The sequence below is a fragment of the Cheilinus undulatus genome, linkage group 16, assembly GCF_018320785.1.
Source record: "Cheilinus undulatus linkage group 16, ASM1832078v1, whole genome shotgun sequence".
Taxonomy (NCBI): Eukaryota; Metazoa; Chordata; class Actinopteri; order Labriformes; family Labridae; genus Cheilinus; species Cheilinus undulatus.
In genome coordinates this window covers 3,359,659-3,419,311 of record NC_054880.1, presented here as the reverse complement: position 1 = coordinate 3,419,311, position 59,653 = coordinate 3,359,659, and the positions used below count along the sequence as shown (strand labels likewise).

The 59,653-nt window shown below is 39.8% G+C and overlaps 2 protein-coding genes across 3 annotated transcripts; both read right to left on the bottom strand.

The window, feature by feature from the left end:
• Positions 1-6,010: 6,010 nt before the first annotated feature.
• vps45 (vacuolar protein sorting 45 homolog) lies at positions 6,011-27,899 on the bottom strand. 2 transcript variants are annotated; one of them, XM_041809930.1, is made up of 15 exons: positions 27,647-27,899; positions 27,177-27,311; positions 27,024-27,084; positions 25,770-25,849; positions 25,366-25,434; positions 25,030-25,167; positions 24,804-24,914; positions 24,126-24,260; positions 23,935-24,048; positions 23,635-23,802; positions 23,208-23,366; positions 21,638-21,745; positions 21,176-21,297; positions 19,288-19,419; positions 6,011-6,092 (listed from the first exon to the last, which is right to left on the bottom strand). In XM_041809930.1, exons 1-15 carry the CDS (start codon positions 27,737-27,739, stop codon positions 6,011-6,013), a joined length of 1,707 nt encoding a protein of 568 aa, XP_041665864.1. In that variant the 5' UTR covers positions 27,740-27,899. The 2 variants fall into 2 exon arrangements, with proteins under 2 accessions (XP_041665864.1, XP_041665863.1); XM_041809929.1 differs by lacking the exon at positions 6,011-6,092 and adding an exon at positions 18,931-19,206.
• On the bottom strand, positions 10,218-17,867 carry LOC121524508 (saxitoxin and tetrodotoxin-binding protein 1-like). Its single transcript, XM_041809931.1, has 6 exons — positions 16,859-17,867; positions 16,620-16,765; positions 16,456-16,541; positions 13,291-13,431; positions 13,025-13,144; positions 10,218-10,378 (listed from the first exon to the last, which is right to left on the bottom strand). The coding sequence occupies exons 1-6, from the start codon at positions 16,973-16,975 to the stop codon at positions 10,338-10,340; spliced, it is 651 nt and encodes a 216-aa protein (XP_041665865.1). The 5' UTR covers positions 16,976-17,867; the 3' UTR covers positions 10,218-10,337.
• Positions 27,900-59,653: the final 31,754 nt, after the last annotated feature.

Sequence of the window (59,653 nt, the reverse complement as noted above, 5' to 3'; positions counted from 1 at the left end):
TGAAGAAAAATAATAACTTTGGCCAAATTTGATGCCTCAATCTATAAAAATGTGACTATCAACTTAAATAACGATGATAAAAATGATGAATGTCCTCAAAACGGATATATAGTAGGATCTGAGGATTAAAGCTTTTATCTCCAAACTAACGTTTAATGTTTTTTTGGTTTTATGACCTCCTTCTATCTGTCCCTCTTTAGATGTTTTTACTGATGTCCGTTAGCTTTTCATAAAATGTTTTTACAAAATGTTTTTATAAAAATGTTGTACTGCACCCACAGATAGCATTTTAAAATGACCCCAGAATGCATCTTAACCTCACCAAGTGGTCATTTCCTTGTGTTGTTTCAGCATACGTTTTTCTGTGTCTGTTTCCTATTAGACACTCCATGTGCCTCTTTGGCAGTGTCTATTGGTCATAAACCAGATGATCACTTAACCAACCCATTGGTACTGATACCCCATTGGCTGATATACATATGTAGCTGTTTCTGATTGGTTAAAATTATGTAATTTAAAAACGTTTTGAATTTTTTCACATTTTTTTCTGTTTTCACAGTACCCTATTTAAATGTTGCTCACAATGTAGTTCTTGCTGACCCTGATAAACTACATGCCGAAACACAACGGTCTAATAAAGTTGTTCCTTTAACTACAAATGGGGGTGGAGGTGGGGCAAGATGGCGACCTGAGCCGACACGCTTTGCTCAGCTCTACTCTGCAAAGTCCCTAAATTCTAAATTTATGTAGTTCTTCCTGTCAAAAAGCTGTGTGTGCGAGTGCAACAAACTTAATAAGGTATTCTTCCTTAAAATGGCAAAGAATAAGTTGACCGTGATGGACAAAATGCTGCTTGAACACGATTATGCTAATGACAATGGCTCAAGCATGGAAACTGGCACTAGCTCCTCCAGCAACAAGAGGAGCCTTCAGACACCAACGAAAATCACGGAAGGAGAAAGCAAGACGACGACCATCTCTCTCCGGATCACCCTGTTGATGATGAGGTATCGAATGCTGCCATTTTAAAGGCTGTGGATAATCTAACGTCCATGGTTGAAGACCTTAATTCGCTGCTAAAAGAGAACACTGTTGCTATTGCTAATGTAGCAAAAAGCCCAGATTTCAACCTTCAAGAAACAAAAGATTGCAAAGAGAAAGTAAAAACTTTGGAAAAATATTGACCTAAAGAAGCGTGTGCTTGAAAGTGAGAGATACAAAAGGCGCTGGAATCTCTGCATCAACAGGCTGAAAGACAAGTAGGGAGAGAACGCCAGGGAGATGATTATCAAGCTCCTGTCAAAAATCACGTTACAGTGGTCTGAGAAAAGGGAGGGCGTCGTCGACTCTACTCATCACCTTGGGAAAAAAGTTGAGGAAAAATGGTCCAATCAACGTCCAATCAAATATTACCCCCAAGTTGTTTATGCGTTCAAAAGAGCGAGCCCTTAATACAGGAAGAGTAATTATAACATTTTTAGGGGACACTGCCTTTTTCACATTTGTCTAGTTAGAGACAAGAGACTAAAAAACCTTAAGCACAGTTAATACTGTTTATTTTATACTGTTTAAGTATCATTTGCCTATTTTTCTCTCTATTGTCATGTTTCCTTCAACAGTTTGAATACTAGAGGTCTACAAAACAAAGTTAAAAGAAAACCAGTCTTTTTATTCTGCAAGGGTCTAAAAGCACATGACACTTTTTTTTTTCTTTTTTTACAAGAAACTCATTCAAACAAAAATGATATTAAGTTTTGGTCCAGTCAATGGGGGATAAAGTAATATTTAGCCATGGGTGGTCACGAACGGGGGGTGTTGCTGCTCTGTTTAGCAGACGCCCAGGTAAAATTATTTCCCACAAAATACACACAAATGGTTACTGGATAGTAGGGGTGAAAAGGTACGTGTATTCGTACTGTACCGATTCGGTACGGTACTCTACTCAGTTCCCTCGGAATAATATTTGTTACATTTTTGACCAAAAGACTGTTTGAAAACTGAGAACAAAGTTCTTTAAATATCCTGTTCCACCAAGGACAAAAGAAATTCATTACAAAATAATGAAGAATATCTACCCTTCAGATGAATTCTTACGGTTAAGATTTGGCTTCGAAAGCAACGAATGTGTGTTTTGCAAGCGAGACATTGGGACAACAGAGCATCTCTATCTCATGCTCTCATACCCAGTTGCTCTGGAAACAAGTCACAGAATGGTTACATAGTAAAGTCAGTACAAGAATTCATTTAGATTATAATGCTATTTTTTTATTTTTTATTTTAAATAAGAAAATGGACATATTGTTTAACTCATTGAGTGCCATTGACGTATATGTCAAAGTGTTTTTTCGGCGGCTGGCACAAGGGGGTGCTCTCACGCTCCCTGTGAGTAATTTTGGGGCTTCTGGGATATGTAGTAGGAACACTAGAGTCGGAAGAGATGGTAGATCAAAGCCACAGAGATCAGAGGTGGAGACCCTGGGGTCAAAGAGCAGAGCAATCGTTACAGAGGTAATCTCAGCTAAAAGTTCTAAAAATAGACGCTGGAAGAAACTTTAAACTTTTGTCTGAGAAATCGCTTACTCACTGAAACCAACACTGAACTTAACAGCGAATCCAGGGATCAGTGCTTTCATTGATCTGCCTCGGCTGGCCAAGAGGCTAAAGAATGCCGGGAGGTCTCCCCCATGCATCAGAGAAATAAGGCAGCCTCTCGCCAGCTGGATGCATACAGCGACGACACTTCAGAGACGGACTTTTCCGATCCAGACTCTGAGGAATGGCTGCCGAGTGAGCGGAGCGGATCTTGTTCTACGTCCCAAAGCGATGGAGGTAAGTTAATGTTAGGAACCCACTGATTATTCAGCCAGATTTATCGCATTTTTATTTATTTTACAATAAAATAACATTTATACAATTTTCAATGTCTTTTATGTCATTGAAGGCAAAATTATAACATTCAAATCACTGTTTTGCTTGGCAGACTCTCTTTCACAAAAATGCATTTTTCTCAGTTTTCTAGAAAAAAGTGGTCTTTTTGGTGAAACTAGCCTCTGTTCAACTTCAGATAAATCAAGAACGAAACAAGGTGCAAACAATTTTTTTTTTCATTATGAAATAGAGAGTTTCTTCTTTCATTTGAGCTATTTGGTGTTTTTAGAGTCATAGTACCATGATCACTGTAGGCCCAGTTTTATATTATTATTGTGGCTTTTTAAAATCTTACAAAACTGCACTTTTGAATGGAGCTACAGAGGCATCTCTTTGGACAGAATAATCTCTTTGACTTGACCAGTGAACCTTTGTTAAATTTCTTTTTCTTTTCTTGTTATCTATTACTTGTTCAAACCCCAGAGGTAGCCTTTACACATGGTAAAACAGTTATTCGGGACGATAATTTGATTGAAATAATAACAATAATAACAATAATAGTAATAATAATGTAATACTAATACTACTACTACTAATAATAATAATGATAATAATATGAAGAAGAAGATTTAAAAAAGAGGGATGGCAGCTAAGCTGTATGATTCCAAATAAATATTTTATGCTCACAAGTTACAAACTGTAAAGGGTTTTCACAAACTGTTAGGAGAACATTCACTGTCTGGAAGATTCTGCATAAGCAACAGAGAAAAACTTTAATTGAAACAAAACCAACATTCAAATTCTAGGCCCTGTACATATACAGTGATTTCAACCTTTTATTGCCCAAGGCACACCCAAGATCAGGCCAAAATCTTTATAGTAATAAAATATTGGTATACAAGTTGCCAAAGTACACCTAAACTTGCTGCCACACCTTTTGAGAACCACATTATTGACCTAGAAAAAACACATTATTGACCTAGAAATAAGACATTATTGACCTATAAAGAAAGTCAAGGAGTTTTCAAATCAGGAATGCTGTCTGTCAAGTGGATAGGCAGGGTTCCAAGTAGAGCAGAACAAGGATAATACCATGTTGTGTCTGTCTTTCACATAGTTTAGATCTGTTAAAAACATTGTTATTAATTATTATTATTGATTATTGAAAGCAAATGAAGTACATCTACAGTTCTAAAATAGTTTTGGCACTGTGTAAAAAGTAAATAAAAACAAGAGGTGATTATTTACAAATTTCCTACAAATAATAATAATAATGATAAATAAATACATGAATAAATAAATAAATTTAAGAAATGAGTCTCTGGTGGACGGGACTAAGACCCAAGGAAAAGACTCATGCCAGAGACCAAAGCCATAAAGCAGTAGAAGTAAGACGCACCTTATGATCCTTCCACGCCAAACAAAAGGGCTCCACCACGCTGTGACCACCTCGGGAGACGAGCGGAAGGAAAGTGGGGCACCAGGTGTGGCACACCTGTATTAGTAACCGCGCAGGGTACCGCCCTGCCCTCAGAGTGCAGGCAGACCAGCACGTGCCATGCAGCAGCATGCTACTCATGCATGGTGGAAACATCTAGAGAATCAGCAAAAAACATGAAGCATAAAGTAGAGATTGTTGTTTCTAAGGGAGGCCAGATTTCTATCATCAGTGGAAGGCCTTGTGTGTTTGTTTTTGTGTAGCATATTGTGGTATCCTTTGCTGCGTAGCGGTTTTGATCAGGTAAACCTGGAAAGACAAACAGTCCACACAGACTTTGATACGTTTTCTGATAAATTCAGGTTGATTCAGGTTATTAAAGCTGCTACACAAGTCACCCTGAGCTTAGTGAAACAGGCCAGAACTCACTGAATGAGATACCCTATATGGACAAAAGTATTCGGCCAGATATTTGTGATCCTTAATGGGTCGCTATGAAGAGCTCAGTGACTTCAAGCATGATGCTGTGATGATTCCACCTTTGCAATAAGACGGTTTGTGAAATTTCATCCCTGCTGGGTATTCCACAGTCTCTGTTAGTGATATTATTAGAAAGTGGAAGTGTTTAGGAACAGCAACAACTCAGCCACTAAATGGAAATCCATGCAAAATCTTAGGCCCCGTACACACAGAGACGAAAATGATATATTGCCGTTTTGTTTTGAAAAAGTTTTCCATAAAGACGGGATTATTTCAGGAAATATCCATGTAAACACGTACGTGGTACATGGTGCTGTAATGCTGCCATGGAAATCCACCAAAGGACACAAAGAAGATCGCAGAAAACTGACACAAACTCTCTTCTAGTTGCCCTTCTGGTTGTTCTCTGCATTGGATTTAAGAACATACGGTGTGTATGTATCGCGGTGGTGGTAAAGGAGCATCAGATTTTGCTGTAAAAGCCATAACAAGCTCAGGAGCTTCTGCAGCATGAACACAACCCTGTAGTACGCCATTATTATTTTGGCCAGACCCACGCAGGCGCCTTAAGAGAGCTACGCTGTGTGACGTAATCATTTCAAGAAAGATGCGGTTGGCCGGAGACGGAGACGGAATAGTAGCTGTCTATCGATTTATGCACTCTAGGACTCATTTTCAAAAAGTATCATTTACAGTCACCAGAAACGTCGTTTCCATGTGGATGAAACGCAGATACAACAAAAAACCTCTGCGTAAACACATGAATTTGTTTCCGTGTGGATGGGGCCTCAGAGAGGGATCAACGTCTGCTGAGGCAAATGGTGCGTAAAAGTCGCCAGCGCTCTGCTGATTCCATAGCTGACCGGATGCCAGCTGGAAGCTTTGCAAGATGGATCCACCTGATGACAGACATGGAAAACGGACAATCCACTGGATTTTCAAGGTTCTTCATCAGTCATCATTTGCGTCAGACGGTCTCTGACCGACATGAAGTTTTATCTGGACGCTTTGTCTGGATGAAAGACAGCAGCAGTCATGTTTAGTTTAGCATTATAGTTTTAATTTAAAACAGACATGAAAGAAACACACAAATCAACAGTTTTAAAGATAAAGATTCAAAGATTTATGACAACTCTCCTTCAGACAAATGACAGCAGTGACTCAGGAATGTGGTCGGTCTACAGCAAGCTCTTCAGATTTATGTTTTTGTGTTCTTAGTGATGATCAGCGTCTGCCGCCCTGACGACCACTTCCTTGTGCTTTGTCGCTGCTTTGACCTGTCGCTGACATCACTTCCTCCAGGAAACTGAAAAAGAGAGAGATTTCAACCAGGTCAATACAGTAAATATATAATACAGTATTAGTTTACATCTGTGTTTCTGTGTCACCTCTTAGTGTTGTGGACGCTGCTTCCTCCCAGCACGATGCGGACTCCTGGTGTGCTGCGGTTCAGGTTGTAAACAGTTAGAGCTTCTTCATACGTGGCTCCACCAATCAGAAACACGATGATGTCCTGAGGCCTGTGGCACAGACACAAAGAAAAAACTCAAACCTTTGCAGTGGGGATGGAGATTGAAACCTGGTTCCATGAGGACCCGGTTCTGCATATTTTAAGACTCTAAAATCATAAGCATTTTAAGTCACTGATACCACCATCCAGTCTTGGGGGTTGTGTGACATAACCTTGTATTATCACACCACTGATGCAAAAACACACATCAGGTCTCACACGCTGGAATCTACCATAAATCTGAAAACAAAGACCAGTGGTCTGTTAGCTGCTGAGCCGTGTGTTACGACTATTTGAATCAGTCCAGCTTTGAATACTCTCAAATAGGACTCTTTTTTTAAATGCTGCAGCTTTTCTTGACTTTATGGTGGAGATCTTGATATGTGGTTCTGCTCAGTCAATCAAACCCTTTGCTCAGTCGAGGCTCGAGAGCAAACATGAAAATACACAGAGGAGAAGTGCAGACAAGGATAAACAAAGGCGATAGACAGTAGAGACAGTGGAGGCGGGCTGTTAAAACAAGTTAATTCTCATTCATTCTTTAGGTGATTTAAATTGGTATGCCTTGTATGTTTCAGTACTGTTAAGCATCACTTAGAGACAAAGCACACATCTCTAAGCAATTATCCTGACTCACATTTGCTCTGAGGACACAGAAAATAAAGGAACTGCCAAGAAGCATCCCCACAGCATGATGCTGCCACCACCATGCTTCACAGTGGGTATGGTGTTTTTGTGGTGATGTACAGTGTTTGGCATCTTGTCTGTTGGCCAAAAAGCTCCATTTTGGTCTCATCAGACCAAAGAACTTTTTTTCCACTTGACCATGGCGTCTCCCACCTCCTGCCTTTTAGGGAACTCTAGTCCAGATTGAATCTAAGTTTTCTTCAACAGTGGCTTCCTCTTTCCCATAAAGCTCTGACTGGTGAAGAACCTGGCCGACAGTTGTTGTCTGCAGAGTCTCTCCCATCTCAGCTGCTGAAGCTTGGAACTCCTTCAGAGCAGTCACAGGTGTCTTGGTGGCCTCTCTCTCTAGTCTCCTTCTTGCACACTTACTCAGTTTGTGAGGACAGTCTGATCTAGGCAGATTTACACATGTGCCACAGTCCTTCCATTTGTTCATGATGGATTTATTTATCATTCTGGTAAACAACAAAAAAAGGGGTGTAATACAAGTTTGATATTTGCCGTTTTCATTTTGGGGAGGTGCTTACTTGTGGACAGTTTGGAAAATTGTCTGGGACAAGCTTTGTCACTCCAGAATCTCCTGATCCTTTAGAGTGGGGCAAATAAGATCCAAAATGGGCCCAAAACTGTTTTTGTGACTAGTTAGTGAGTTACATATATCTTACTGAAATCTGGAGCCGATTTTACCAAACACCTCTGAGTTGTGGTACGTCTTATCCAGCTGTGCTAGAATGCTGGTATCTGCACAAATTTCTAATAGGCATTCAGTACCTGCACCGGATCAACAAGAAGCTGTCACCAACAGTTTAGAATGAATGTTGGAGAGAATTTACTCGCATTCATGTTCCTTTAGTTGCATCCGTGGCATGCTTTGCCTCAACTTGTCCTTCCATGTCAGGTCCAGGAAAGTGCACCGTGCCTAAGCGAGAAATAGTGCACTCACACTAGTCAAAGAACTGGACTTTAGGCTCAAACCAAGCAGCAACCTCCGGTCCTGAAAAATGAAGCCAATGCAGAAGTGCAAAAATTTGCAATACCTTAAATTTCTACTTAAGGCTGGCTGCAGGAAAACTGGAAGTCCCGTCTGGACACCAGTTAAACTGCTGGTTTTTACACTAGAAATAAACTGGTTTACAGCCTGGTTCAAAACACAAAACGTGTCTCATTAGCTAATGTCTCATTTGATTGACAGATAGCTCGACAGGCAGAGGCTACGTTTCTGTCAACCAGAATGCAAGCTAGCTAGCTGACAGGAAGTCAAGCTCAGTGGGTGGGCCGTTAGGTTGATCCAAAGTTCAGTTGAGACCGCGATTTCAATATAGAAGCAGCCATGGAGTGGCTTTAAAAGCAGATGCAGTCCATCTTCTGTAATGGAACAGCTGATGTCACACGGGCTTCATCCATTTCTTTTGACAGTCTGTGGCTTCACCACTCTTTCCATTACTGCCACTTCTTTTTGTCACTTTTGACCCTTTTTTGGAACTTTTATGCCACTTTATCCCATTTTTGCTACCATTTGCCTATTTTAGCCACCTTTTGCCCTTTTGACCCTTTTTATTCATCTAAGAACTTTTACACCAGCATTTACCACTTTTTTGCTGCTTTTCACCCAATTTTCAGAACATTTTTGTCACTTTTATCCAGTTTAAGCCATTTTCAGCCACTTTTGTGTCTTCTTTTGCCTTTATGTCCACTTTTGCATTTCATCCACCTGTATCAGCAGCTTTTGACCCATTCTGGCCCTTTTTGCGCAAATTTTGGCCCTTTTTGTCCACATATGCCTTCTTTCAATCATTTTGCCACTTTTTAGCTGCTTTTCACCTTTTTTTGGCCACATTGCCTAATCTGGATGTTTTTGCTGCTTTCTTCCCATACTTTGCCCCTTTTTGTCTGATTTGAACACTTTTAACCAGTGTCAGCTATTTTAACCAATTTTTGTGGCTTTCATGCTTTTTTAAAGCCACTTTTGACCCACATTTTTTGGCCCTTTTGTTGCCAATTTTTTCCCTTTTCGTCCCTTTTTTTGTGGCTTTTTACCTATTTGTGACACTTTTTCCTGTTTCGCCACATCGTCCAATTTTGTTGCTTTCTGCCACTCTTCACCCACTTTTTAATCCACTTTTGCATTTTTTTTCCCTCTTTTTTGGTGCAATTATGCCCAACAATTCCATGCTCTACCCATTTATGCCTTTTTGGCCCATTTTCCAAGTTTTTAGTTGCTTTTCATGAGTTTTTTTTTTGCCACGTTGCCCAATCTAGTTGGGTTGATTTTTTTTTTTTTGATGGATGGATGGATGGATGGATGATTGATGAATGGATGGATGGATGGATGGATGATTGATGAATGGATGGATGGATGGATGGATGGATGGATATTTGATGAATGAATGGATGAATGGTGGATGGATGGATGGTTTAATGGATGGATGGATGGATGGTTTGATGGATGGATGGATGGATGGATGGATGGATGGATGGATATTTGATGAATGAATGGATGAATGGTGGATGGATGGATGGTTTAATGGATGGATGGATGGATGGTTTGATGGATGGATGGATGGATGGTTTGATGGATGGATGGATGGATAGATGGATGGATGGATGGATGGATGATTGATGAATGGATGGATTGATGGATTGTAGATGGATGGATGGATGGATATTTGAATAATGAATGGATGAATGGTGGATGGATGGCTGGATGGATGGTTTGATGGATGGATGGATGGATGGATGGATGTATGGATGGATAGATGGATGGATGGATGGATGGCTGGATGATGGATGAAAAAAGGAAGACACATATTAATGTCTTTTGATAGTGGACATTTTTGTCCCAACTGGCCTTAAGGGGTTTTACAGTTGTACACAGCATAATAAAGACCCATTAAAACAAAGAAATAGGAATTTTAAAATGCACTGAGAAGAAACCTTCCTACTGAACATCATGCTGTATGCAGAAATAAATTATTATTTAAAAAACTGAAAAATGACTCATTTAGTTAAAAATGGCCATAATGACACCAGAATGTTAAATTGCATTACTGTATCCATCAGGATTCATTTTATTTAAAATGACAGGTAAATCTAATGTATGCAGAAGTTAATATTTACTTTATTAAAACCATCCAGATACATCATCATAAAGTAGGGGATTTCTGAGTGGTGAAATGGCATAACAGGAGTTTAAAAGTCATGGTATGTGGCAGAAGAACTGAGATTACACTGAGTAGTATTCATGTACTGTTTATTTCCACCAGTGACACCTTCATTGTAGATTTTTAAAGTACAGAGATGTGGAGGCTTTGTTTATGGATGGATGGAAACATGACTTAAACATCTCAGACAGTCTCAGCCCTCACTCTCCTCTTCCTTCTTCTTTTCACAGAAGTCTGCAGAGATAATGAAGAAGAGATGAAGATGATGATGAGGATGAGCAATCAGTCTATTCAGAGTGAAGTAACTAACTTCATTCACACCCCCAAAATGAAAAGTAAACTCTAGAAAGTGCAGAGTCATGGTCATGTCACTCTGGCTGCAGAAAAAAATGTCTGCACCCCGTTAAACTCCTGATGAGTGAATTTATTTTACAAAAGGCTACGTTCAAGACCTTCACCAGACATCTTGATTCTTCCTTCTGTAACATAAAGTCTTTCTTTGGAAGCTGAAAAGTTTTCTGACCTCTTTTCTCTGTTTCTGCTGTTTCTTGTTTGCATTTTACCTGGATGTGCTCTCACTAGTAATCTAGAGTTACTCTAACTTTCTGTAAAAGTGAGTCTTACAAATAGTGTTACCTAGTCTATTTTTATAAGCAACTTTAAGCCTGTTTTTCTGTGAATTTGCTCAAATATCCCAGGCCTCATTCCCCAATATCTCCAGAAGATTTTTCTTCAGTTTGTTCTAAAGACAAGAGAAACCGTCATCAAACTCATGACATGTTCTAAAACAGCTGAATTCCTCCTGAGTTCTTAAATCGATGAATGCCATGTCCTTGCTCGCTGGAAGCTTTTGCACATTTTTCCTAATTAGCATTCAGGCACTTTCCTTTTGTACCCATATAAGGACATGAAACTGCAGGGCTGTGTGCAAACACAGAAGGCATACAGGAGTGAGAAAAGAAGTAGCAAGGCGTCAGTAATGTTACAACAGTGGAAACAATTGAACACTGCTGCTTTAAATTCAACTGAACAAGGACGATTGAATAGTTTATCCAGCACTAGTGGATATTAAATACTGTAAATGCTTCAAATGCAAACCTATTCATTTTCATTTTGGAGTTAAGATCACATGTTACATGGCAAAATTAAAAGCTGACCATATTTAAGTCCCATATTTTGCAAATATCGAGATGCCTACAATTATGCTAATGATAAACCTTTTATTAAGCTAGCTGTTAGTAGAAACATGAACAACACTAAAACTGAGAGGGATCTGACTGCAGAACAAAGACCTGGAGACCGTCTCTGTCAGAACAGAGGTGCTGTAATTTCCAAGTACAACGCATAAAAAGTTGTAGAATATTTTTCTTAAATTCAAGTTATTTATAAACAAAGTGTGGCTTTGAAATGAAATAACCACGTTGCAAACATCACAGACTAAGAAACATTAAATAGAAAAAAAAAGAGAAAAAGGTCAGAGGGCTAATCTGGGATTATAGCAGGCTATGTACAGCATATATATTAGTTAAAGCTAATACTTCTAGACTAGCTACTTAATTAATGTTACTACTTAAACCAATGTAGCTTTGTTAGCTATAGCTAAAGCTAATATATCTACACTAGCAACATAAGTAATTTAACTACATAGGCCAATGTAGTTTTGTTAGCTTTAGCTAAAGCTAATATATTTAGACAAGAATCTTTATTAACATTACTACATGAGCCAATGTAGCTTTGTTAGCTTTAGCTAAAGCTAATATATTTAGACAAGCATCTTTATTAACATTACTACATGAGCCAATGTAGCTTTGTTAGCTTTAGCTAAAGCTAATATATTTAGACAAGCATCTTTATTAACATTACTACATGAGCCAATGTAGCTTTGTTAGCTTTAGCTAAAGCTAATATATTTAGACAAGCATCTTTATTAACATTACTACATGAGCCAATGTAGCTTTGTTAGCTTTAGCTAAAGTTACTATATCTAGACTAGCTACTTTATTAACATTACTAAATTAGCCAGTTTAGCTTTGAAAGCTTTAGCTAAATTTAATATATCTAGACTAGCTACCAAATTAAAATACTACACAAGCCAAACTAGCTAAGGTAGCTTTAGCAAATGTAGCTGAAGATAACATAGCTACTAACTTATGTAGTTAACATTAGCTTTGTAGCCTTGTTTGTATAGATATCATGTGCTTTGTGAGCTTAGCTTTAGCTCCATTATCTATGTAGCTAACACAACTAACAGAGCTAAATAAGCTTGGTTTACGACATTCAAATGTCATCAGTTTGAACCTTTTAGTTTCCCAACACTAACCCTAAGCCTTACACTAACCCTAGATGGAAATTTAACCTAAATTTATTTAAAAAGTTCAATAAATTTCTGTTATGACAGCAACAATGTCTCATATTAGCGGTCTGTGAGAGGGGGCGTCAGAGATACCGTCTGCAGTCAGACTGTCTATCTAAAAGTTGGTGTTACCAACCTGCAGGGTTACACTTCATCTTGGTGTTAGCTATTATAACACTTATATTCCTAATTTAACTTGGAGTTAGCATAGCTATAGCATGCTAGAAAGTTAGCTGTAAATAAAACTAGATGTCCCTTGCATCTGAGCTAACAGTGAAGCTTCCCTGAAAGACATGTTTTCTTTGCGCCTATAGGCACACCTACTGTAACTTTACAGTAAAAAGCCTCTTGGAGAACTTAGGTCTGCATCACCTATTCTTTCACTGAATTTTCACTTCAACAGGTTGATAGCAACCCTCTGTGTTAGCATGTGGCTGCACAACAGGCCTTTAACCTTTGGTGTTGTTTCTATTCTAAACAGGTAACTTGAAAAAACTGTGTGGTTTTTTCTTTGAAGAATGTCTGACCTGCTGTCCCATCATATTTGAAATTCTTGGTGACTATGAAGTTCAGACACTCTGCAGTCACTCTGTGCGAGCTCTGAGCTGCTCTGAGCTCCTCAGCATCCTGGTGTTTCCCCTCCTGCCCTGAAAGCAAGAACAGGATTTCACAATCAAGAGTGAGTCAGCTGTTTTTAAAACATATGTAGACTGCTGGACTCCTATCAGTTCTCTTATATTTATTTTTTTCAGCTGTCCAGCAGTGAAGTGTTGGATTTCTCTGATGGTCTTACTGTAGATGAGCAGCATCCTCCCTTGAATTCCATCAAAGACCATGTTGTAGATGATGGTCAGACAGTGAGGACAGGTCAGGTAGGTGTCTGTTTTTCCCTGGTCATCATATGGAGTCACGTGACCATCCAAGTCTTGGACTCCTGAAAATAACAAAGGGAGAAATAAAGATGGAGAACTGAACTTTGCACATTCTGGAACTTTCCTTGTCCCCCCTTGGTTTAACACATTTCATTCCCATAAGTGGAAGAACTGTTGTTTCTCTTCTGATAAAGCTCCCTGACATTAGCAACTGAGGAAAAGGGGAAAAGAGGTGACCAAGAGCCCAGTGGTCTCTCTGACTGAGCTCCAGAGATCCTGTGTGGAGATGGGACAAAGTTTCAGAAGGACAAACATCACTGCAGCCCTCTATTGATCTGGGAGAGGCAGAGGTGGCTAAACAGAAGCCTCTCCTCAATGCAAAAGACATGAAATCCCCCAGTGATGGTTGTCTGTCTGGAACTTTGTCCCATCTCCACACAGGATCTCTGGAGTCCAGTCAGAGAGACCACTGGGTTCTTGGTCACCTCTCTTACTAAGGCCCTTATCCCCCTGTATTTAGTTTGGATGAGCACCCAGTTCTTGACGAGTCCTGGTTGTGCCAAACTTCTTCCATTTGAGAATTATGGAGGCCACTGTGCTCTCGGTAACTTTCAGTGCAACTGAATTTTTGGAAATCCACAGAATATTTAAACATGGCTGTTGCCTAGGAAGTAAGGATTCCTTCAACCAATCAGCTGATAGAAGTGACTTAGAGTTCCCCAGATACGAAGCTTACGACTGCCCACCAAATGCAACCCATACCTTCTTTAAAGGTAACCTATAACTCCCCCAAAGTTACCAAGCACTCCTCCAAAATGTGACTCATACTTCTGTTAAAGGTGACCTATAGTTCCCCCAAATGCAGCCCATACCATTTTTTATATGTAACCTATAATTTCCCCAGAAGTTAGCCAACTACTACCTCCAAATGCAACCCATACTTTCTTTAAAGGTTCACCCATAATCCCCCTGAAATGTAACCCACAACTACCCCTAAATGCACCTGATACTTTCTCTGAAGCAAACCTGTAATTCCCCTCAAAGGTAACCAACAAATACTTCCAAATGAAACCCATACTTCTCTTAAATCGTACCCGCAACAACCCCCTTAATGTGACCCATACTTCCTTTAAAGGTTAACCCATACCTCCCTTAAACGTATCTAACAACTACCCCCAAAATAAAACCCATACTTCCTTTAAAGCTTACCCTATAATTCCCCTCAAATTTAACCCACAAATACCCCCAAATGCAACTGATACTTCTCTTCAAGTGTACCCACAACAACTTCCAAATACGACCCATACCTCTCTCAAAGCGTACCCACAACTACCCCCAGATGCGACCCATACTTCCTTTAAAGCGTACCCACAACAACCTCCAAATCCAACCCATACTTCTCTTAAAATGTACCCACAACTACCCCCAAATGCAAACCATACTTCCTTTGGAGGCAACCTATAATTGCCCCCAAAAGTAACCCACAGCTACTGTACCCTAAAGGCAACATTTACTTCCTTTGAGAGGAATTATGTGTTAACCTTTAAACCAGTGGTTTTGGAAGTGTGAGGTGGGCCTCCCCTGGGGGGCGCCACAGAGCTTCAGGGGAGGCCCACGGAACCATAAACCAGAAAAAAGGTGATTTGTTTTGCGAACCTCTGCTGTGCATAGAGCAAAATGGATAGACTTAAAGTTACCAAAAGGACTATGCTATAGAGCAGTGTTAACCAACCAAAGAGCCAAATTATTGAAAATAACTTTGCAAGAGCCACAATCTAAGAGGTGAAAAGAGGCAAAAACAGCTTGAAGTAGCCATAAAAATAGGTTAAAAGTGACAAAAATGGTCAAAAAGCAGCAAAAAATTGGTAAAAATGGGGAGAAAGAGTGGAACAATTTTCAGAAAGTAGCAAAAAATGGTGAGAAGTGACAAAAAATGATTAGAAAGTGACTTTAATGGGCAAAAAGCAGTCAAGAGTGGCAAAAATGGGCAAAAAAAAAAGAGGAAACACATTGTATGTAATGGCAAAGGGCAGTTTAAATGGACAAAAAGTGGCAAAAAATGTGAAAAAGGGCAAAAATGGCAAAAAGAAGAGGCAAAAATTGGGAAAAAAGGAAACAAGTGGTATTAAAGGTCACTTTAATGGACTAAACGTGGCAAAAAATGGTTAAAAAAGGCAAAAAATGGGATAAAAGTGGCAAAACTTGGGAAAAAGTGGCAAAAAGACATTGCAAAAATGAACAAAAACATTGGAAAAAAAAGGGATATTTAATGATGAAAAGTAGCTTAAATGGGCAAAAATGTGAAAAAGGGCAAAATGGGATAAAAGTGGAAAATATTGAGAAAAAGAGACAAAAAGAAGTTGTAAAATGGCCCAAAAAATATGAAAAAGGGATATTTAATGGCATTATAACTGAATAAGAGGGAATGGCAGATGTTTAAGGACATTTGCAAACCAAAATATCCAAAATATATTAATGTTGAAAATGTTTAAAGATTAGACATAAATGTTTGAAATGTTGTTGTTCCATTTTTTTTTTCAATTTGAATCATTTTTGTGGATGGGGGTCCACCAGATGAATCAGTTCTTCTTAGGGGAGGCTCACTCTACCACACCTTGAAAACTCCTGCTTTAAACACAACCAACCACTACCCCCAAATGCAACCCTTAACTTCCTTTGACAGTATCCATTAATTGCCCTCAAGTTTAACCCCTAACTCCTGGGGTTTTCTTGCCTCCTTCCTCCTTGCCGCTGTCATTATGCTGAATTTTGCCCTGCTGTGCCCATGGCATAAGGTCTTCAGAAATCATACATCAAAAATAAAGGTTCAGAGCTTGTAAAGCTCCTTAAGCTAAAGGTTTTAATGGATTGGTGGAGATCAATATACTAATACTATGACCTTTAATATACTTAAAATGTAGTCAGTGGGATCACAGTCAACTAATTTGGAAGCTGTGACTGTCTGAACTCCCACACTTAATGGTCAAAGATGAATCAAGGATTACCTCTAATTCCCCCTCAAAAGAAATGTACCAAATGTCATTAGGAGGTCTAATGATACCAAACCAGGACTGGATCTTACTCACCAGGGCCAAGCAGATGCAGGGTATGGTTGGATGTCTCAGGATCAGGAGCTGACATGTTGACATAGTAGGTCAGACACTTCCCATTCCTGGAAAACAAAATGTCTGGTCAGTGACCTGACACTAGTCTACACCTGTGTGAATCCAGACTGACTCAAGTTCCTTACACAATGTTTCTCTCGACGAACAGGAAGGTTTTGTTGTCACTGTTGAGGCTCATCTCCACCACAGAGCTGCTGGCATTGGACAGTAGAGCCACTCCGTATTCAAAATCTGAAAATGCTTCGACCAGGACCCAACGAGACTTTATGAGCTGCAGGAATAAATGATCAGTCCTAGTTAGCTTGGCACCAAGGGAAGAAAAATAATGAATGCACTATGAAACAGTGGCATAGTGGGGTCTTACCATACGCATGTCTTCTTCCGTGACCTTCTTCATCAGATTACATGCCTCGTGTCCAGGTGCTGCATTGGAGCTCAGTGCCAGCAGAGCCAGCAGAACCAGTCTGACAAAGACGTCCATCCTGAACCAACAGCCTTCCTTTCTAGACCTTGTTGAAGCTGGTGTGAGATCAGAGAGAGTGTTTGTCCTCTTATAAAAGCCTCTGGCTAAGCCAAAACCACAGTCAGTCCAAAGTTTCTATATGTTTTAAACAGAGCTGGCTGCTGTCCAGCCCATTAAACCCCTGAACCCTGAACCAGGTCACCCGAAGGTAGGATGATGGATATACGGCTGCTTCTAGAGCAAATAGTGGTATAGACGAGGAGATAGGTGTTTTCCATTCATCTTTTATGTAGAAATCCAGTTTCTACAGTTTCTACAGTTTCTACTCATATAGACGTGCACAAGAAGGACCCTCTGAACTTGCTCTGCTGGAGCGATGTCAGAAATAGGGGCTGCAACAATGTGGGCCCCATTGGCTGGGGGAGTTTTTTGTTCGAGGGGTATCCCAGCAGAATTCAGGAAAGTGAATCGGTACCTCCAATTACCAGATCAATTTCCAGTCTTGGTCCAACCAGCACTTACACAGATGACCCCAAAATGAGCTGCTGTAGCTTCAAAAACATATAACCATGAGCACTAGTGAAGATACAGTATTGTGCAGAACCTTTAGGTATGTTCGGGCCAGAAATGGAGGCTGGTGTATTACATTTGGTGAGTAAGCCCACCAGAAGAGACCATCGATGGGAGGAGGAGGATTGACACAACCCTAGTTGTGCTCTGGATGTCGCTGCATCCAGAGGAATGGGTAATATGTTGGAAAAAGTCCACACCTCTAGGAAGGAGTGAGAACTGGATGTGGCGAGTAAGCATGGCCCAGGCCCTAGTGTACCGTCCGTACAATGTCTGTGCATCTGCTCCTCATCCTTACCACTCATCACCAGTTATCACAAACGCTTGATGTCAGTTATTGCTGCCAAGGGTGGCACAACCAGTTATTCAGTTCAGGGGGCAATTACTTTTGACATGGGGTTGGAAAGGTTTGGATTTTTCCCCTTCTGATAAATAAAATCATCATTTAGACACTGCATTTTGTATTTACTTGGGTTGTCTTTGTGAGGTATTAAAATTGGTTTGATGATCCGAAAAATTCAAGTGTGATAAATATGCAAAAAAATCAGGAATCAGAAAGGGGCCAATACTTTTTCATGGCACTGTACACCAGATGTAGAGAATATTTCTATAAACACACTCATTTTAAATAATATGCATGGTGGAAACATCAAGAGAATATGCAAAAAACATGAAGCATAACGTAGAGATTGTTGTTTCTAGGGGAGGCCAGTGGAAGGCCTTGTGTGATTGTTTTTGTGTAGCATGTTGTGGTATCCTTTGCTGCGTAGGGGTTTTGATCAGATAAACCTGAAAAGACAAACAGTCCACACAGACTTTGACATGTTTTCTGATAAATTCAGGTTGATTCAGGTCATTAAAGCTGTTTTTACACAAGTCACCCTGAGCTTATAGAAACAGGCCAGAACTCACTAAATGAGATACCCTATATGGACAAAAGTATTTGGCCAGACATTTGTGATTCTGAATGGGTCACTCTGAAGAGCTCAGTGACTTCAAGCGTGGTGCTGTGATGATTCCACCTTTGCAATAAGACTGTTTGTGAAATCTCATCCCTGCTGGGTATTCCACAGTCTCTGTTAGTGGTATTAGAAAGTGGAAGTGTTTAGGAACAGCAACAACTCAGCCACTAAATGGAAATCCATGCAAAATCTCAGAGAGGGATCAACGTCTGCTGAGGCAAATGGTGCGTAAGAGTCGTCAGCGCTCTGCTGATTCCATAGCTGACCGGATGCCAGCTGGAAGCTTTGCAAGATGGATCCACCTGATGACAGACATGGAAACCGGACAATCCACTGGATTTGCAAAGTTCTTCATCAGTCGTCATTTGTGTCAGACTGTCTCTGACCGACACGAAGTTTTATCTGGACGCTTTGTCTGGATGAAAGACAGCAGCAGTCATGTTTAGTTTAGCATTATAGTTTTAATTTAAAACAGTCAGACATGAAAGAAACACACAAATCAACAGTTTTAAAGATAAAGATTTAAAGATTTATGACAACTCTCCTTCAGACAAACAAACGACAGCAGTGACTCAGGAATGTGGTCGGTCTACAGCAAACTCTTCAGATTTATGTTTTTGTGTTCTTAGTGATGATCAGTGTCTGCCGCCCTGACGACCACTTCCTTGTGCTTTGTCGCTGCTTTGACCTGTCGCTGACATCACTTCCTCCAGGAAACTGAAAAGAGAGAGATTTCATCCAGGTCAATAGAGTAGATATATAATCAAGTATTAGTTTACGTCTGTGTTTCTGTGTCACCTCTTAGTGTTGTGGACGCTGCTTCCTCCCAGCACGATGCGGACTCCTGGTGTGCTGCGGTTCAGGTTGTAAACAGTTAGAGCTTCTTCATACGTGGCTCCACCAATCAGAAACACGATGATGTCCTGAGGCCTGTGGCACAGACACAAAGAAAAACCTCGAACCTTTGAAGTGGGGAGGCAGTTCAAAACCTGGTTCCATAAGGACCTGGTTCTGCATATTTTGATACTCTAAAATCATAAGCATTTTAGGTCACTGATACCACCATCCAGTCTCGGGGGCTGTGTGACATAACCTTGTATTATCACACCACTGATGCAAAAACACACATCAGGTCTCACAAGCTGGAATCTACCATAAATCTGAAAACAAAGACCAGTGGTCTGTTAGCTGCTGAGCCGTGTGTTACGACTATTTGAATCAGTCCAGCTTTGAATACTCTCAAATGGGACTCTTTTTTTAAATGCTGCAGCTTTTCTTGACTTTATGGTGGAGATCTTGACATGTGGTTCTGCTCAGTCAATCAAACCCTTTGCTCAGTCGAGGCTCGAGAGCAAACATGGAAATACAGAGAAGTGCAGACAAGGACAAACAAAGGCGATAGACAGTAGAGACAGGGGAGGCGGGCTGTTAAAAAAAGTTCATTCTCACTCACTCACTCTTCAGGTGATTTAAACCGGTATGCTTCGTATGTTTCAGTACTGTCAAGCATCACTTAGAGACAAAGCACACATCCTTGAGCAATTATCCTGACTCTCATTTGCTCTGAGGACACAGAAAATAAAGGAACTGCCAAGAAGCATCCCCACAGCATGATGCTGCCACCACCGTGCTTCACAGTGGGGATGGTGTTTTTGTGGTGATGTACAGTGTTTGGCGTCTTGTCTGATGGCCATAAAGCTCCATTTTGGTCTCATCAGACCAAAGAACTCTTTTTCCACTTGACTATGGCGTCTCTCCCATGCCTTTTAGGGAACTCTAGTCCAGATTGAATCTACGTTTTCTTCAACAGTGGCTTCCTCTTTCCCATAAAGCTTTGTCTGGTGAAGAACCCAGCAAACAGTGATTGTGTTCGGAGTCTCTCCCATCTCAGCTGCTGAAGCTTGGAACTCCTTCAGGTGTCTTGGTGTCCTCCCTCACTATTCTTCTTCTTGCACACTCACTCAGATCAGACGGTCTGATCTAGACAGATTTACACAGGTGCCATAGTCCTTCCATTTCCTCATGATGGATTTAACTGACTCTAAGGAATGTTCAGTGTATTTTTTTTGGATCAATTCCCTGACTTATACGTTTCAAGACATTTTCTCTGAGTTGCTTTGAGTGTTCTTTTGTCTTTATGGAGCAATGGTAGCCAGGAATACAGATTAACCAGTGAATATTTATGAAGTCACATATTTTACATTACGTATTTTTATCTAATTGGCATTACGTTGCAGAAACCTGTTTTCACTTGGACATTTTGTTGTGATTTTTGTCAAAAAATTCAAGTTATCTATATTATATTGACCATGATTGGTTTATAAAACCATCAGACACCCAAGGGGGTAAATACTTTTTATAGACACTGTAACTGCCATTTCGTACAATATTTTATTTTAGGGTGTCATGACTGATTCCTGGTCTAAACTAACATATGAACAATTATACCTCTCAGAGAGAACTAGAAATAAAGGCCTGACTCTAAATAATAAGTATATATGAAGGCCTGCTACCTTCTGCAACTTTGTAAATAAAGTCCCAGCTCTTTATTTGAGGATTTACAGTGAGCTGCAAGTACATCAACATAGTGTCCTCATCTTCAAGCTGTGAATGGAGACTCAGACTGGTCAAGTGAACTGGGCTGGACTATGTAAGAACACATATCGTGTTTATGAGTGTGTGATACCTGTCTCTGAGGCTGCTGGCTCCTAGGTATGGGAACTGACTGTCCTTCAGACGACCTTTAATCAGCTGATCCAGAGTATCATGAAGGAGAGGCTGATGCTGCGTGTACACGTTCTCCACACCCTGAAAACGCAAACACATAAAGAGAGTCAATAAGGTGTAAAACTGTTTAATAAACTGATTTAAACTAGTGCTGTCACTTAGCATTACAGGTGGACTCAGTAATAGTGATAAAACACCATAAAATAATGCTCTTCTGACTAGCACTGAAACTTTTGACCAGTTACTGAAACAGCAACATTAATGTCAAATGGAATAGATTGCACTTGTTTGTAATTAATCTGCAGCCATTTTTTTCTGATAAACTGATTTACATTTTCAAAAGCACAAATTTAAACCCAAATCAAATAAATCTGAATGTAAATCTCAAAGTAAAGCTGCTGTAAAATGCAAACATACGTACAGAGAGACCTTTGAAGAACTGTTTGGTGATGGCGACAGCGTCTGTCGGCGTGATGAGGTCACTTCCTCTGACTCTTTTGCCCCCGTACTCCACCACTGACTTCACCATCTGAAAAAAAGAGAGGACACACATGCTGGAAGTTAGTTTAACACAGTGACTCCAGGAGTGGCTCCAAAACAAAGATCACTGTTTAAGATTGCTTATAAAGCATTGCAAATTTTTTAAGAGGCCTTTCAGATAAATGTAGAGCCAACAATGAGTGTACAGCAGACAGTACTACTAAAACAAAGACATGAAAAATGACGATTCTGAGGGAAATGACGATTCATCCTACCTGAGGGAAATCCATTATATGGACACTGGTACATGTTTATAATTTAGTGATTATGATGATTTGGGAGCCTGGGCTGAAAAAGTTTGGAACCCACTGGTCTGACACCTTCAGGTTGAGTTTATAAAAATGCATCAGCTCCACCTGCTGGCAGACTAGAGTCACTGCAAGGACTGATGATGAGTTGTCCTTCCGTAAGTTCAAACGCATTCTAGTAAACAACAAAAAAGGGGTGTAAAACTAGTTTGATATTTGCAATTTTCATCTTAGGGAGGCTCTAACTTGTGGAAAAATGTCTAGGACAAGCTTTGTCACTCCAAGATCCCCTGATCCTTTTGAGTGGTGCAAATAAGATCCAAAATAGGACCAAAAAGGTTCTTTAGACTAGTTGGTGAATTATATATGTCTCTGAGTTCTTGTACCTCTTGCACAGCTGTGCAGGAATTCTCGCATCTGCACAGATTTCTAATAGGCATTCAGTATTTGCACCAGATCAACGAGAAGCTGTCACCAACAGTTTAGAATGAATGTTGGAGGGAATTCACTCGCGCTCATGCCCCTTTATTTGCATCTGTGCCTTCTATGTTGGGGCTAGGGAAGTGTACTGTGCCTAAGCAAGGAGTAGCGCACTCACACTGATCAAAGAACTGGACTTTAGGCTAAAATGTGCCCAGGCATGGTACAGACAGCCCTTAGAGAGTTACTCAGTGCTGGAGAAAGTATAAGGTCACAAGTTGAAGTGTAAGTACTCTGTTAATGCTCTGATAATGTTTCATAGTTAAAAATTAAAAGTTTTAAGAGTAATTTTAATCAGACATTAAGGATAATGTTAAAGTAGAAACTTTTCTTTGGACCAAGAACAAGCTGGATGCTTATCGATACAGAGTACATATGTGAAAACTTGATAAATCTTTACAAAAGTTTGTTTTTATTTCGTCAGATGTCCCTCACCTCTCTGCAGAATTCCATCTGGCTGTTCTACTTTTTTCATCCTCATTTATGTCAACAGTCCAAATACCACCAAACCACAGAAAATTACTTTAATTTTGCTTAAGAGGCTAAGCTCATGCTCAAAAATGATATGGAGTCCAGAATCTGTAGTGTTTGATGAGTACAGTTATTGGTTTTTCCCTTTATTATAGTATTTTTAAGTTTTGAATGTATCTCTGTATAAATTTAATCTGATTAGATTAAAAAGTGTTTTGTCCAATCAGAGCAGAGTGTGTGGTGACATCATACCCTTTTGTGCCGTTCGGACACGCCCCTCCTGCTCAGCTCGTCCATCAGAGACGGGAGGATGCTGCTGCTGTGGCGCTCGTACCTCAGAGCGTAGAGCATGACGAGCCGGACGGTGTCCAGCTCTGCCACACGGGGGTTCTGTAGCAGCCGGCGCACGCTCTGAAACAAGAAACACATCACAGAGTAAGTGGATGATGATATGCTGGCATTAACTATGAGTTTATTGTAGTTTCATAGATCCAGTTCAGTTCTATCGTCAGTTATAAATACAGGCAATCATGAACTCTCTGTGGTTTGTTTTTGTTCAGTAAATAATTCTTGATAAATCACAGCTGACTCTCTTTCTTTTCTCCAGCAGGAGGCAGTGTGGAGCTTTGTGTGATATTTCTGCCTGCCTGCAGGGGGCAGTGTAGAGGGTATTTCTTACCTGCTGTGCGTTGGAGTGGTCGTTCTGACACGCCAGCTCCTGCTCCACCTCTGACACCTCCATCAGCTGGCGCTCCGACACCAAACGAGACAACTCGCCGACCACCGTCACGTGTTTGGAGACCGTGCCCGACATCTTCTTAAACTGAGGGTAGTTATCTACAAACGCCTTTGCACAGAGAGACGGGGGGGAAATAAGAGAAAAGGAAAAGAGACGGACAAAGAAATAAATAAAGAGGGAGAGAAAGGCAAACAGGCAACAGAAAGAAAAGGAGACTACACTCTCTCTTGTCTGTTTTACCTTCATGTCACTGATGGACTCTAGCTTCTGTTGTCCTTTTGGTCTTTTCTTCTGAAAATCCTCCATCAGGTTTTTAATGTTGGTGCCGATTTCTCCAAAGTTTAGGTACAGGTTCTAAGAAACACACAAATGTAATCAATTGTACACATAACTGAGTCGTGTCTCAGGTCTGTTTTCATTCTGAAACTCACGTTAGCGTAGAACTCGTCGTTCTCAGCAGACAGGACCACCTCCCTCAGGTCTTTGCTGATCCCTGGCACTCTGGAAAGGTCGATGCGGTTGTTGTTCAGACCGAGCAGCTCGTGAACCATCGCCTGGTACGTCCACTGGAGGACACAAAAACAAACAGGACACAGATGGAAATAAAGGTGAGTGCCAGTATTCAGATTCAGAAAACTGTATTGTCTGTTGGGACAGAAATTTTTTCCTTTGTAACTAAAATCATCATAACAACAGCAGGAATGACTTTCAGAAGTCCCCCACCCCCCGCTATAGTAAAGGAAATAAACCAGCAGGAACAATTCCCGCAGCTGACATGAATGGCGATGCTAAAGTCGGCTTGAAATCGCAAATGTATGCCCGGCATAAGAGAGAGCCTAAACACACAAGAAAAGCATTCTTCGTACAAAAGACCAAAAATTGAGGAGTTTTAAACAAGCTGTTCTAAAAATAAAGGTGAATGCTGTCATGTACAAAAGAAATCATTAAAAGTCATAAAAACTGACTGAACAGTTGCTCATAAACAGCTCAAATGTAAAAGAGATGATGAATCTGGGACATTAATAGAGAATGTATTTTATTATTTAAACTTGTGACTGTATGCCGTAAACCCTGATGATGTCATGCTGCTGAGTGCTGTGATTGGTCACCTGGTTGAGCAGAGGAGTAATGGCATCATCGCTGCGGTCAAGGATCAGCAGCAGAGGAGGAACCTCAGTCTTCCTGAAGTCAAACAGCTCATACTCCTTTGTGATGATTTGCTGGCAGAGAGAGAGAGAGAGAGAGAGAGAGAGAGAGAGACAGGTTAGCGTGTTAGTAGCGTGTTAGTAACGTGTTAATGATGCAGCTGCTGAGGTCATGTGCTGCTGTGGGAACCTTGACACTTTCTGCCAGACGTTTGGACATGTCAGAGGACAGCTGGTAGCGAATCATGGGGCATTTCTTTAGAGCGAGCAGGACGGACGTCAGACCCTGAGTGCAGCGAGACAACATGGAGGGCTCCCAGCTCCGCCCCTGATAAATGCACAAAGACATGCATGTTAATGCAGGAAATTTAGGATGACAAATGCTGCCATAGATGGAAGTTTCACCATTAAAACAATCTGACTGGATTAAAACTCAAAGTCTAAAAAAGATTAAGCATACATGAATAATGCTGTCGTGGAGAAACATTTGAGATGTTCTATGCATGTGTGTTAAAGTGTTTCTCACCCTGGCCACACCCTGCAGGTTGAGGGAAAACAGATGAGGATTCACAGCAATAAAGTCTCCATAAAACTCCTGCAGACACATGAATAAACACAGATCAGCACCATTCATGTAAACCTTTATAGCAAGTTTCTTCTCTGACTCAAAGAGAAGAAATAGAACTTCATTGATCCTGAGGGAAATTACTGAGTTATGTTTCTCTCACAAAGATGAGCAGCACATAAAGGCATTAAACAGAAAATACACACAAAAAATCTAAAATATATAAAGTGTGCTAATATTAAACGGATACGAGTTCAGTTTGAAGAAAATGTGCCTAAAAGGGATCAACAAGAACATAAACTTTATGGAAATGTATTAAATTTGTACCAAATGTTTGATTGAGAATAAAAGAAGCTCAAACTCACCTGGACTTCAGCCACCACTTCCTGTTCATCAGCCTCTGCCAGAGCTTTGATTTCACTCTTACTGATCACGTTACTGAAGTCTGAGATACAAACACACAGGGCAGTCAGGTGACCATTGAAATGACCTTTAAAATATTTCATATAAACAGCTTTATTAAAAACATCATGGTATAAATGTCTCAGTAGAAACGAAGCCTTACTTCCTGGGAGCAGAGCCTTGTACTCTGCATTGCATGTAATGTGTGTGTGTTGTTTTGTACTTCAGTGTATGTCTACGCTTTTAAACCTTTAATTATAACAGTAGAATATGAAGCCAAGATTAATCTCGAGGACACGCAGGAAAGGAGCAAGAGGCCAAAATTGAACCCTGAATTCTAACCTGCAGGTTAAAGATGCTAGAGAACTCAGCCTGATTGTCACTTCATGAAATGATTTTGTTTGTTTTTATCATCAAGTAATGAAGATACTCTTTGATTTCTGCTCCTTGAAACTTTACAGTCAAAGACAAAACTTCCTGCTGATTTTCAAACTAAATTTAGCTGATAGATGATCAATTCTCACACTTGACGTTACATGACTACACTAAAATGCATGGACAACTAAACAGACCTAAATGAATTGGCTTTTACACTAAATTATCTCCCTCTCTCACCAACTAAAAATGAGCGGTCAGGGTGGCAGGCTTTCGTTTATCTACAGAGACGACTTTAGCTCTTCCTCAGTCACATCTGGCTCTTTCTCATCCTCGATTATTTTAAGCACCATTCTGGGTTAGATGTGACCTAATTCGAGACTTATCAAAGCCAAATATTATCACCGATATTCTATATATTTTTATTTTTAACTACAACTATAATGCACACCAGACCAGATAGGTGATGTTGGTCATCCTCCTTGTCTGTTTTCCCAGCAGTCATATTTGATACCACAAGCTTCCATGAGATCTCGTGTGTGTTGAAACTCCACTGAGACGGTTTATCTTAGGGCATTTTCACACCTCTAGTTTGGCTGGTTTGGTATGAATCATGGACCAAATTGTCACATTGTTGCATTTGATGTACAGTTTGGTCCAAGGGGGGTATTTCCAGGTCGACCAAAACCTGTGATGTGTGAGGAAAATGCTGTCTGATTGGTCCGTATCTTGCAGTTTATGAAATCACCTAAACTGGCATACAACTTTGAAACTTCAACTTAATAAACAAAAATATTTCAGAGTTACAAATAAGAGTTCTGCAGAGAGTTATAGTTTCTTACAGATAAAGTAGACACTGTATTTTGGTCTTCTCAGCTCCTGGATCAAATGTTCCACGTTCTCCTGCACAAATCAAACAAACACACTCTGTTATCGTTCAATTTATTATGAAATAATGTTGTTATCTATCACACACAGACAGACAGCAGGTGTACCTTGGTGGGTCTGAGGAAGCAGATGGCCTTAAGGTGCTTCATGTTGTCTCTGTTCTGAGAGTCGATCCGCTCAAAGAGGTAGACCTCCTTCTGCAGGATCTCTGACTGGGTGTACACCACACTCACTATGCTGGTCTGGACACACATAAACACAAACATCTAGTTTTATCATCTTATCTTTATTACTTGGTCTGGGGTTGTCAGAATGTCACAGGTTGACACGGTTCTAGTAAAGCCTAAACAATACTGATACCTGTTTTGATGCACAGCAAATGAATCTGAATGAATTTAATCAACCAAATTGCAAACAAACGTCAGCACACAGGCAAAAATGCAGAAGCTGGCTAACAATGACTAAACGTTATAAATAACAAATAATAGAAGGCATATAGAAATAATTAGGAGTGCTAGCCAACAGTAATGGACAGCCAGTACAGACATTATAAACCTCCTAACTGTGGGTGTCTCACCGTCTCTTTATCCATGAGCAGCACCTTCATCCCCGGCCCGCTGCTCTCGATCATCTTGGAGATGTACTGCTTCACCGCGAGCGTCACATTCATGATGGCGACAGACAGAGGAAACAACAAAACAGCACAAACAAACCTAAATCAGCTGGACAGAGTCTGCTAATGTCGGCTACGAGATTCTCTGACTGCTTCTGATGTTTTAGGAAACAACATCAGCTGAGCTGCTGCGACAGCAACACTGCTGCAAGCTTCCTTCCGGATCTGCAACGTCATCACGTCGTACGCACAGCGCCTGCGCTAGTACTCTGAGTTGATGCTTCTTGCAATGAGATGAAAACATTGATATGAAATTCAGTTTATGCCATATGTATCATTTTAAACATGAATGGCCGCTGAAGGGGAAACGGTTTTGTCATGCACTGAATAAATGTTATTATTATCGAAGAATAAACATCAGTAAACAGCTTATCAATGCTGGTGCTGGTTAAGGTTGAGCCGATTTAAAATCAGATGTGCTGAAATTTAACAAAAAGAAGCTAAGCTAAAATTTTTTGAATTCAATCTCCGAATGGTTCCCCCTCAGAATTCTAACTTTAATCTATGGATTATGACATAAAAAGGGGTGCTTAAAATGTAATTTTTGCTGCTTATTCTGGTATTTTTCACCCTTCTCTATATGATAATGATCTGTCTGTTGAATGATATTTTGTCAGAATTCTGATTTTTTTCAGGATTTTAAAATATTTCAGAAAAAGATCAATCTCAGTTCTAAGAATAAAGATGGGATTCTGAATTGTAAGGCAAAATCAGAATAAAGAAGAGTTGTGTCTCAAAATATATAAAAAATCATTGGCCTTAATCCTCTTCGTTAATGAAGAATTCACCAATTATCATAACTAAATCTCTGGAGAAAAGACAAAAACAAGGATAATTATCACTGAAAAAAAGAAGAAGTGGTGTTAAAGTGTCAAGTAGCCTACCCATAATCTTTCAGTTCTTTAAGGAAAGAATGGCTTCATAATATGCCTTTAGAAAATCATAGAAATAAATGTATACAGGCAGGTCCCACCAAAGACTATATTTTATAACACACTGACCTCAGTACAAAAATAATATATGTCAGGCTTATTGATACACTGCTGATGGGGGTATGTTAGTAACAGTGTAGACAGTACAGAAAACAATTCATTAATTAAATGTATTTTGAATGTATTCACAAAACAAAACACTGTTTAGTCTATGTATGCATAACTTGCAACACTTGTAATACTTTATATTCAAAGACTAGGGGTGCAGTGCAGACATTTCTGATTGGTATGTTGTTTACATGCATACACCTGCATATTGGTTTTATCTTCTCCATCTCCCAGTAGAATTTATTAGTCTAATGTTTATTTGTATGGGGGCAAGTATGAAGCAAGTAAACTGTTGCCACACACTCTGTAGTTAGAGCCAATTTGCTATGCCCATCCTTAGCTGGACCTTTAAAAGACATAATATTCTTTCACAAATACACACTTAACAATCAAAACTTTAAAGATAAAACACAGAATACATTAAAGCGCTACAAGACTTTCCAAACGGCTTCAGTTTAGAATGATCCCAGTGTGGATCCAGTTTGAGATCTGCAGGCCAAGCAGTGCTCAAACTGGAAAGAGCTGCAAAGAATTGCTTCTAGAGTAGCTAAACATGTCATTGTTCTATTAATTTTCATTAACTAAAAAGTTAAACAACACAGTGTCAGCATAATAAGTCTTCAAATGTACATTATTGAAAGACCTTGTGTAAGACACATGTCCAGGATTAAACTTCATAGTGCAACAACAAAATAATACAATTATTTATAAAGCGCTTTTCAAGAACTCAAAAATGAGTAACAACACTCAAGTACAAAGGAAGATGCCAGCAAACTGTTTCTACACAGCCCAAACTGTTAACCTTCGACCTACATCTTACAAAGCAAACAATCATAGTTAAGTATTTTTGGGTAGCACCTGGTTTGTTTAATCATGGTCAAAGTGTTTTATGCCCACAAGTATATAGGATATGATGACAAGATTTTAATTTAACATATATCAATGCATGTTAAGCTTTTGTTTTAAAGATCTTGTATCCTTTAGTTTGTTTCTTAAGACCAAATTAGCTCTAAATAAATATTGGCAGCAATATTAATAATCTTATACTGCAGAAATAAAAGTTTAATTAGCTTGATATTTTTATTTTCTAAAATTAAACACATGAAATCCTAAGTACTTCACCAAAGCTGCCCTCTGTACAGCTTTGACCGTTTTTTATTCTTCAGTTAAAACTGTGAGATATGCTAACAGTGTTAGCTCTTGGTAAAAGCAGTTCTCGTGAGTTTGGTGGCTCCAAACACGAATGAAAAGAGTTTAATTTGTCCTCAACAAATGTTTCTGACTTTAACTGGCGCATTTAAGCCGTTTGATGGAAGTTAATACCGTGTGCACTTGCTCATATAGCATGTAGTAATAGTTGAGTTGCTGTTGGTTAGCTAGCTGTTGAGCTGCTAAAGAGGAAGATGGCACAAACACGACCGTTAGAGCCGTTAATTTCCATTAAACAGACATGTCCAACTGTTATAGCGTTGTGTTGCTTAGTATTATCTCTGCCCCGCTATTTGGCCAATAAAATTACAATCTGGAGGAAATTTGTGGGTTAGCTTTAGCACTAGCTATACAAACGAGTTCATGTTTAACTGAAAGCTACGACGGCAGCTAACCCCGATATGTAGGTTTTACTTGTAAATCCTGAAAATGTACTATCACTTATACTCTCATTAAAAAACTTAACATGAGTTAAAAACACACAAGACAACTGGGTTTGACTGGGGAGACGCTTTATTTTCTACATGGTAAAAACACATATATCCTGATACTTAATTCGTGTAACTATATATTGTCATAATCTTAGTATAATATGTGTACTTGTAAGGGAAATGCGGCAGTCAGCTTGTGTTAGCCGTTATCCAACTGCCCACAGCCCTCTTGACCAACTGAAAGTCAAACTGCTAGCATTTACTTCCCATCAAACACGTTTTTCGACGAGTTGCAAATTGTACGTCAACGCTGACGTTAATATTGCGAAAAAGACTCGTTAATTCACGGAGACAGACTGTGTCGAAGTGAATGAATAATGTGTTGAATGTTTTCTAATGTGAGCATGCTAATCACGGTTAGCATGCTGTGTAGGGTAAAGTGAAATATAACTGCAACATCGTTTTTGACGTTTGGAATTAGGTATTGCAGTAACATATGTGGACTTTAACTCTCGGGCACCCATCAAATAATGTTGGATGATTTTTCAATCTTAATAAAATTATTTTAAACGTTTTAGCAGTCACCCCCCAGCAGATATCTCTCCACTCCTCCCCCCTTCTCGGCACCTGGAGGAGGGGAAGTCGCGGAGGGACACAGTAGTTCCCTCCACAGAGCACAAAACACACATCGTGCACGGTGTAAACTGCTAACACAATATCTGTTGAGAAATCAGATTCTCAGCTTTTCCTCTGTAAACGACAAACGCTTAAAGTGGATTTTCTCAAGGAATACGTATTTACTTGGTAAGTAGAAGATCTGGATACGGTAAACAAATGCTTATTTCATCCTTTCACGTGATTATAATGAGAAGTTGGTGAAGTCACTTAGCAGCTGCTAGGCTAGCTAGCTGTTAGCATGTTAGCTCAGTGCTAATTTGTCTATGGAGGGGGGCTCCGGGGTGTGCTGGTGAGAGAAGCAGAGGGAGAGAACAGTTTCTGCATCAAAATACTAAACTTGTTGTTGGTTTAAACGCACGAAGATAACAATAGAAGTCATGAAGTAATGTGAAAGTGAGTAATGCTTTGCATCATGCTTGTTCTGTAGTTAAACAGCTTTGACTCGGTTCTTTTACTGAGTCAAATATTAGCTTATTAGCTTAGCATGCTAACTGAGAATGCAAATGCTCCAAAGCTATGTAACTTCTTTCATATTCCTTAATGTTAAAATACAGTAACAACTATCTAAATATAAGTTTTATCAACAATTACTGTTAGCTGATGTCTTTGTTTAATCATAGTTTTTAGAGGAAACACAGAAAAGAAGTTGCACAACAACCACAGGCAGAAAACACAGCTAACTTTGAGCTAGCAGTCTTTCTGATATCTGTCAGTGCTGTAGTATTTTAAAATTGGTGAAGCAATATCATTTAATGTTTCTGTGAACAGATAAACTGTTCATCATATATTTTTACTCAGTAATGTTTAATTTTTGATAAGATGTGATACCACTAGATAAAATATCTGCAATATAACAAAACTCAAATGCATTTTATACTTATCAGACAATTTAAAGACATTAGCAGTTGATGACAACTGGTAGTACTTGTGTTTTAAAAGAAATACAGACATTCAGATGAGGTTTATCATTTCTACCATAGAAATTAACTATGTAATTAATTCTCAATGTACATTTATTGTTGAAGGAAAATCAGATTTAAGACACAAGCTTGCAGAGGTAAGCATATCTACACAACTTACAGTTTTTATAGCTAAAATATCCTTTATCATAGATATTAGGTCCATTTTAACAGTATATGGATTGTGTTATGACTGGGTGGTATGAACCAAGAATCATATCTGATTCATAAAATCATATAAAAATAGACAACTGGTATTTGAAAGAAAAAAATCAGAAATTACTCCTTTAATATATTAGAGAAAATAATATTTCCCACATAGACTCAACATTTCAAATCCATTATTCTGTGGTCTGTAAGCATATTACTCTAAGCTGATTTTTCTGTGAAACTTTTTAGAGAACATCTGTTCTGATATCTGTTTCCTTTTGCAATCACCTGATGAAATTGATAGAAACTTGGTTTTAGACTAAACTTGGAGGATAAAAATAATACTGACTCACCCTAAATCTTGTTTGAAAAACACCCCTTTGACATATCATAGAAACTCAATATGTAACCCAGTCCTAGTGTTTCTTACAGTGTAAGTTAAGGAGAAGCCGTACCTATTGGCTGTAAACTGGACTGCCCAGCATGTTCTGATAAAATTTTAAATCACAACTACTGGCTGCAGAAAAAAGATCACATGTATCTGATTTGTTCTTTGTGTTAATGCTGTCACAGAAAATTATCTTAAACTGGCGAGAAAATTGGATCAGCTTTCTTAGATAGCTAACAGAGACAGATATCATGGTCAAAAATCTTTATAGTTGTCTAAAAGGGAATTACTGGTGATAGTTTGAATGTGATCAAGAAAGTAATTAGTGAAAACAAAGATAGCACTAGCTGAGAGTGCTTTGATAATAGGATAAGATTACAGTTAATCAGCTTGAATGCTGCCAAGTTTGTTTTTTCAATTAGAAAACTGTTCTGAAGAAATTTCTTGTGAATCCTTGACTTAAGTTGTACAATTTTCCACATAATTTTCTGAATTAGTTTTAAACTCAACCAAAGAACTTTGTTAACAATTAAAATTTACCAAAGAAATGATTAAAGGTATTACAATCTGTTTTACTTAGGTTAATTCAAATTTTTACACAACATTGTAAAGGTTTCAAGAAAACCTTAAGAAGTCGAAAACATAATGGCCCTTCATAGAAATGTCAAAATATGTATAAAAATGTATCAATTAACAATGGGGACAACCTCAATAGCAGTTATTTTCTTTTGTTGATTAAAGAATTGAATCAATAAATTAACCTTTTTATATAAAATGTCAATAGTTAATAAACTGGAGAATAAAATAAACAAGTTATTTAAGAATTTATAAAAGACACACCTATTGAGAGAATAGGGATGCACAATATTGAAATTTTGTAGATAAATGATATTCAGATGTTTAAAAATAAATCATATCCGATAGCTATATCAGTACTGATATACACACATAGTTCAGACCTAAAATTCTCGTCTGAAAACACACGTTAAAGTTTAGGGAATGAGCATGAAAAAAGAAAAGGACTTCAGGTGATGTTGGTCTGATGGTCCAGCATCAAACTCCACAGCTGTGTTCATATGAGGCTGATATTTAAAGCCAGAGTATCATTTGTTAACCCTCTGGTATCCCTAAAAATTGTTGCCTTGTTTTCCTCCTGGTGTGTATAAATGCACAGGGAGGTTATTACTGGAAATAAAAAAAGATATATTTATTTCTAACTGTTTTATTTTGTCCTTGTTTCGTCAATTTGTGCCATTAACAAAAATACCAGATACTCAATAATTGTCATATGTTTTAACTCTTTAAATGCCATGTTTGTTGTGTAGGCTAAACAAGTTTTTTGATGAAAAAACACACAAATTGATTTTTTTCAAGGTACTACACTGTAAGTGAATAACATATTTGTGGATGATTGGAGCCTGGCATATGTAATGATTAGTAGCAACATTGATTAAAATGCATTATTAGTTTTTTTTGTGAGGTCAATTATTCTAAAATACTCACGTTTTTCACCCTTCTGTGCATAAATGCGCACCTTTAAATCATGCTATGAAATATACATTTCAATATTGTTTTACTGTTATTGAATTATATTTTTCTCATTTAAGGTCATCCCTAATCATAAATGTCAAATACTCATTCGTTTAGATTTTTTAACCCTTTAAATGCTATGTTTTATTAATGATGTGACTGCATTTTTAGTTCCAAATACACAAAAAATATTTTTGCAAGTTACTACATGAAAATTAGCTTATTTTCTGATTATTACAGCCTGGCATATGTCATTGATCTGCACATAAACAAAGCCTCAGAGAGTTAGTGAGAAGTGGATCAGTGTGCAGTATAACACTGCAATCTGGTGGAAAAAAACATGCATTTCCTTCCCTCGGCCATATATGGTAATAGTGACACCACTGGGTAAAAAAATGGTCCAGGTACAAATGTAAAGCCCCAACTCTCAAATGTAGCCCAGAACCAGAAAATGCATGATTCATGCCTTAATGGTGTATGGATTAAAAAAAGTGGTGTGAATGGGTTTCAATGGGGACTTTTTGTACACCAGGGATATCAACGCTATAAAGGAGGTTTACTTGATTTTGAAAATTGTGCAAAAATGAACAAAAAATACATGATAATATTAATTGTAAAAGAGGGCAGAGCTATTTCAAAGAATAACAGAGTGTGCATTTTGGGCTCAAGGGGTACCAGAGGGTTAATATCTGCAGATATTTTCTATCTGCCAATACTGACAATTAACCATTGAAGCTCTCATCCACCCATACTGAAATCATTCAGATATTATTGTGCATCCCTAAAAATACTTAGAAGTATGAAATAGATCTTCTTTCTAATTAATGATCACTGCAGCACTAAAAGCAAAAAAAAAAAAATCTTCTAATTATTATAAATAAGGTGTTGTCTCAGATCTGCAATAACATGTACTGTATTAAAGTGAAATTTTTAATATATGAGCCTTTTGTGTCGCTGTGCAGGTGAGGAGGTGATGGAGGCGGTGCAGCATTCCACAGGAGAGGGAGGAGGTGCTGACCTGCTGATGGAGTGCGTTGATGAAGAGATGGAAGTTTTCCCTCAGTCAGCAGAGAAAGAAGACAAAGAGAAGAAGGAGGGAGGAAATAATGCAGGTAAAAAACAAATTACCTTTGTTTATCGTGTTTCTTACTTTTGCATCCAACATTTGATACCAATAAATATACAATACAACGGAAAACTGAGCAGTGTATCCTGCCTCTCTGTAGCCTCTGTCAATTCCATGAAAGATGTCTTGGCTATCCCCATCCCAGTTCAACCAGACAGCAGCAGCCCTCACAAACACAGCAGCTCACAGAAAAACACACTTAACAGCACAGTGAAAGTAAGAGAAAAGGGGTTCATTTTCAACATACATCTGTCATTGAAGCTTTAAATCAACCTGTTCTGTCTTTAATGTGTTTGGTGTTTGTGTGGTTTCAGTCTTCAGACACTCCCCTTGGATTAAAAGTGAATGGCCGGCTTGTCTCACTGCCTGAAGGTCAGTTTGTCACTAATTTCAGTATGACTGTTTAGGATCATAATATAAAACGTAAATGTAAACGTGATATTAAAGTTTAGAGGGCAGAACATGGTCAGATAACAGAAGAATGGGTGTTCAGATTCAAAAAAGGAAAGACTTTGAATCCAAATTTAAGGATGGTTTCTGTTTGTCCTGTAGATGGTGTGGCAGAGTTGAAGCTTTTCTCTCATCCTGGAGGTTCGCGCAGTGGCTTCACCACAGTCAAGATCACTCCAAGAGTCCCCAAACTGTCAGATATACAAACAAGCACTGCCAGCCCCATCACAGCTCCTCCTCCTCCTCCTGCTGTAGCTGGGTCTGGCCCCACCCCCATCATCACAGGTAACTCTCTCACCTGTTACCTGTCTGTCAGTGTAGAAGTTCTGATTGTGTCCTGTCCTCACTCTCTCTTTCTCTCCTCCTCTCTCTCTCTAAAGGTGTGGTTTCTGGTGAAGCTGCTCAGAGGGTTCTCAGTGACCACAGTGCCAACTTCAAATCTGGATCCCCTCTGATGCAGAAGACCCCACCTGCTGTCTCTGCCCCCACCCCTACATCCCTGCAGACCACACCTTCATCCTCGGTGTCGCCTATGACGTCTGACAGGCCTGCAGAGAAGAAAGGTGTGTGTTTGATTCCTCTTGTTTCAATAATCAAGTTTTGAAAATTGTGTCTAACCCAGGAAGTGTTTAAAGTTTGCGAACAGTGGGGCCAGCTCAATAAATATTGGTTTAGGCAACTGACTGTTTGGTTTGGAGAATGGTAAATAAAGGTTAAGCAATTGTGAACAATTGTAAAGTGAAATGAGACATGAAGGAGCAGTGGTGGACTTACTTTACATCACTGTGCAGCGAGACACTGATGGGGCTTAACCAACATGTGCTGAAAGAGTCAGTAAAGTATATGATTTATCAGATTTTAAAAATTAATGCGCTTATTATGGACCTCAACCATGATTAATGCATTAACTCTGATAGCCCTACTGTTCAGTGAATACTTCTTGGCTTATGGAGTGCACTTCCTTTTTTTGTGTTTATTTGTGTTTTCTTATTGACAGAGAAGGGTTTTATATTACCTATAAAAGTTTCAGTTTGTCTGTACCTGTCAACTTTTGTTTTCTGTTTTGATCGGCAGTAGATTTACAAATGTTGCATTAAATAAATCTGTGAGAGTTTTAACAAGGTTTGAATAATTCGTGGTTTTGTGTCCATGTTTGTTTAGGTGAGCTGGGACTCGTCTTTCCTCCGGGCTGTCAGGTCTGCAGGGCTGAATACAAATTTATTACACAGCTCCGAGGATTCATATGTGTAAGTAATGTCGCTCAGATTGTGACATCACACACCCTGCCCTGCCTTCCTCTCTAACATTGCTCTCCTCTTCCTCAGATGTGCAGCCATGAAATCGCTCTCAGCCTGACAATCCTGGATAAGAAGAGGAAGCGGAGGAGTCACCGTAGGAGGAGCAGGGACAGACACAGAATCTCTAAATCCCCCAGAGACCCTCAAACTTTCAGAGCCCCAGGAGCCTCAGCTGTGAGTTTAACCTCAGATAAATAATGAAGGAGTTTATGTGTGTGGTCACAGAACTCTGACATCTTTGTGTCTCCTCCAGTGTAAAGTCTCTCCACCCTCGAAGATCCACAGACTCTCTGATGACATCACCAGTCCTGCCCCCCTCTCATCCACCAGCAGCCCTAACAAGCAGGGTGATCCACAGGACCCCTCACAGGGTAAACTGGTGATACTGGTGGAAGACTTCTATTATGGTTCTGCCCATGGACGAGCCAGCAGGAACAACGTGACGGATAGTGTAAACTACGTACCTTTCAGCTGCCCCCTCTGTCAGTGCAAGCTGAGCAACAATATCGAGTGAGACTCACACACCCTCATATAAAACTACCATCACTGTTTTAGGATAGAGGGGAGTAAACAGCTCTGAGACAAAGCTCTGCAGAAATTCATTCATGTTGATCGTTAGAGAAGTAGATCTTGAGGTAAAAAGTTATAAAGGTCATGATTTCTCATAAATAATTTTTGGTTTTTGGAAGTTACATTTGATCATGACATTTTATTTACTTTTGCATAATTAAATGCATCATAATAAAACCATTGGTTAGCTTGCTAAGTTAGCTAAGGAACTTTTATTCTGCTGATTTTAAAGCAGATTTTGCCACTAAATTAATATTTTTTAATGAATGGGACTTGTCTCCAAGTTTGTAAGTAATTTTAATGCTCTTTTTGAGCAGATGAAGAGCAGCAAAAGCCAATCAGTGCACACTAATCCTATTTTCAAGAGTTTTTTTCTTACGAGCTGATGGTTGAAGGCTCTACATTTTGGTTGACCTTGCTCATATATAACTACTCAGTTGAAGTTAAAAGAGGCAAAGAGGAAAGAAGGCTGGCAGAGCTAGCTGCTAACGTTAGCCACGCTCTACAGTGTATATCAGGCTCACATCATACCACTTGACTCAGTGACCCTGGGATGAGTATTTTCTCCTCTTTTGACCAGTCAGTTAATGGCAGTTTAATTGGGTGTTAAGCTGAATAGGGAAATAGACGCCAGGGAACATCCTTGCTTGTTTGTCTGTGTCTATGCCCTGAACTCTGGCCGACAGTGACAAAGCAAAGGAGAGAGACAGGAATGCCTCCTCCTCCCTAAAAGTGGCCCTTAATGTACCCGGGGGCATTTTTCCCCCATTCACCTCTGTAAATGAACGTATGTGCATCCTGCCTGGGCCTTATTACCATGATATTAAAGCAAAGTTATCACTAAGAGTTTTAATAATTAAACTATGAATGCTATGATAACTGAGGAAATGTTAACACAGTTACCATCAAAACCACTTTACAACGTTTACATATGTTTACAACATCATATACTGGATCAGACCATACGCTATTGAAAATTTCTATTCTGTAAGCGGCTGCTTCACTGCTCAGAATGTGTTGGAAGACACTACCAATAGAAAACTCACCAAACATTAAAATATGACACTTAATAACCAAAGATAACATTTTGCAAGTTTGTTCCTAGAAAATTAAATACAAACGTTTTTTTTTGTTCCAGGTTTATGAGGCACATGAAACTACACATAGAGGCGTTTCAACAGGACAGACGGAGACACTCCCAGTCCTCGTGTCCTCACTGTTTCCGTCACTTCATGTCTCCGTTCAGACTGCAGTGCCACCTTGAGACTGTGCACAGGGAGGACAAGACTATAGGTCTGTCTCATATAAGCTCACAACCTTCAGAATGCTTAAATGAAAAATTCAAAAAGATTCAGAAATAAATCGTTTTCTTCTGCTTTGTTTGGTACATGTGATGATGCAGTAAATGTTTGAATTGTTTTTTTCCAGCCAAGTGTAAGATCTGTGAACTGGCGTTTAGCGGTGAGGCGGCGTTCTTGTGGCACATGAAGACAACGCACAAACCAGGAGAGATGCCATACACTTGCCAGGTGTGACCGCACACAGGAACATCTTCTCCTCCTCTGTGCTGTTAGTGTGTATCTGAACATTAATGAGCATATGTGTTTGTCCTGCAGGTGTGTGGCTTCAGGTCGTCCTTCTACTCTGACCTCTGGTCTCACTTTGAGCTTGCTCACATAAACACAAAACACCTGCTGTGTCCGTTCTGTCTGAGAGTGATGAACAGCTCGGCCTTCTACCAGCAACACATCAGCAGACACCAGGTACACACCTTCTCAAATTCACTGCCAACATTTGTCTTGGAAATATGTTTGTAAATTTAGACAGTGTGCTGGAGTTTATTTGAAATCGTTGGTTATTAGAATTAAGGAAATTAAACAGTTTACACTGTTATCAAAACAGATATAGATGTCATATCAGACTTTTTTTTCTGGTAGTGTTTCAACCCTATTTTTTATTAAGCCCCGCAATCCAATGTTTTTACCTTCTATTAGGGTTGTTTGCTTATATTCATATAGGAGTTAGAACTCAAAGCAAACATTGATTATGCCTGGGCTGCTCTGTATGTGTAGAGAGCAAACTCCGATCACACCATGATGCAGCAGGATAAAGATCTCAATGTCTAACTGTGAGAAAAACAAGTTTTAATCTGGAAAATAAAATCGTTTTCACACGTGTTTGTTATTCTGTGTGTCCAGAAGAAGCATGTGTTTGGCTGTAGTAAGTGCCGTCTCCACTTCCTGTACTTGAAAGAGGGCGTTCAACACAAACAGCTCCACCACAGAACTCATGTCAAACCTGCTCAGCTGACTGGACTCAAACCTGGAACCAAGGTACATCCCAAGGCTGAAACAGGCCAAATTTATCAGTAAATCTTGCAGATATAATGAAAGGACATCTGAAAAATCTCTTTCCTGTCTGTGTTTGTGTTTATGTGCACAGGTGACCGTGAGGACGTACTCTGTGATTGAACGATCGGACACAGAAGCTTCAAGCAAGGTCAGCCCAGAAGAACCGCTCAAACTAAATTTTGATATCAGCTCAACGCTGCTGTGTTGTTTTTGTAGTACTGACTTGTAGTGTTGCATGGTATACTGAAATGTAAGTACTTTTTATCCAAAGCCGTTGTGTCCTAGAATTCACTGAGGTTTGTTGCAGTTGTAGGTAAAATTTGGCACTGGTGCAAGTGACAGATACTGTTGTGTTTCCAGGGCAGGAGAATTTACTAAAATAATATCTGGATAGAAGCAGAATAAGCAAAGTTAGCACAGTGTCAATTGGGAAGTAGACAGCTCCAGTCAACCATTCAGGTTCACATAGCATGAGCCTAAATCACAAGCATGCCCAACACCAGCATATCATCTACCTTAAGAATACCTCTGCTTCCTGCACAAGTGAACTGATTGGGCTGTCCATCTTCACTTTCCTACCTCTGAATCTACTTACTGACGGAGCCAACGCTGATGACCAATCAATGAAGTTATCTAACCTGTGTACTACCAGAATAATCGCTGCTAAATTTAATTAATTAATAAACCTAAAGTTAGTGTATCAGAAGTACTTCAGTAACAGAAAGCAGATAGCAAGCATGTTTACGAAAAGAAAAAAACAAGGAATTTCCCAGTCATTATTGATACTCTAGCACTTCTTTTATTGTTCACTGGGTAGAGAAACAGCTGTTGATATTTTTTCTTTTTATTAGTGTGGTATATTTAAGTTAAAATTCTGATGTCATGACAATCATAATATACAGTAAATAAATCTGACAAAACATTTCACATCCTCTTTGCGGTTTCTCTTATGTTTTCCTCTTCATCTTCCCTCTCAGGTGGTGGATGCTGACCTGCCCCGGTCCAGACAGGAAGTTGGTAAAAGGAAAATGGTGGAGAGTCTGGGAGGACTGCTGTTCACACAGAGCCAAGAAAGGTGTTCTATCTGCAGGTCAAATTTATTCAGAGAAAGATTTGGCTTGATTTATATCAAAACATGTTTCATCTGAATCTCTTTCTCTCTCAGCGAGTCAGAAGATGTGTCCCATCCCGCCCCTCGCTGCGTGGAGTGTCTGTCTCCCGTCGAGAATTTCAAGACTCACTTCCCGTCTTTGGTTTGCTGCTCGCTCTGCAGCTTCATCACCTGCTGCTGCACGTCATACGCAAACCACATGATCAAGTAATTGTCAATTTCACATTTATATGTTAAGAGATGGTTTTATATTTTACATTAACATATGTTTTAGGTATTTGGATGTAAAATTAAGTCAACTTTATAACATTCGTCCACACTATTGGACATTAAATCTCTGGTGGTGCCGCCTCTTATGCAAACATGCATAACTGCGGCTCTCTTACTGTGGTGTACCCTGGTATCCCTTCATGCTGTCCATCAACTTCAGTCTCTTGCCTTCAGCCATTGTATCAAACAGTACAGAGACTGAAGGCTGGAGTTTAAACTAGTGTGTTAAAGCTGTATTCAAACCTGGTATTCAAATGCCCAAAATGGAAGTGAATCCCTGCTAATGCATTGTATAAACATGATCTTAGTTTTTAGTGACTTGCTGTTTGAAACACAGGTTTAATACACTAACTTGGCGGTTTTTCACTGTTTCACAAGTGTCAGTCACAACCATGTTTAGTTCAGGAAATTCCTTCAATCTGAGCTCTGACCGCTAAACAAACTGTTTATTTTCAGTAACCATGCAGCCAACAGGAACGCCCCTCAGTACACCAGCATCTTCCAGAAACAGCCCAGGTAAACAACACTGATCAAACCTGAGGCAAACACTGTGATTTTATATATTTTATGTTTTCTATCTCTTACAAACAATGAAAATATAATGGTTTTAGCGATTGTTTTGTTGACATTTTAAATTTCATTAATTTAGACCACCTGATATACCTTACTGAGGTCTGTTTCTTCAACTTGAGCAACAAAATATTCAGCCCAAACTTATCCGAGGCTGGACCAGGTGCTAAATACAATTTTGTCCTCTTCTCCTTTAAGAGCACCTGATTCTTTTTAGACGTTTTTGACCCTGTGCAGCTCCCATCTTTTCTATTGTTAAAACATTACTATTGGCAAATCAGTCAGTAGAGATGCCTGTACAAACCTGTCTTAAATTTTCTGTATTCATTATTTATGTTTTCAGATTGTCAGAGATGCTGAAGTGTGCCTCCTGCACGTTTTCCACCTGCAGAGGAGACATCATGGCAAATCACCTGATGGAGGAGCCAGAGCATCAGTGCATGTTACCTAACAATGGTAACACACACACACACACACACACACACACACACTCACTAACTACATTTTTAGTTTAAAAATAAGTTTTATTTTGATGATACAACATTTTTATTTGCTCCTCTTTAATATGTGTGTAAAAATTAGATGTCATGACATCTGTTGGCATTAACTGGATCTTATAGCTTTAAAAACTTTAAAAACATTTCAGTGAATAGGATCTTAAATATAGGGTTCATTGAACTGATCATTCTTAACATCAGTCACGGCTTCTTCGTTACATCTCACACTGTTATCTTTTTAAAACAAATGAAGCTATGATTGTTTGTTGCTGCGTAATACAAATTTGTGCATCACTTTTTGGATTGAGCAATTTAAAAAAATTGCCGTACCAAAAAAAAAGGAATTGGTAATCTCAGAGGCATTTGATTCTGATGGATTGGACAATTTGGAACCGCGTCTTGATTTCCATTCCTGATGGTAAGTAACAGCGACACACTTAAAAAAATAAGTGATCACGATTTAAAACGGCCGTCAGCCTTCGTTTATGTTCTGTTTGACAGTTAGCTAGTGTTGGCATACCTGTGATCACATCTGTGTTCTATAACGTCATCCTCTTTGTGACACACTAAAGCAAATGTTTTTAACACAATGTTATGTTCTTAGCATCACAACACTAATCCAGCCAGTGGTTGTTAGATATATAAGAAAAAGGCATGGTGTTAATTTGACTAACATCGACTAACATCCTTCTTTTTTTCAATCAATCACTCACAAAACAAAGATTCTTTTCATGTGTTGCACAAAATGCAACCAACACAAACATTTGAAAAGGTTCACCTCTTCTCAAAAATATAACACAAGATACCTGCTGCAATCACCAAATTCTAGGGATGCACGATAATTATCGATACCGATAAGTTATCGGCCGATATTGCATGCATTTTACTTTTTTCTATTATCCCGGTAATAAAATATGAACCGATACAATCCACTGATAATAAAGGCGTTTGCTCTCTTTCTCGCACATTCTACATGACCCGCTGTTAAGCACCAGAGAAGAAGAAGAAGCCCCCAGTGCTAATAGGCTAATAACAGCTGTACTGGGGGAGTAACTCAGTATTTACAGGGAGGATAACGGGACAGTGTTTGTAAAATATGCCCCGCAAAGATCTCGAAGAGTGGAAAAAAGTTCTCGAGTTTTACACAATGGATCTTACAAGTCACCCAAAAGTCTTTATCCTAACAATGTTTAAAATGAAGCGACAGTAGCCACTAGCCTTAGCCAAGGGCATTAGGATTAAGCCAAAGGCTAATACCAGGCAGAGTGCTGATTCAGCAGGCATTGGAAACTGTAAAAACTTTGCCGGAGCCAAAAGGCAATGCTAATAATGACAGAACCAGTCTGACAGTCTCCTGATCCACCGCTACTTTCATAGACGTATCCCTGCCTGCTCTGTTTAATTTGGTTTCATTCAGTCTGATGGGCATGAGAGGGGACATATTTTACCCTTTAAAGACAAGTTTGTAATGGTTCTCAGAGGTCCCTAAAACATGCCTGTGAAGTTTGTTGCTAAAAAAAAAACACTCCTGTATATAATTTCTGCATGTCTAAAAAGCCCTCTGTTTCAGCCCTGCTCAGAATGAGCTGTTTCTGTGTCTGTGGCAATGAGCTGTCTGACTCCGCCCCCGGCCACGCCCCTCTTGGGAACTGATTGTGGCTCTTCTGATCCGAGAGGAAAGCTCAGGAGAGGAGGGTGGAACTTTCTTCCAAGTGGGGAGGGCAAACTGAACCTGGGCGTCAGGGCTAACACCCCACTTAAGATCATGAGGGGAAAATCTGAGAACGGCTTGTTTTTCTGCTACTTTAGGGGATTGTAAATGCACCAGGGGCACATATTTTTGTTAGAAAAGCCTGAAAAAGGGATTTTTGCAGAATATGTCCCCTTTAAGAACAGAAGTTTAGCCACAGACCACGGTGTATTTAACATTTTTAACCTGTTTCTGATATGACTTGTGCCCATGCATATTTTTAATCTTTATGTAAAACATCAGCTCTCTTTATTTCTGACTTATGCAGAAAAATTAAAAAAAAAAAAAACACAAGAACCCAGAACCCCAAGTATCTCCATTTGTCAAGCATGACATCCAGTTATCGTTTGGTTTTATGTTTGATTTGACACAAGTCAGCAGAATTCTTGTTTAGTTGACTAAAATGTCAGATTTGACCACTTGTCAAGATCCTTAAATTCGTTTCAAGGGAAAACCGTATGTCAGCTGTTTGTGTATGTTGTACTTTGTTTGGTACTCAAATGTTTAACTAAAAAAAAAATAACAGCTGAAAAGATAGAATAGTTCTTTGTTTTTTGATGCAAACATGAGTCATGTCAGTTAGAATTAGTTCTAAATATCTTTGCTCACTACATATTAACCCCTTCTTACCCCCAGGTGTGCACAAATACATCCATTAAACTTCATTCTTAAAATCAACAATTAAAAAAAAAATTTGGTTCTTATCGGTTATCGGCCATCAGGAGTAGAAAATTATCGGTTTAAAAAAATACTTATCATGCATCACTACCAAATTTGTTATTGACCTCTCCTTCTAAATAAACCTTTAATTTGAAGCTGCTCTTTTCTCTTTGATCAGCTTCTCTGTCATTTCTCATCTTGATCTGCTCCTCTTTACGCATTACAGGCTCAAAACTTTCTTTTTTTAAAAGATCTGAAGTTCTTTATTGGCCTCTAAACATCACCTAGTGGTTAAAACATGTAACTTATATTTAGCATAAGTATTTCTCTGTTTTCCTTGTTGGAAGTAGAAGAAAATAATCACAGAATAGTGTGATTTGTTTACCTTTCTCCTTCTTTAATTTTATTTTCACCCTTTAATAATTTGATGTTAAGAAACATTTATCTTTAAATAAAGCGAAACAAAATAAAATTGTTTTCTATGTCTCCTTTTTGCAGATCACAGTCCACCAGAGGAAACTCCTGCAGTCAACCAGACGAGTGAAGAGTTGTTTGCTCCGTTAGAAGAGGAGTTTGAGCCTGAGGAGAACTCTGAAGCACCAGAGGAGATGAACACAAATCTCCAGAACTCTGAGAGACAACCAGATCAGCAGAACCAAAACCTAGAAGAAGAGGAGAAACCTAAAATAAACCTTAATCCAGCACTGACCGGGCAAGAAGGTGAAATGGTGCCTCAAATGTCCGGTCATCAGGAGGCTTTATTATCCACCAGCCCCTCTCCTCCAAACGTAAACACTTTTGATATCAGATTCAGATCTGACAAGTTTGTCTTATACCATCTTATCGATGAGCGAGGCCAGTCCCACAGCGTCTGTAACCCCGTACTGCTCACACCTCTGGGTCCGATAAAACAGATCAGGACCCTCCCCATGCCAAGTTTGGTGTCCCGTACGGAGCAAGGGACAACCCTGAGCTACAGTCTGATAAATAAGATCAAGAGCAACTCCACGCCGAGAGTGGCACCCTCTACAGAGCGCAGGGGAACACAGGACACAAGTGGCATAGCGACCCTGGGGCAGATTCAGGAACACATTGAATCATTTCACCCAACGGTGAGTCACTACAGCAGAAACAACTCGCAGGACGAAAGGTTTCTGCCCAGTGATGTCACCGTTCAGGTGATGTACGAAGACTTCACAACAAATCACATTTGTTCGTTCAAAAGGTATCAGAAAGCTGTGGAGGGCTACAATGTCAGCTTCACACGGCCGGGAGAAGAGCTGTGTCAGCTGTGTCTGCAGCAGGAGAACCACATGAGCATCCGTCACCACGGCATGCAGGAACCGCCACCACACTGCCACAGCTGTGAGATTTGGCTGAAGCACAAAGAGCGAGTAACAAAAGCAACACGCCACTACAAGCAGGACTGCAGAAAACCACAAGGTGACCAACTGTCCATCCGCAGAGTCGACCTTCAGAGGGTCATCCTGCTACCCAGGATGCCTGGAGAAAACAGGGCGCTCCACTCCAAGCGGATTTCCGCCTTCCACGAGACCTTTGCCTCAGTGGGGCGCAAGAAGAAGAGCATCTCTGTGGTCTGGCACGAAGGTGTGGCGCTAAGGAAGGCCGGCGAGGTAGCATCAGCGTACGTGTGCGCTCTGCAGAGGGAAGAAGACGTGCCTCACATCGTCGTGTGGTTGGATGGCTGCACCATTCAAAACAGGAACCACTTTCTTGTGACGACCCTCGTCACCATGGTGAACCAGTACACAAACCGCATCCAGGATGTCACCCTTAAGTATTTCGAGCCGGGACACACCTTCACGAGTTCGGCGTGCTTCCATCAGGGTTTGGAGAAGGAGATGAAGCGCCAGCCCAGAGGCCGAGTCCCCACTTTCCTCGACTTCAAGAAAGTCGTTGCGGCATCTCACTGGGGGAACGTAGACATGGTGGAGCTGCGGAACGAGGACATCCGGGCGTGGACTGAAGGAAGTTCCCGGAGGAAGGTGAAGAATGCTCCGCCGCTGCCAGATGTGGCTCAGATCCAGTTCAGGAGAGGATCTAAGTTCATGTGGGTGAAACTGTCCCATGATCAGGAGGAGTTCTTACCTGTGGACTACCTGAGGAATAAAACCCATCTGATCATCCCCGAGCCGCTGCGGCCTGCAGAGAGAGGCATCGGGAGGAAGAAGAAGGCAGAAATGCTGAGAAATCTGCGTCCTCTTTTGACTCCATGGAGCAGGTCATTCTTTGAGAACCTGAATGAAAACTCAGATGATGAAGAAGAAGATGATGAAGAAGAGGAGGATTGAGCTGGTCATTGATAAATCTGGTTTAACTTAAAAAGGAATGTAAATATTTTCTTTGTAAAGAAAAGATGCTGCTATTTATGTCTCTTATGTTACTCAAACAGGCATGTAGAATTGGAGATCAGTGATGTGAGGTCCCATTGTTTGAACCTAATCACATTAAACATGTCAATAATACACAAATATGAAGTGTGCATGTTGTTATTACATAAAGTTTCTGTTTCTTCTGTTGTGAAAAGTTAAGATGCGTCTTGTGCAAATGAATCCAGAATAATCGAGACAGCTGTCGGCAAACTAAGGCTGTTTCTGATTGGTTTAGCTGAAGAATTTTGATTGAGAACCTCAACCTAGAACATCTACTCTCGCCACAAACTTTTAAACTGTCAATGACGAAGCTTTTTTCATTGATACTTGTCTTTATTGAAAAGAAAAAATGCAGGATATTGAAGTTGCATTGATATTTTAGCTGATACCAATGTTGATACCCATACATACATATCATTCTGTAATTCTAAACATTGCTAAGTGTCTCTTGACCTAGAATGGCATTTTGCTGAAATAAATTATCCTTATTAAGCATCAGGTTTGCACTCGGCTTCCTCGAGACAATCTTAGCAAAGCGTTTGATCTTCATAGGGGTTAAGACCCCCTCACCCAACCTATGTTAATGCATGGCTTCTTTCTGTGTTACATCATGCTATGCCATCATTTCATACTGCATCTGGCCAGAGTTAGTGTAACAAACTTCTCCATGCATTGTCATGTATTGGCAGACCTTGGTGTACACAGATGAAATGTTCATGTTGACAGCAGCAAACGGACAGGACTTTGTCCATGCTGAAAAACCAGCTCCTAAATACATTTTTTTCTGATTTATTTGTCGCTGTAATCTGCACTAAAATGCAGCCAACAATCCACTATACATCAAACATTTAAACTTGTTTGACATATATGCTTAATGCTGTTTGTAAACCATCAGTGCTTAGATTCCTTCACAACCCGATTAGACTTAACTCAACTAAAAATCTGAGAGATCTGAGGAAGTTTGATGTCTTACACACCTAGATTATGATGTAATTATAGCAAACTTCATCCCCCTTATTCTGACTAAATTACATTAGAACTAGTTTTTTTTTTTTTGTTGTTTTTTTTTTGCTGAAGTATGTCTGAGTAGAGCCGTGATATCTTGCGTACATTTGACCGTAAACTATCCAATGGCGATACTCCAGTGAGAAAAGAAAAAACAGCCTTTACATTGTTTTCATAAAAGTCACAGAAAAGGAAATCTTACCTGAGAGTGTTGCTGGCTTCACAGGAATAAAGAGAAATTCATCTCAATTTCCAGGGGTATAAGGTGTCTATCAGATAAATATAGAGATGATTGCTGATACTGATAGTTCCTGAGGATTTGATTTCTAACCCACATCCTTATATTAAAGTTGCTGCTCTTTGTGCTTTAAAATTACAAAGGCAAGAATAAGAAAAAAGAAACACTTCATTGATTTATTCTAAATATTCCGAAATGTTTTTATATATATTTTTTAAATCACAGGAATTTTGTGTGTATTTTGTGGCAGATTTGATTGCAGTTCTCAGAGTTGTAAAGCTACAGTATGACCACTAGGTGGAGCCAGAGTTAAATTAATGTGACATTACAGTGATGGGCTTTTCACTGTCTATGTAGAGGACTTAATAACAAATCAGATCCTCTCACTGAGTGTTTTCGTTGTAGTTTAAAGTTGAAAGTGATTTTTTTAATCTAATGGTTTAATAGGGGTGTGAAGTGTATATTTGTTAGAGGTACTAATACATTCATTTCATCTGCTAAATCTTAAGAGTAAAGCTAATTCGAGTAAAACTAATTTCAATTAATCAGCGGGCGGATTAAAAATGTATGCTGATTAATCACACCCAGATGTCATCACACAGCTGTTTGATGATAAATGATAAAAATTCTCTCTGCTGTTTTTTTTCCCTTTATATTTATCTGAAAGAGCAATGCAATCTGGGATTGATTAGTAGGTGGGCAGTCTGCCCTAGGTCTTACATCCTGGACCGCTCTGTGTCTGCCAAAAATATTCACATGTGCGATGTATTCCATTTAATATAATCCAGTTTCAAAGGCTTGTTTATAGTTACAGTGCTGCTCAGAAGCACAGTTTTTTGTACCATTTTCATTTTTATTATTATAAAATCTACCAAGAATGCAACAAACATGTATGATTGATATAAAGCATTTGATATCACTGCTTTTTACCTCAGATTTATTCACTACATTGATTGAAAACCGTTGTGAAAGCCAAACTTCTTTTCTGTATTTTCAGAGCCGAGTGTTAATGCTGCACAGAACAAACAACAGACCGACAGCTCCCACAGGTAAACTCTCACACTCTCACTGTTCACTGTAGATGCCTTTAACTTGATAGGAGTCTGCATCAGTACAACAAAGGAGTACTATTCAACAGTTTCCATAATGTGTGTTGAAGATGCATTCCACAAGTCATGTGAATTTTTCCTTGGAAAAAAATCCTAAAACATGGATCCCTTCTGTCTTCATTTCTCCTCCCCGCCCTCACAGTGTGACATCATCTGGAAGTTTCATCCCCATCCACCTCCTCCCCTCCGGTCAGACCTCCAGCAAGCTGTCAGTGAAACGCCTCACCTCCCCCTCCCCGCTCTCCTCTCCCCCAGCTATGACCATCACCTTCCTGGGTCCATGTCCACCATCTGTAAAGGTGAGCAGATCTATTCAGCTTAGCCTCAGTTTGATAATGTTCTAAAAATCATCCCACCTCCACTGTGATTGGCTAGTTTTCTCAGCTTCAGCCACAGAGCTCTTTAGCTGAACCTTTTAATGATGAATTAAATGTTTCATCTTTATCTTTCCTCCCTATCTCATCTTTATACCAAACACCTTGAGAAATTTGAAATATTTCAGACCACAAGAAGACAAAATAATCAAACCATTTTCATATTGTTTAATAGAAGTGTTTTTGGTTTTCATGTGGTATTGAGTGTCTGCTTTGCCATTGTACACTATTATTATATATCTAGCAAGTTGGTTCATGCTCGCTGTCCACACTGGATCCATTAAAAAAATTGAATACCCTTCCCTGTAAATTTTATTTCCTTTTCCATGTTGAATATGAGATCTGGTGCTTTTATTTTGAATGTGGGTAGATAGAGGTGTTGCACTTTAAATTGCGATGAGCGTTTGACATCTGTGAGCTCAATAATTTGGCTTTGTGTTGAGACAAGTCAGAGCCCAGATATGGATATTTTGAATGCACAGCAGTTTCTACCTTGTACAGCAACCTAACCAGCTCTCTAAGAAAGAAAAGTGAAAGAAAAATCCAGATAAAAGTTCTGTCAAGCTCTCCTGATGCATGTCATCTCCCTTTTTCCTTGCTCCTGGCTTGTCTTACTACAAGCAACAGATTTGAAAATAGAAACGGGCAACAGGGCAAAAATGTTGCTGGACCCTGTCAGCTCTGTTTGAACCACCACAGTCACAATCACATTCATGTCAGAACAAGCCTGAAAAGTCTGAAGTTTCATCCTCTAATTGCATATATAAACACATTTTAGACCTCCAAACATTTCATTTTCTAGCTCTCTGTGATATGAGGCTATGCTTCTGTCCTGCATTTATTTAAGACATTTAAGTTGATATATTTGATGTTGCTCCTTCATAATAAAAGTCTTTGTTCAACATAAGAAAGGGGGATTTTTTGTGATGAATTTGGAGGGCAAGGCCTGTGTCTGTTTTCAAAACACTGAACTTTAGCAGAGCAACTGCTAACAGAGATCAGGGAGTAATGCTCGCTGCTTCGAGAGGTCTTCTCACACACTAAGGGCAGCTTTATTCCAGCATATCACGTCTGTTGGAGACAACCGTCTGGTTTCTCTTTACAGGTACTTTGAGTATAAGGTGTAACATATGAAGATGACGGGATTCTTGTCTCCTCAGCCCCCTGTAGAGTCTCCTTCAATGGACGCCCAGCTCTCTGTGGTCCTCTCTGCTCTGTGTCACGGCATCCTACAGGCTTCCCTGCGTCACCACACGTCTTCTCAAACCATTCGCTCCTGGATCCATGAGCAGGAGCGCGAGCTGCCACACAGGAAGTGGCTGTGGAAGACAGAGAAGTTGGCGGAGTGGGTGCTGGTTCAGAGGGAGCAGCAGCTGGAGGTGAGCAGAGACACCATGCTGGAGGCGGCAAAGACAGCTCTGGGAACGGACAGTAAGCTGGTCGACCGTTACTGCTGGAGCGCCGACTTCATGCTGAGACACAAGCTCAGCCTGCGGCCGATGCACAATAACGGCTCCAGATACCACCATGGAAGACTGCCGAGGATCCTCAGAGAGAGGAGCTTCTCCTTTATTCAGTCCCTGTCTGAACAGGTAAGGACTGACGTTAATGTTCTTTCTTCCTTCCTTCTTTCCTTCCTTCCTTCCTTCCTTCCCTCCTTGCTCCCTTGCTAGTTTCCATCCCTCATTTCTTTCTTGCGTGCTTGTTTTCTTCCTTCCTTCAGTGCTTCCTTCCTTCCTTCCTAGCTTTCCTCCTTACTCCCTTGTTTGTTTCCATCCTTCCTTTCTTTCTTTCTTGCTTGTTTCCTTTCTTCCGTCCTTGCTTCCCCCTTGCTCCCTTGCTAGTTTCCATCCCTCCTTTCTTTCCTGCTTGCTCATTTCCTTCCTTTCTTCATTGCTTCCGTGCTTCCTTCCTTGCTCCCCTCCTTGCTCCCTTGCTAGTTTCCATCCTTCCTTACTTTCTTGCTTGCTCATTTCCTTCTTTCCTTCAATGCTTATTTGCTTCCTTCCTTGCTTCCCTCCTTGCTCCCTTGCTTGTATCCATCCTTTCTTTCTTGCTTGGTTGCTTGTTTTCTCCCTTCCTTAATTACTTCCTTCCTTTCTTTATTGCTCCCTTGCTTATTTCCTTCCTTTCTTTCTTGCTTGCCTGTTTCCTTCCTTCCTTCATTGCCTACTTACTTGTTTCCTTGCTTCCTTCGTTGCTTCTTTCCTTGCTCCCTTGCCCTTTTCCTTCCTTCCTCCATTGCTTCCTTGCTACGTCCTTTGTTCCCTCCTTGTTTCCTTGCTTGTTTCTGTCCTTCCTTTCTTTCTTTCTTGCTTGTTTCCTCCCTTTCTCTGTTGCTTCTTACTTCCTTCATTGCACATTTTCTACCTTGCTCTCTTGCTTGTTTCCTACCTTCTTTTGTTCCTTGCTTTCATCTTTCCTTCTATCTTTCCTTGCTTCCCTCTTTTCTTGTTTCCGTCCTTATTGCCCTCTTGTTTCCTTCCATGCTACCTTAATTCCTTGCTCTTTTCCTTGCTTCCTTCCTTCATTGCTTCCTTACTTGATTCCTGGCTCCCTTCCTTCCTTGCTGCCTCACAGCAACGCTGCTGGGCTTGCCCCCTGTAGAGTTCAGCATGATTCAAGTTTTTAGGTAAGAAATGTTAAAATTTTAACTTAATTTCTTAAATCAAAGTTAATTCTGAAAAAATCCCTTCTTTGATCCAACTTTGCAGATGTCCAGACTGGTGAATTAACCCATCAACAATCACAAAGAATTCATTTATGTAGAGATGTCAACACAAATTGGGCCAATCTAAACCAGCATTTCTCTGAACATTTTAACTGATGCTGATGCCAGTGTGTTTCTCTCACTTCTTTTGATTAAGTCTCCTGGGAAGTCAAGTGTTTCTCTCACATGTAAAATCAGATCGGCTGGTCAGTCTTTAAGATTTCACTTATATGTGATATATTTTGAGTCCTTAAATTTCAATGTTTTGTTAATTCTGATCTCCTCCTATTTTTGTAACAAACCAACAAGGAGGTAGCAACCTGTGTGGTAAATTACTGTTTTGTCTGCAGTCTTGAGTTCTTAGTGGGAAGACTTGAATCACTTCACTGTTGCTATGCAGCCATTGTAGTCTGTGTTAGGTTATAGACTGATGAGGTCTACAGGTTTCATAGCTTTTAGTTTCAGGTAGTCTTCTAACTAGTGGCAAGCCATCAGGATAAGTCTGATCAGCCATTGTGATACAAGGAATGAAATGGTTTTGTCTGCACTCATTCTCAAGTTTATCTGAACACAGAGCTGGAAAAAGTCCAGCGGTCCTGCTGTAAATTTTCCTTTATGAGAATTCCTAAAGTAACCTTTTTATTTGTACTCAGGGAGTAATTTTTCTGCCTCTGTTTCTGTTATTGTTTCCAACCCTCATGCATCAGTGAGGGTATACAGCACCTCTATGTTAGCTCTGTTTACGTGGCATCTAAGGTCAAAGATTATAAAAAGAATCAAATCTTAAGGTGAAAAGGCTTTGTCACAGATCTTGGTCTCTTCTGTTCATTGATAACCTATAAATGATATTCCCATTACCTCAGATTGATTGATTATCCAGGACCGATCGATAAAGTGTTGAATATCCTCTCCAGATCCGCAGCAGTGGTGTTTCTGCTCGCTGTTTTGGCTCCATGGACGAGTTCCCCATCTTCATAGACATGGACCAGTTCTCTGCCCAGAAGCTGTCAGCCTTCAAGCTTTCTGGCTCAGCTAAGGACAAACCCGTCTTCGATGTCGTCCTGTCAGCCCTATCTGATGGGACGTTCCTGCCACCCCTGCTGTTCTTTAGAGGAAACCCCATTCCTATTCCTGAGGGTTTCCCTGATAACGTTCTCCTGGAGGCTCGGCAGGAAGGATTCACAGATCAGGAACGTCATGAGATCTGGATCAGCAAGGTGCAGCTCTGTTCATCATGCTTTTATTTTGAAATCCCTCCCATTGTCATGTGGCATCCTGCTTACCTGTTCCTGTGTTTGAGCAGGTGTGGCGCCCCCGTGTGGTCTCTCGGTGTAACAGTGAGTGTGTGATGATGGTGGATGTCCATCGAGGTCACCTGACAGAAGGGTTTAGAAGACCTCTGTCCATCATGTCCACGGACATCGTCTTCATCCCATCAGGGTGCTCCTGTCGCCTACAGCCGCTCGACATCTGTGTCACACCTGTACTCAGAGACTTCCTGCTGGTACGCACACCTGTCTTATATCTCTCCACATGTCTAGCTGAGCCATGCTGTGCATAAATGTCAGGATACCTGAGGATAAAGAAGAAGGACATGAGACAGCTTCAAGGGGAAAATAATTAACTAATTGGAAAATAAATGCAAAAATTGGCAAAAAAAAGTGCTGAAAATGGTTAAAGGGTGGGAAAAATAGGTTCAAAAAGGGGCAAAATGGGTTAACACTGGCAAAAACTGGTTACTTAAGTAGTAGACAAAAGATTAGAGTAACAAGAAATGTTCAAAAGTGGCAAAAATTGCTTAAAAGAGGCAAAAGTGGGTTTAACGGGGAAACAAATATGGCAAAAATGGATGGAAACAATCATGAAAAGGGTTAAAAAGTGGCATTAACAAATCATTTGAGCACCATTTTTTTCAGTTCCAAAATGAAATAACTGTTAGCCAGGACTAGAAAGAGAGAAATGTTAGTAAGAAATGGTGGACATACCTAATAATTCAATGCTGTTAGCATCAGCATCAGGCTAGTGTGCCATTCAAACAAACAAATACAGTACAGCAAAGTAAACTAATATGTTGAGTTTGTTTATTTCTCTGAAAGAAGAAACATTTATGAAACATTTAAGGAATAAGAAAAAGATCAGAGGTCTAATGTGGGATTTAAGGAGGCATAGGCACATTTCAGATGTAGTTAGATAAATGGTGGCATGCTTTAGCTTTGTTAGCTTATGCTAAAGTTAACATAGCTACACTAGCTACATAAATAGCATCGCTACATAAGCCAATATAGCTAGGTTAGCTTTGTTTGTGAATTTAGCAAACATAGCTTAAGCTTACGTAGCTACTTTGATGTATACCTACGCATCTCACATAACTGCTTGTAAGCCTAGCTTTAGCTACGTTTGCTACATAGCTTAAGCAGCTAACCTACCTACACCGCTTTCCACATTATTAAGAAAATGACGTTTTCCTCTTATTTTCTGAAATATTAATGCAAATGACAGAGTATTTTTCAAGTCATCAACTGTTAGAGCATAATTCAAATGTTTTTGAACAAACTTCATAATGATAACCGTTATTTTTTTTGTTAAATAAAAACCTCAAAATGCACTTTTCCACATTATTAAGCACGTCAGAGTTTTAAAACATTTTTTTGGTCATCTTAACAGGCCAAGTTCCATGTTAACATAGGAGCCCTTCTTTGATATCGCCTTCACTATTCTTGCATCCATTGAACTTGTGAGTTTTTGGAGAGTTTCTGCATGAATTTCTCTCCAAGATGTCAGAATATCCTCCCAGAGCTGCTGTTTTGATGTGAACTGCCTCCTACCCTCATAGATCTTTAGCTTGAGGATGCTCCAAAGGTTCTCAACAGGGTTGAGGTCAGGGGAGGATGGGGGCCACACCATGAGTTTCTCTCCTTTTATGCCCATAGCAGCCAATGACACAGAGGGATTCTTTGCAGCATTAGATGGTTCATTGTTATGCATGAAGAAAATTTTGCTACAGAAGGCACAGTTCTTCTTTTTGTACCATGGAAGAAAGTGGTCAGTCAGAAACTCTATATACTTTGCCGAGGTCATTTTCACATCTTCAGGGACCCTAAAGGGGCCTACCAGCTCTCTCGTCATGAATCCGGCCCAAAACATGACTCCGCCCCCTCCTTGCTAACGTCACAGCCTTGTTGGGACATGGTGGCCATCCACCAACCATCCACTACTCCCCCATCTGGACCATCCAGGGTTGCACAGCACTCATCAGTAAACAAGACTGTTTGAAAATGAGTCTTCATGTATTTCTCGGCCCACTGCAACCGTTTCTGCTTGTGAGCATTGGTTAGGGGGAGCTGAATAGTAGGTTTATGCACGACTGCAAGCCTCTGGAGGATCCTACACCTTGAGGTTGGTGGGACTAGAGAGGCACCAGCAGCTTCAAATACCTGTTTGCTGCTTTGTAATGACATTTTAGCATCTGCTCTCTTAATCTGATGAATTTGTCCGGCAGAAACCTTCCTCATTACGCCTTTATCTGCAGGAACCCGTCTAAGCTCTGAATCAGCCACAAATTTCTTCACAGTACAATGATCACGACTAATTTTTCGTGAAATATCAAATGTTTTCAAGGCATTACACTATTTGACACTTTTTGGCAGCAGAGAGATTTTTTTCTTTCCCATATTGCTGAAACCTGTGGCCTGCTTAATAATGTAGAAAAATGCATTTTGAGGTTTTTATTTAAAAGAAAAACGGTTATCATTATGAAGTTTGTTCAAAAACATTTGAATTATGCTCTAACGGCTGATGACTTGAAAAATACTCTGTCATTTGCATAAATATTTTGTAAAATAAGAGAAAAATGTAATTTGCTTAATAATGTGAAAAGCGGTGTATGAATGCTACACTGGCTGCATCAACGCTCATTTATGTTCTATGTCTGAACTGCATATGGATGTGGGCGGACCTTTCTGTCCACATTCCATGTTCATTTTGTCCGTTTTTCGTCTTTACAACTTTTTTCTACATCTTGTGACTCTACACAATGAAAATCGTGAAGCAGAAAAAGATGTATTTTCTGGTCTCGACATGATACTTTTTTAACCTGTTACATCTTTTGCAATCAGTCTCATCTCTGATGTATTAATCCTTATTAACTGATCCTGATGTATTAATCCTGATGAACTGATCCGGATGTATTAATCCTGATGTGCTGATTGGGGTTTTTCAGGCACGGTGGGTTCAGCTGGTCTCTGTCGGAGGTCTAGATGGTTTAGGTCTGGATCAACTCGCTCTGACTCTGGCTTGCTGGTTCAGTGAAGTCTCATACACTCTCAGCATGGACACTCGCATCCTCCGCAGGTCTCAACATGCACATACTTCTCATTCATACCTTTCTATAATCATTCTTTAGCTGTGTACTTATAACAGAATTTATTCATTTTTCTTCTTCTCCGGGTCTCTGCTGGTCCCACTCAGCTCGTTTGCCTCAGCATGCAAGCAACAGGAGGTGGGGGACCCATATGAGGCTTGGAAGATGATGCGGGTTCTGACGGATGCTCTGGTTCAACCTGTGGAGAAATCCAAACCACAACATGACCCCGAATTTTACCCTGAGCCTGATCCAGAACAGGACATGGAGCTGCTGCTGGTGGTGGAGGAGGAGAGGATGGACAATGGGATAGAGAAGATGAGGGAGGAGCAGAATTCAGAGGAAGAGATGAAGGAGGAGAAAAGGATGGAAAAGGAGGAGGAGGAGGAGATGGAGACCACGATGGGGGAGATTGAGGAGGAAAGTAGTGATGAGGAGAGTGAAGAGGAGATGTGCTCAGGAAGTCCGTCTGCTCTGTTTGAGGTGTTTGAAAGTGAGAGCGACCCTGAGTCATTTCAAGGCTTTGAGGAAAACTAACAGAGCTTCCTCTGCTTTTTTTCCTCATCTTTTTAAAGACCAACGATAGGCAATGCAACCTTTGAGAAAATCTTGTGTTTTTGGGACTGACACCTCAGACATTTCTCCAAGGAGTAATGAATTAAAACCAAGAATTATCACTAAACAAATGCTGCTGTACCTTTATCTATAATGTTTGTGAGTCACCTTATTGAAGAGTTAGACCAGAAAACTTCACATAAACTGTGAACTACACATTGATAATCAGCAGAAAAGAAAAGGACTTTAGATGAGATTTAATCTAACAACCGTTTCATCTTCTCTGCTCATTTCTGGATAATTTAAAGTATAAAAACTTTTGCTTTTGCTGCTGTTCACTTTGTAAATGTTTGACCGTTTATGATGAGTTATTTTTGATACTTTGTAAAATAAATAAAATGTTTAAATAAGCAGTGAAGTTTTTTCTTTTAATTCTTTTACAAGACTTTAACTTTATCATAATGCAAGAAATCAAATCTTAGCAATAGTATGTTGTTGTTTCCACACTTTTTTGCATGAATTACTGCATCTATGCGATAGGCATGGAGGCGATCAGTCTGTGGCACTGCAAGGGTGTTATGAAGCCCAGGTTGCTCTGATAGCAGCTCGACACTTGAAGCCTACTACTTGGTCTCGTCTCTTGGTGTCTCCTGATCCACTGACCCTAGCCTCAGTCCACTCCTTGTGAAGCCCCCCTAAGTTCTTGACTCTGCTCTGTTTGACAATCCTCTGAAGGCTGAGCTCATCCCTGTTGCTTGTGCACCTTTTCCTACCACACAGCAGAATCTTTACACTACAATTGTTTATTCAACTGAATATGTTGCAGTTTGGAGCATGATTTGACCACAACACCTGATATTAAAAAGAAAAGTGAAAAAACGGACGAATTTCATATCCTCTTTCCCGATCATTATTTGTCAATTTTTACCAGTTTTCCAGAGAAACTCTGAAGTTACTTCATTATCAAGGGAAAAGTAGCTGTTTATTATAAGTAGAGGAGATAAATTAGTTGAAATAATGACCAAACATTTAAATATACCCACTTTCTCAGTAAAAGTAAAATAAGAGGTATCGATGCATGTCCAATAAGAACTTTTGGACTTTTGCCACCATTTTTTTTCGGACACCTAGTCACGACCCATTGAAAACTGCTCTTCGACCCACTTTTGGATCCCGACCCACCAGTTGAGAACCACTGCTTTAGATTTTCCAAAGTACTTAATGTCTCTAAGGCCAAGTGGATTGGAACTAGCACAATTAAAACATATAAAAAAGGTGGAGAAAGGGTCTGTAAAGTATGGATTTAGAGCTAATACTTCAGCTGACTGATGGGTAATGAAGCAGGACGCTCACCTGTGTGACTGAGGCTGATGTGGGCAGATTTTCCCACTAGCTGCTCGTGTTTACAGTCTGATGTCACACAACACTTCACACAGTAAACATGAGCTAACAGCAGCCAGCCCTCTGTTCACATGACACGCATACACTCACAATGACCTCGGCAGACTCTCACGGCGTCCTGAGCTGCGTTCAGCAGCACTGAACGTCCCCGTTGTCACTGTTAAATATAGAAAACCCTGAGAACATCACTATTTTCCCAGCATGCCCTTAAGTGAGGCAGTGACCCCCCAAGGACGGTCCTGATCAGCTGGGAGATGTTTGATGGGAAGAATTTCAGGACATGTTGACCTCTATAGTCCTTGGTTTTTAAATTTAGATCTGGATTTAGTGCACAGATCAGACCTGAGGATCCAACCATGAGCTCAGGGCCGTTAGCTCAGATGCTAATTGATGCTAACGCCTCTGCTACATGTGTTTCTACATAATCAGTGTAAAATCTGTAGAAGGAGGGACAACACGTAAAGGTGGACTGTAGAGCTGTAGCTATGCTAACAGTCAACATATTATACTTAACAGTTTTTGAAAAATTCCACAGTAAGCTTCTCACCCATGCCTTTAGCTGTACTGTTTGTTTAATATTAGCGTTTATGTCACTGTTTCTTTTCTTTAGATAATTTCTGACATTAAAATAAACTTGTTTAGACTAGTTAAGACAAATTTACTTTATGAACATTATCATTTGTTAGCATAGCTTGTTTTGTTAGCATAGCTTTGTCACATTATCATTA

Coding starts and splice junctions, on each gene's coding strand:
- LOC121524508 (XM_041809931.1), bottom strand. CDS start 16,975: ATGGACGTCTTTGTCAGACTGGTTCTGCTGGCTCTGCTGGCACTGAGC. Junction 16,542..16,619: donor TTCGTCGAGAGAAACATTGT/GTAAGGAACTTG, acceptor TTTGTTTTCCAG/GAATGGGAAGTGTCTGACCT. Junction 13,145..13,290: donor GAGGATGCTGCTCATCTACA/GTAAGACCATCA, acceptor TCTTGCTTTCAG/GGCAGGAGGGGAAACACCAG.
- vps45 (XM_041809930.1), bottom strand. CDS start 27,739: ATGAATGTGACGCTCGCGGTGAAGCAGTACATCTCCAAGATGATCGAG. Junction 24,049..24,125: donor ACGACGAGTTCTACGCTAAC/GTGAGTTTCAGA, acceptor TGTGTTTCTTAG/AACCTGTACCTAAACTTTGG. Junction 6,093..19,287: donor AGCGTCCACAACACTAAGAG/GTGACACAGAAA, acceptor TCTCTTTTTCAG/TTTCCTGGAGGAAGTGATGT.